Here is a 50,567-nt window from a genome sequence, read left to right as displayed (position 1 = left end):
GCTCGATAATTTGGAAACGAAGAATGATATCAAAAATTTGAGAAAAACGGCTCTGGACAATTTAGTCAGCTACAATTTGAGCCTAAACAAAGACGATCGGGTTAAGGGTTTGCCCTGTAGCCTAACCTTAAAATAGTCAAAAAGTCAGAACGACATTTTTGTTGTTTCGCAGAGTTCGTTATCGGTGTTTGTTGTGAATTATCGGGATTATGACGGCAGAATAACACTTGCACTGCGTGGGCTTTCAAAATCTATCTATCCTGTTTGAGACGGGCGTAGATAACGCACTATTCGACAATCTATGCATTATTGTGGTGGTGGAAATAGAAATAGAGATAGAGGGAGAGGGAGAGGGAGAGGGAGAGGGAGAGGGAGAGGGAGAGGGAGAGGGAGAGGGAGAGGGAGAGGGAGAGGGAGAGGGAGAGGGAGAGGGAGAGGGAGAGGGAGAGGGAGAGGGAGAGGGAGAGGGAGAGGGAGAGGGAGAGGGAGAGGGAGAGGGAGAGGGAGAGGGAGAGGGAGAGGGAGAGGGAGAGGGAGAGGGAGAGGGAGAGGGAGAGGGAGAGGGAGAGGGAGAGGGAGAGGGAGAGGGAGAGGGAGAGGGAGAGGGAGAGGGAGAGGGAGAGGGAGAGGGAGAGGGAGAGGGAGAGGGAGAGGGAGAGGGAGAGGGAGAGGGAGAGGGAGAGGGAGAGGGAGAGGGAGAGGGAGAGGGAGAGGGAGAGGGAGAGGGAGAGGGAGAGGGAGAGGGAGAGGGAGAGGGAGAGGGAGAGGGAGAGGGAGAGGGAGAGGGAGAGGGAGAGGGAGAGGGAGAGGGAGAGGGAGAGGGAGAGGGAGAGGGAGAGGGAGAGGGAGAGGGAGAGGGAGAGGGAGAGGGAGAGGGAGAGGGAGAGGGAGAGGGAGAGGGAGAGGGAGAGGGAGAGGGAGAGGGAGAGGGAGAGGGAGAGGGAGAGGGAGAGGGAGAGGGAGAGGGGAGAGGGAGAGGGAGAGGGAGAGGGAGAGGGAGAGGGAGAGGGAGAGGGAGAGGGAGAGGGAGAGGGAGAGGGAGAGGGAGAGGGAGAGGGAGAGGGAGAGGGAGAGGGAGAGGGAGAGGGAGAGGGAGAGGGAGAGGGAGAGGGAGAGGGAGAGGGAGAGGGAGAGGGAGAGGGAGAGGGAGAGAGGGAGAGGGAGAGGGAGAGGGAGAGGGAGAGGGAGAGGGAGAGGGAGAGGGAGAGGGAGAGGGAGAGGGAGAGGGAGAGGGAGAGGGAGAGGGAGAGGGAGAGGGAGAGGGAGAGGGAGAGGGAGAGGGAGAGGGAGAGGGAGAGGGAGAGGGAGAGGGAGAGGGAGAGCGAGAAACACAAAATAAAAACTTATACAGAGAAACATAAAAAAGAAAAAGTGCCACGAAATGGTCTCACCTCAGCAAGTAGCTGGCGGCTGCTAGCAGATAGCTGATGCTGAACCCTGGCAGTACCTAGTGGAGCTCGGGTTTAATACAACATAAACACACGCTGTTTTGGTCACCCGATTCGTCATGATGAGCACATGGTAGAGCATTACCCAAGATAGCTGATGGTGACCCCTGGTAGTACCTATTGGAACTCAGGTTTGGTGCAACATAGACAAACGCTGTTATGGTCATCTCTCGTCGCGTCAAACTGCTGTCAAGAAAATTTCATATCTTGCAGCAAATGGGCCGCTGCCGATCACCACTTCTCGATTTGACTACGGATTTGCCGTGTAATAATTTTCTTGTACTTTGAACAACTTATTATTATTATTTGTATGTCTTTCCCATCACGGAACAATGGTGTTCCGGACCTTTGGGAGGCATGCGCGGAGCCGAAGCCAACACGTAGAGGCCCTTTTGACACTTTAATGAAATGTAAGGGGTACACCGAGCGGATGCTGCCCTTGTCCGTGTCATGGGACGCACGCAGAGGCAGCACCCGCCAGGGTGTAAGGGCTATTGAGAGTTGATGGAATCTAAAATGAACTAGGTTATTGGGTGAAAGCGATGGACTAAGTACTGAGCTATGGGGTAAAAAAACCGGACGCCTGCCTAATAAAACGGTATGCAATTTTATTTCCGGCAGACGGTGACTCGCCCTCACAAGATGGGCCCCCACAAAAAGCGACATCTAGGATGGCTCAAGGGCAACACCGGTGTGAGCGGCTCAGGGGTGTCGAGAGGTGTGCGCCGCTTTCTACCCAGTGGCTGTTAACAGCCACTGTGCCAACTCGCGTCTTATGCATATTTCACTTCCACCCCTGGAGCTTATAGCTCTAACGACTCCACTCTGGCCGGCCGGCTAAGGCAAGCCAGAGGCAGAGAATCCTTCTTATTATTATTATTATATAATTATAGGCGAGCAGCTATTTAGCTGAGGAGCCTATGTCACACAGTGTCCAGTACTATATAGTTCAAAGTTAATATATCCTGCTTATTAATCGAAAAATGAAATATGTACCTATACTTATGCGCCACGGCGACAATTATTCAAACTTGGATACGCGTGTGGAAATTTTGCAATTTGTTTGTTCACATGCGTTATGTCCAGGATACTTGTGTTAGTCTAAGAATAAAATAATTATCATTCAACGTTGTAGTTTTATTTTGTAACTTTTTCCTTATCCAGACTTTCTCGTCGCTCAGCTACAATATTTTTTCGAATTCCGTAGATTCATTTCCAATGTGCTCGATAGTCGTGTGAGGCACGAAATCTGTGAATTTTTTTTACAATTTCTAACTTCCTAACTCATAATTTTCCTAACGACGTCCCGGCATTTTTTGGCCCGGCTCACCTGCTGTGGTCCACTTGGCAACTTAATCCGTAAAACGCCACCAACGCTTCTTTTAAATAAGCCACATTCCAAAAAAATTGAAAGATACCTATCTATGTATATATCATTAGATAGACTTAAACTGAGATTTACCTTTATTTCGTTTCGATGCAGGTTACGCTGGCAGATAACTCATGTTCCAGCAAAATATCAAATAGAGATTTTGTGTTTGACCCGACAATATATGAAAAAGTTGGGGGTAGACATCAAAAATTCAAACCACCACACGTACATTAGTTATTCTCAATAGTCCAAGAAACTTTCATTCGTGTAGGTAGATATATTTAGTTAAACGATTGGAATAACCTAGCCTGTGCCAGTACCCAATTGTTTCCCATTCCTCGCGTAATACAATGTTATTGCTGCAATTTGGAATTCCTGCATGCGTCGTACATCGTACGACATTCAACTGGTGTACCTACTTAGATATAGATTAATTTAAATTTAATATTAGTATTTGATTGAAGCGCAGGTGGCCTAGCGGTAAGAGCGTGCGACTTTCAATCCGGAGGTCGCGGGTTCATACCCCGGCTCGTACCAATGAGTTTTTCGGAACTTATGTACGAAATATCATGACACAATCGTGAAATATTACGATCTTCTCCTTTCTCGTGTTATCCCGGCATTTTGCCACGGCTTATCGGAGCCTGCGGTCCGCTTGACAACTAATCCCAACAATCGACGTACGCACTAGTTTTTACGAAAGCGACTGCCCTCTGACCTTCCAACCCAGAGGGTAAACTAGGCCTTATTGGGATTAGTCCCGTTTCCTCAGGATGTTTTCCTTCGGGTGTTGAAGGTTGGTGGTTTTCTTGGGATTAGTTGTCAAACGGATCGCAGGCTCCGATAAGCCGTGGCAAAATGCCGGGATAACACGAGAAAGGAGAAGATTAGTATTTGAAAAGTTTAGATAATAGTATAGCGGAAGAATTACCATAGTCCGAGGTGGACAACTTTTAAAGGGAGCCAATCGCAGCCAAAATCTTAAACAAGGCGCGTGGGTTACCTACTTACCAATATGAGAAGTCGGAGGTTCTTCGGCACATATCTTTATTATAATGATTTCCGAGAAGAATGGCGGTTGGCGCTCACACTATTATTAACGCCGCTCCAATATTATTGCGGCGCTATGCGACGTAAGCGTCAGCCGCCATAAGGTACCTTTTGCCGTGGAACGTCACAATAACAGTTGACACATTTCGGATTGAATTTATACTTAAAACTTATATTATATTCAATAAATTACACAGAAAAGCAAATATCATTAGGTGTTAGCCATATTGGAGGCCTGTGACGGAAGGGAGTGCCCCAGAATTACCGTAGTATGGAACTCCTATACTACTCGTAACTACCATCACACGTGTGACAGTTGGGCGCTCCACGGGTTAAAGCCATAGACTTGAAGAAGCTGCCAATGCCATAAAATGCCAAATGGTGGCCATTTTAAAACAATACTTACCGATCCAACAGCACTTTCGCGTATAATGGTTAGCCGTTAAAAATGCATTACGAGCTCCTTGTGAGTATTTAATTGTATTCTTTGATAAATGAGTACCTAGTTTCATTCCCCACTTGATGTATTTGCAAGGTTATTGGTATAATAATAAATCAAGCTCCGTTCCACGAATACGAGGTATAGTACGCCGACGAAGTAGCACGCATAAAATCGATGAAGTTTAAAACTTACGTAATCGAGAAATGAGAGTTAAAATACAGTAAAAACAGCAGGCGAGGAACCAAAAGTATAAAGTTTTTTTTTTTGGGTACGTATCTGTAGATATGTACTAAATTTTAAATTGAAACTACACTCTAGACAGAATTGTTACCGCACTTGTACTTATTTCTCTCCCCGCTACTCACTATAAGCACCATATAATACGTGGTATGGGTAGCTATATCCAATGATTCGTACGTTTCGAACATCTCGGATTTCATTAATGTCCCTCGGCACTCTCGGTAAAATATGGCCCTTTACTGAAAGGATAGCAACTAGGAATTTTCACCAAATCGTCCCTTGCCTAATTTAATCGCTACCTGCGTATTTCAGTCGATTGAAAAGAAGGGTTTAAAGGGTCTTAAGGTATCTACTGGTGGCTATACTACATGTGCTACAAGTAAATATTGAGTATTAAGGGTAATCCATTTGATAGGCCTCGCCCAAAATGAGAAGCACCCAGTCCTTTTAATACCTACATATAAATAATAGAAACTCACCAAGTATCTATGTACCAGATTGTTTTATTATTTACTTTTTATGATATTATTTAGTTTTGTTGTAACATTGAAATTTTGATTATTACGAGGACAACAAAGTGGAAAAACAAATGAATAAAAACGATTCGTTAAACGGTTTCACATTAGCGTTTTTTTTTCTGAGCGTATACCTACCTACCGTAGGTAACCTACGTTTTGGCATTACGCGACACGCGCGCTACATTTGGCCTATTCGCGCCTCCACGCGCTTCCAAACACTCGCTTAATACGCGGGAATAAAGCGCTGTGAACCTGCCCTTAAGTTACTTACTTACTTTAATAGTTTTGTAATTCAGTTTCTCGAGAGTAAGATCGTATAAAACCTCAACAGAAACGTTTACCCCTAATATCAAGTTTAACCACCCAGAAAGCCCAAGTTCTCTAATAACTCGCAAGTTCCACTCAAAGTGTCATAGCGAGGTATCTGCGTCGAGTGTTTTTAGAAATGCCTAGAGTTGCGCAAAGGGCTGATATCCGTTTACACCAGAGACAAGCAAAAAATAGGACTACTCCACGATTAATTCTGGCTTGGAATAAGTAAGTATGTCACTTGTGTGGGTATGTCATTTTATGGGGAGGGCAAGGCGGGGGTCAGTAAATATGTATAATAGGTATATATGATCATAATGGGATTAATGGGGCTGGACTGGCTGGAGGGGGTGACATATTTTTCGTACACTGCACGAAATTAATGATTAAGAAAAATAATCAATTAATTACGAAAAACAAATTGTCACTTTGAAAAAACTTGTACAGGTACCTATAGTTCTTTCAATAAAAGAAAAATATTGTAACTTAGTTACTAACAATAACAGTGTGACATACGAGAATTTTTAAATTTTTTTGGGCCTTAAAAGTCATCACTGTCATAATTATGTAACCATGCGCTACCCCATACCATACTTTTTTGCAGTTAATTCAAAAGCAAGTAGCAGATAATTAAAATTAACCAGTCCTTACCATTCCCTAGTCTTCGGTCCCCACGTTAAGTGGCAAAGTTGTAAGTTGTGACTCGGCGCCGACACTCGGCGTATGCCATTGACGAACTTCGACATTAGGCGAACAAACTTGGAGTTCATTAGCCATTATTTGAAACCCTTTGTTGCTTTATTGCTGTAAAATTTCGGAGCTCGTAATACTCGGAGTTAACTTTAAGCGGTTAATGTAAATGCGGCAAGTTAGCGGGAATGAATTGGAAATATACTTCATTACCTAGAGTACCTATTTATTAAGCTAGAGTCCCAACAACAGTGACGTAGATATCTAAGGACTGGCCTTACGGGCAATAATAATGAGGCATGACAGGGGCCAGTTCAGAGGTGTGACACCGCTACAACGCGAATGGTTGATGAGTTTGCATCACGCGCGCGATTGGTCGCAACTAATAGTTGCGTTAGACCTGGGTTAGACTGAACGATTGGCTCGAATTCGTGAGTGACACCGCTGAACTGGTACGATTTTTAGTCATACTCATTTTTTTTTTTTTTTTCATTAATGTAATTAATGAAATACATTCCCTACATCACGTCAATGAAATAACGCGCCAAAAGTATCTGCCGCCCCGAATACTTCTGTCGTTCTTGAATACTATTCAAGAACGACTCACGCTAGACCGGGCTGGGGCCGGGCCGGAGCTTCCGGCGCTTCGTTTTCTATGGAAAGCACCACGTGATCACCGCTCAGTCGTCATAAAAAATTACGTGCCGGACGGCTTGGCCCGGTCTAGCGTAAGTCATCCTTTAAGTAGGTACCTATTAGATTCTATTACCTATAGATTCATCTTTACAATCCCGTTCAAAATTATCTGTCAGTCTAATTGTTCTTGCAATGCAGTGCTTAAAAGAAAGTCCTATTGAAATTTTAAAAATCCATTTTAATCTGTTATATCTGACCATCTAAGTCTAGGACGATTCCGAATAACGTCATATCGAAACAAATTATATTTGATTTTCTTTTATAAACGACTCCAAGTTAAATGTTTGTCTTATAAAGCGATATGATTTATTTTGCAATTCGATCCCCTGTTTCCCGTCTCGTAATACTTCGATAGAAAAGTAAACTTGGAATTTTAATTTAGGTATTATAACGCCAAAGTTTATGGCGTGTTATATAAAACGACATAGAGCCTTCGAGGCGCGAATCTCGGGGGACTGGGGAAGTGGGTCAATCGATAGTCATACGCGATTATAATCACCATATCGACACCTTTTTAGCAAGTTTACTAAACTTAATAATCTTAATATTATAATTTCCTACGAGTATAACCCCTTTCATTACTTTGTAGATACAGCACCCGATAAAATATCTCATCGTCTGGTAGAGTAGGTATGAATAATATATTTCGTAGTATTACTTGTTTGGTGTAATTACAAGTTACCTATCGCTTTCATAATTATTTATTTCAATTAAGGGCAAATGACAAAATAAAAAAGATATTGATTCGAGTCGATTTCTACGTTAAAGCCAGAGAGGTACGGAATCAAATAAAGAAATAGTTATTTACGATACAACTGCGAAAAAGAGGAAATTCAAAAGAATTACCTATTCGCACGTGTATCGTACAACGTTTTACAGTAGGTACATATATGGCCCTTTAAACTTTTGACATACGCACGAAAAGTGCTATTTTACGCTCTAGTGCGGGAAAATGGGACCATATGTACTGTAAAACACATTTTTTGCAAAGAATATTATTATTTGTAGATATGTAGTTACATTATTTTACTTCAATTCTTCATAAATTTGAAAAATTTTAACACAAAAAATAGTACATTACATGCCATTAAAAATATACTAGTACTTAATAAGTACCCTTTAATAAAATAGGGTAACAGCAGGCGGTCTCAGAAGTCAGAAGTTAATGAATTTGCTCGTGTTGATGAAGTTTATATATAATGTCACTCCCTCACTTTGTGCTACTCAAGTGTCTCAAGTCGGTGCAAATGTAGTGGGGCCACACAGCTGATCAGCTGTTACACATAAAATAGACATTTAATTATAATAACAATTTGCCGCATTCCATTGATGCATTCACGCTCCAATGAACAATATCAATGTAACTCGATACATTATGAGAATAAAATAGATATACAGTGAAACCTGGTTAATTGGCACCTGGATAAATGGAAAACCTCAATAATTGCAACCAAAAGTCCGGTCCCAGTCCCTTGAGACCAAAAGGCCTCTATAATTGAAAGTTTGGAACCTCTATAATTGCAATTTAGATTTTAGTGCTTTTCGTAATTTTGCCTCTGTAATTGACCACATCGCAACTAAGACCTTTATAATTGACACTGTGCTAAAAAGATCCGTTATTTTTGCTTTTCTTTTTACCTCTATTATTGAAACGAGTCTTACTTATTACCTCTGTAATTGAAATAATGTAGTTGTAGACAGCAGAAACAATATTTTAATAGCAATGATCATTTTATTTATATCTTCATCCAGAATTCAATTTATTTATTGGGTATCTATCACAGCCTGTAGTAGGTGAAATCGTTTTGATTTAATCAAAAACAATGTATGCTTTTTACATTCTAATTAAACTTTCTTCTACAATTCAAGGGAATTTTTAAACCCAAATAATTAATAAGAAAATAAAGTGGTAATTAATGTAGTGTAAAAGTACTAGTGGCTCTGTGAGCTGTAGACCTCGCGAGCAGAGCTTAAAACTGAATAAATGTATGGTTCCGTTGTTTAGAAGAACTTAGAGAATCTAATTTGACCATAAAAACTTAACTATCAATTGCTTACAAAATTCGGGAATTTGTTTAGATATGCGACCTGTAGAGTAGAACATATGGACATACGAAACAATTTTTGGCTAACAGGCCAATTCAAACTTACACTGATATCAGAAAGACATCTAACTGATGTCATTTAGTTATCGTGCATTTCACTCGTTCTTGTCCGTATATGTATTGGCGCAAGCGAGACGCACGATGACTACTAAATAACATGATAAAAATATCATCCCGATGTCAGTGTACGTTCGATGCCCCTTAAGTATCCACGTCGCCATACTAATTGTATAGAAAAGTGGATAGAGTTAGACCAACAAAAGTCTGCAGAGATTTTGACAGCACACGCAGTGCCAATGTTATTTGTGCCAGTGTCAAAATCTCTGCAGACTTTTCTCGGTCGAGTGTGGCCCATAATTTCCGAAAAACATTTTTTCTTCGAGGCAATTACTCCGTTCTCATATTTTGCGTCGCCCATAATTTCCCGAAATCATTCATTCTCGGTAGCAATTTTATTACTCCGTTCCCATATTTTCCCAATGGTTTTCTTCCACAATCGCCTATTTTTAATATTTTTAAATTAATCTTTTCCGTATAGTTTTCGTTCTTTTAAATATCAAGGATAATTATTTTCTTGTTACTGTATGTTAATAGTGTAGTAATTATATTTGTTTCTTGTAGGTATTTCACATACATCAAATATCAAAAAACACTAAAATTAAAACATAATCTAAAAAACTACAAGTAAAAAACCAAACGCTGTCAGCCAATAACTCTAACCTACCTATATCTGGGAGCAGATTCGTTTTTAGGGTCATAAAAAAAAAATAACCCTAACCTACCTATCTCTGGGAGCACTTTCGTTTTTAGGGTCATCAAAAAAAATAACCCTAACCTACCTATCTCTGGGAGCAGTTTCGTTTTTAGGGTCATCAAAAAGAATAGCCCTAACCTACCTATTTGAAAAAAACCTGGTTATTTTTTTTTTTTAATAAAATAAAATAAAAATATTAAAAAAAAGAGAAAATATGGAGATAGAGAATATTTAGTTAGTGAAAAAAAAGCCTACTGGTTATTTTAACTACTGGGATCAAAAAGAAAAGGGAATAAATTGAGAAAGGGAAAATTTAGTTTATGAAAAAATGTCCACGAAAAATTAAATAAAGCGAAGAAATTCCACTGGGGAAAAATGAGAACGGAGTAATTGCCTCGAAGAAAAAATGATTTGCGGAAATTATGGGCCATTTTAGCGAGGCGATCCAAATTAAAAGGCTCTAGGATAATGTTAGTTAGACTTTGAGCCCGGGAAAGCGCAACGTACGAGCAACCTACAGCTAGTTCCCTGAGCCCAAGGTCGACCACTACCCTAGGCAATGTTAACCCCTGCGATTTATGGATGGTGACCGCCCATTCTAAGGGGCTGTCCATAAATTACGTCATCTATTTATGACGATTTTTGACCCCCCCCCCCCTAAAATCATCCAAAAATCATGCTTCATGTGACCCTGTTTCCTCCTACGTCATGCTACCATCATCCGACGTCCAGACCCCCGCCCCCTAATTTGAAATGACGTAATTTATGAATAGCCCCTAAAGTAAGTGGAAATTGAGTCCTGGAACAGCCATGCCCTTGAACTTAAACCGCTAAAAAAATGTTCAAACAAAAACTCAAACGAATACGCTTACCTCGCGCTTCGCGCTCGCTTGATCAATCAGCAATACGATGTTTAAGTGCAATAAATAAATAAAAAAAGGTGCATTTACTGGGGATCGAACCGGGTACCTATCCCATATCCTTGCTTGTAAGCGTCTTTCCAACTGCGCTATGATAGCATTTAGATGAGCTGACGAAATTCGGTTACTTATTCTCGAGTAAGAATTTAAATATCTAATCTAAAGAGAATAAAGTGTATAGGGGACGTGCATGAACTATAGGGGGCAGCACAGGAGCCGTCAGATCTTTGGCGCGAAGCGTAGATGTGTAGTTTATGATTCCGATGTAGCCCACGAGATGACAGAACCTACTATGCATAAGGAAACGTACCTACAAGAACGGTAGATGGTAGAACTTGTTTTGGCAATGTAGGTACATGTTTCCGATTCAGGCCACAAGATGGCAGACCCTCCAACGCGCACGGTCCCTATATGTAGTAGAGGGTTATTGTCATACTAAATTTTGTAGTCACAGTAAATTTACTGCCATCTTTCGATACAGGATTAAAATGAAAATGAAAAAAATATATCAAAAAAATGTATATATGTTAGAACGCCATATGATTTTGACCCATGTTCTTTTACTGATATGAGTAAAAATTGTTAAATATAAAATGGTGTCGCCATCTAGACGAGCATAGGCCAAAGGTATGGCGCCGTATATTTAAGAATCAAATTTTCTTTAAAGCGCAAAAAGCCATCATCTCGTGCAAAAAATAAACGAATACGCTTAGCCCGCGCTTGATTTAAATACGATTTTTTTCATTTTTTTCAAAATAAAAAATTAAAATAAAAAACAACAATTGATACGAAATTTAAGTATAAAAAAATACAAAAAGTTATGTAGCAGCATACAATTACTGGGGATGGAACCAGGGACCTCCCTATGCAAACAAAAAAGCGAACGTTTGCAAAATGCGCCATGATAGTTCTTACTAAAGCTGACGAAATTTAGCTACTCATTCTCAAGTAAAAACTAAATATCAAAATACCGCCGAAACCAGCGATACAAATTTTCTGAATTTTTGGCCATTTAATCTATAAACATATATCAAAAAGAAAAAACTCTTATGATATCGATACGACTATTTGTTTAGGCGACAGGTATCACGACTCCGCCATTTTAAAAAAATTCCAAAAACTGAATTGACAAAAAAATTTTATTTAGTCATAGAATCTGGTCAAAAAATTTCATGAGAATCGGTTAAGAATTGCGACCTGTAGAGGAGAACATCCGGAAATACAAAACTAAATATCTAAATACCGCCTAAACCAGCGATAATTTTTTTCTGCATTTTTTGCTATTAACTCTGTAAACATGTCTCAAAAAGAAAAAACTCTTATGATATCGATACGACTATTTGTTTAGGCGCCAGGTATCACGACTCCGCCATTTTTAAAAATTTCCAAAAACCGGATTGACAAAAAAATTTTATTTAGTCATAAAATTCGGTCACAAAATTTCACGAGAATCGGTTAAGAATTGCGACCTGTAGAGGAGAACATCCGGACATACGAAAGCAAAATGCCCGAGTCAAAACGTAGACCTTCGCTTCGCTTCGGTCAACAAGTATAGACAGAAGCAATATATAGACCAGAAACCCAAAATTTAAGCGTGTAAATCTACTTTCAGTGGTTATTTGCACCTCCATAAAAGAAATTTGTCAAAACGCAACCTCTATTAATGAAAACCTCTATAATTGACACAACGATTTTTTGAACCTCGTTAATTGACACGACCTGCTTAAATGGAAAACCTGGTTAATTGACAAAAAATGGCCGGTCCCTTGAGATTGCAATTATCCAGGTTCCACTGTAGTTATTTACAATGCAAGTGCGGAAAAGAGGAAATTCGACACGAGTTGCGAATTACCTATTCGCACGAGTATCGTGCAACGTTTTACAGTACATATGGCCCTTTAAACTTTTGACATACGCACGAAGAGTGCTATTTTACGCACTAGTGCGGGAAAATAGGACCATTATGTACTGTAAAATCTTTTAACAATTATTTACGCATCAGTGATTCAGAACAAAGACGCAACATATGATGAACTAGTATATAAGGCATGCATTTTTCCAATAAAGCATTCATTCTTTACTCCACTCTTGTGTTGTTATTATACCTACCCCTGAACGCCCCACACTTCAACAAATTAGCTTAGCCGGACTCTACTAGCATAGAACGTTTGGTGCAATGGGTTCTCAGTTCGCAGTTTCAAGATGAGCTCAGATTATCATGCTCTCCAGTCGGCATTAAAATGAAATATGCGCGGCGGAATCGCAAAAAGGTCGCAGGACTCACCGGGCTTCTTGTTCCTCATTATAAATGGGCGTAAATATTGTTTCTGCGGAACCTTTTGTCGAGGCTCATTAAGAAACCATTATGAGCAGGAGTTTAATCTTCGCCAGGGCTTGGATCAGGGAAAAAAGATGTTTGCCCGACGTCTTATGGAAATTTTACTGCCGTAGTGAGCGGGGTTCATAATAAAATATAAGTAAATAGAGGTTGTTCATTAAGATGAAAGCATTAAATCTGTTTAAGGACTCTTTTTATGCCGATTTTGGATTAATGCCGGTTGAAAAATATATTTTCAGTGTAGGGTCGGGTAGCTTAAACCAATATTTAAGTAACTTGAAAGTAGGCTCACATTTATAGGTACCTACTGATTTTTTAGGCCTATACGCGCCAATAAGTTATAGGGCTTTGAGGACTCCTAGAGTGCCATTCGAATTTAAAAAATCTGCTACTGAAATGTTATTACTCGCAACGCATCTCGCTTACATCAATCTATTATGAAAATCACAATAGTGAAGATATCAAAATGAGGTCAATTTGATACCAATTTGTAAGTTCGCATGACTTCGTGGTCTAACATATAATATGTAGGTATGTAGAGAAGCGGTCTACTGATACAGACCGGCCCTTAAACCAATAGGTAATTAAAGTTTGGCTACCCACTTACTCCGCTATCGAATACGTGCTACGTATGTTGAAGTAGGTGCCAAAGTTAATGTATGTCAGGTATATTACCTACTTACTTAATTATTTTATAAAATTCGAGTATCTAAACACTGCTGCTAGAGTACTATCTAGATACTGCTTCGTGGTAAAGTGGTAAGCGGCCACCGCAGACTAATGGTTCCAAAACATAAATATGTTTGTGCTTTCCGTAGTTACACAATAGGTATTTTTGTAGTTGATTGTATATTATTAATCTGATTTTCATACGGAATTAGGTAGTATTACCTACCCAAGTACCCATACACACCCATCTCTTATGAAATAATCTGTAGTGAAGGTTAATAACCGCCCTAAGCCAAAGCATCTATTTCTAAACCCCCAACGAGACCTCAAAGGCCTACGCATACACTGTCAAGGACCTCCTGTAGCCTTCGCGGTAGAATACACCATAATCACGCACAGGACCGTTTGATTGCTCCCGTCCATTCAACCAGTAATTGCAATTTCTCTTTGCCTCCCCAACCACCTATCTCCCAAAAAACCTACAATACAATCTACCTTACACCGCCGTTTTAAGATTCATAATTCAATAGCAAACCAAAAAGATATGACATCCGGAAAGTTACATGTCGATTTCTCTCCGCTCTCTTAGCTCATTTACTTCGCTTAATTACTTTCGGGTGAATTGGATTTTCGGATTTCAAATTTGAAAAAGTTATCGTAATTCTGGGAATAATTTAACGTTTAAGTAACAGCGGTGTTTTTGAAGTGGTAAATGGAATTACTTGGGCTTGTTCTAAACTCTCGTATTTATTGTCGACGGTAGGTAATAAAATTGTGATTTCGGTATTGAAAATAAATTATTATTAAGGCACAAGCATTAACATGTAAGGAAATTTTCTTGAAAAAGGGTCTTATGTTGTAATTAAATACCAAAAAAGAAAACTATTCATCTCCATTTAATTTGGCCTAGGCCAATGTAGCTACCTACCTACAGATAGAAAACATTTTGGTAGTGACTGACTAATTGGTGCCTTATATTAATGAGAATTGATTGTAATAGAGAGGTAATAAAGTCTAAGAAAAAAACGTGTAGCTTGACATCCGAAACAGATGGCGCTGTACTTATTATGTTTTGCAGTCACTGAAATGTCAAACGTCAACTTTTGACAATCAGAGTTACCACAAAATGCATGGAGCTGTACAGCGCCATCTCGTTTACCTGTCAAATACGAAGCACGAAATTGTCTTAGATTTTACGCATCTTACTCAATCAATGTATCTTTGTTTATAATCAGCTGATGATAAATGATAATTATAATAAAACAATTTATCGTTTTCCATTAACATATATTTTGTACATAACTATGACTACACCTAACATAGAAGCATATTATACAAAATAATAAAAAGTTACGACACAATACATTCACGTAGCGACATACATTAAACAGTCGAAGTTGGACGCGATTTCATACGAGATTTAAAAAAACACAGGACTGTCTTCATGGTCTATTAAAAAAAATTGTGTGTCGTTAAAAGGAAAACGGACCTTAGTGGAATGTAATTAAGACGCTGTTTTTATTGGAGTCTGGTCTGACCTATTTAGCGTAACCACCGTACAGTGCATTTATAATAGCTCTTTAACCTGCTATGGCTCACGGTTCTATCTATAGTACATACTTATTTAGTTTGTTGAAATTTAACTCGTTTTCAATTGGAATAGAGTTGCATTTGTTTTGTTTCATCCAATTTCCAAACAAAACAAAATCAGCTCTTATTTCCTACATTAAAAGGTCAAATTTCATTAGCAAATATTTGATTTTTCATTTGTATGGCCAGGCCCGAGGAGGAAAATACTAACCCGTTTAGGTAACTCCTTGTGAGGAGTGCCATTATGAACGTCATATTTTCGTAGAAAATTAACATTAATTATGTCATTGGCACACTTTGTCATTGAAGATCCCATGCAGAATTACCTTGGTTCGACTTTATCAAAGCTCGTTCGATTTGACATTTTTGCCACGGCTCATGGGAGCTTGGCAACTAATCCCAGGAATTGGTGTAGGCACTAGTTTTAAATGAATAACGCCATAAATAAATAAGAAACAACAACTCGAGAAGAAATAAAATTGTCAACGGAAAATATTTGTCCTTACCGAGATTTTACACATGGCTCGTCAATTATTGTATGAGAGCAGTGTAGGTAACATATTGTGTTCTCAAATGCATATACGTGATTATATATGACGTCCCACGGGTAAAGGTACCTTATGGCGGTTGGCGCTTACGCTATTATTAACGCCGCTCCAATATTATTGCGGCGCTATGCGACGTAAGCGCCAGCCGCCATAAGGTACCTTTTGCCGTGGAACGTCACATATATGGTGATATTATGTCAATCACATGCCATTAAGGTCCTTACTTTATTATATAAAAAAAAACGAATTAAAATCTGGTTAAGTTATGTTACAAGTAAGCGCATAAAAACGACTAATTGCGAGTAAGACGAATTATGAAAAGCTAAAATGCATCTAAAATATCTAAATTAATAAAATGCAAGTAAAATCACTTATCCAAAAATAAATAATTTCTCTATGAGAAATAATTGGTGTCACAATGTTTCTTAGAAACTAAGTTGAAATTCTACAATAATAGAACACTTTACTAACACGAACTGGTTTCATAAGATTGAACTATTTTATTATAGGGCAAAGATTCATTGATCGTATAAGATGTGTTAAACTCTAAGTAAAAACCTTACCCCCGAGATTGACATTTGAAGAACGGGGCGCTGTATATGCTATATGTTTTGTGGTAACTCAATTACCATACGAAAACCTATTGGTAACCAGAGTTACCGCATAATGTACGGAACCGTACAGAGCCATCTATCTATTTGAAAACTATTTATTCGAAGCGCAAAGCTTAGTCTACACATCTAATACAATAAACGAATCTTTGATATGGGGTAAACTACCACGTTACTGACACTCCTTGATAAAAATCAATGAATGGTCAATATAGCTGTTTACCCTGAAATAGGTATCTCGCAATAGGCTAGTTTCTTAAAGACAGATGGAATTATTTAACAATTGTATTATGTTTAAATCGTAGTTACCAACTCCATAGAAAATTTGAACCACCAGGAAAAATTGTTTAACCGGCCTTCACCACTGGAGGACTTCGTCACTTTTTGTTTAATATATGACATATATTTTCGGTTCATAGTTTATTATTATTACCATCAAGAAATACATTGAAACTTGTATAGTGGTAATTAGTGTTTGGTAAATTAGGAAGATTTTTTTTGCATATCCAATAGATCTTCTTTAAAATCCACCGTCAATAAGGCGCTGTCATACGTGGGTTATCAAAAAATCAACTTTTAGACTAACGATAATGCCGAGACTCTTTCTCTACACCCTTACATATGTCCGATTTATTAATAAAGATAGAAAATACTTATTTCGGCATAAGCCTAAATTATAGCCTCGTGAACCAGACGTTGAAATTAATTTCAACACATTTAAATATCTAAAATTAACACATAGGGTAAATACTTATGAAGTTTCAAAGCTCTTGAAAGAGCTCCAATAATTATGCATCATTTTGGTTTAAAAAACGACGCTTGAAAAATTGCACACACATTGCAGGTATAGGTTTTCTTAATTTAGGTTTTTGGCGTACCTGTATATCAGAATATTTGTCCTAATGGGCATTCTGCAGCACAACAATACATATACATGAGTCTTTTATTGAAACATACGTTTGTTATGAGTTAGGGTGGTATTTCACCTGTCCAATTTCGTTGTCTAATCTCAGTGCGTCTCACTCTCTCATTAAAGCAAAATGTGAGACGCAATACACATTGGACAAAGATAGCAATAGAATTGGATAGGTGGAGAAAAACCTTCGCACACTTTGACCTTTTGCAACGAGTATCTAAAAGGAGCAGTCTTACAAAAAAACTTGCCATGTTCGAGACCTCTAAGCAAAACGTTGATAGAGAACAGTTGGTCCTATTTTAAACTATGCTTAAGGGCTCATTCAGACGATGCGAGAACTCGCATGCGAGTCTCATTACATTGCGGGTTTTGATCGGTCGGTTGACTTAGACGTAACCAACAGTCCGCAATGTAACTAAAATCGCATGTGAGTTCGCGCACCGTCTAAATCAGCCTTTAGAATAATAAAACATAATTCAGTATTAGTTAAACAACTTTTGACATAGTTATTTGAAAACTATCTAAGATTGTAAATCGAGGATACAATCCTACTTACACAATAACTAATGTATATCCTTAGTATGTCAACCTTTTATATACAAAATATAACAAATTGGAATTTAAAACAATCATAATCGTCACTTTATAAACTTAAGTCTTATTTTCGCGAGAATTATATAAATAGAACCTATCTTGAAGGCATTTAAGCGAGTTTTTTTTATCATATACACAGCAAAAAATCCATGAATCACATAGACACGCATACTTCTAAAACGTTTATCACAATTAAATGTGTTATTCTTTAGTAAAAGGGACATTCGTAGTGGAATCACTTACGTCAAATATACCACGTAAATGGAGCCGCTATAAGACCCATTTCACTGTAGAATAACATAAATAAACTCTAAGTGAGGTTAACCAGCAAATAATAAGGACAAGCGAAAAGGAACATACTCAACAATCATACGTGCGGGGAAGGCGATCGGCGAGTGAGAAGAAAACGAAAAGCTTGTGTAGACAGGCCAGTGTGGCGCGACACAGACCCATAAAATTATTAACCTACACTTTGAAACTTGTCTATTTTATTTCAAACTTAATTATCATTAGATAGCTTGTGGTAAAATGATAAAGTGTCTAAATGAATACAAATTAGTGAATACTTTGTACCTGCTCGTATTAATCCAATTTGCACATTGTTGCCTGCCACATATAACTCAATTTTAGAAAATTATTTATATAATTTAATATCATATGATGTTGTTAATGATGATATCGTTACTTTTTTGACGCAAATGTTGAAAAGGCAGGTCTACACCTGTAGTCCCAGAGGCCTAAATTTGCCACACAAAAAACAACCATTTTAAATTTAACGGACGCGATATCGTCGTATATTAAGTAAGTAGCAGACAACTTTAGTGTCAATATAGTTTACGGGCCTGAACGCAGCCAAACCGCACACACAACACATCACACTACATAACTAAACACGTGCTCGGGACAAAACAGGACTAAAACGAAGCTACCATATACACAAACCAAACGTAAAGTAGTGCATCACGTCAAAATATGAAGAAAAACATAACTACCACCAGAGAGGAGTAACTCAATGAAGACTGTAAACCTCCATGCAAAGCATCGTTCCTCCGAACCAATGGATTCCCATATTATAAGCGTAAACTGTTATCACATGATGTTTATCACAGAAAATTCAATCAATCCATTTAAAAATCTTCGTATGCAAGAATATCTATTAGGCGATATATATTTGGCGCAACTGCTAAGCTAAATTACAGGGAAAAATCGCCATACATAAACCTTATTGTGAGGGACGCTGCTTTGAATGGTATGCTCTTCATCGATTTACCGCCCCCTGCTACCGAATATTTTTTTTATGATTTTATATTTTTTCGTGTAGTCTACAAATGACTGTATTTTACAGATTACAAAAGACGGATGCCGCAACAGTCCCACGGGAGCAGAGCCGGCCCCGTTTGAGTGCTGCGGCTTCCTTTAAATTATCCAAATAACGAGTATCAGCTGACATGAATCACGCACTTTCAGCAAAGAAAAATATGTCAAAACACTACTAACATTTTTCGACTTGCGACTAGTGAAATCAACTCTACTTGACCATTTATCAATTAGTCGTTTTACGTTGCGAAACCTCGATTCGTCCACGAATGCACTATGTTTTAGTATTATTACTCCTATCTATCGGTGTTACAATACACTACCATCGGTGGCACTATCTCACACCATATACGGAATATATGGATGGAAGTCCCAAAAACTAAAGACATTTAGTTTCCAAGTGTAGCGTAACACTCGAAATGCCTAAGAAATTTACCTTAATTTAGCCAATTCTAGAAATTAAATGTTCAATTTTGAGTATTTGATGCCAGTTCTCCCGATGCGTACTAATTGTTTTGTGATATGTTTCGTTTAATGTTTCAGTTGTGACGGACGGCGGTCAGTTCGCTTTGCCTTCGATCTTATTAGTAATTACATTTCATGACATTATTCCTTATAATTTCGTGTTTACGTTTTCGATTACAATTATGAAAACATGTTACATTTTACACAACCAACAAGTTTCATTATTAATGAATAGCTACAGAATGAAGTCAGTTTGCCATTGCAGATAAAATTATCTTATTCATTTATTCTTGCTTGGCGATACAATAAAGCAAACAAATGAAATCACTAGTTTTTTTTTTCACATTTAAAAATGGACACTTTATATTTTTTAAGACATTAAAGTGATAGTTTAGTTATCACAGTGTAAAGTTTTCGAAACTGACCGCGTCAAACATGACTTCTTAGCGCCCGACACAGTATCACCCACAGCTGACACCTTGACAGGTGTCAACCGTGCATTATATGGGGGAACTACCCTATCGTCGGCTTTCCTCCAAAAATAGGAGCCGACGGCTGGTTTCACTGCCATTCATCGGGTAGTTCGCCCTGACAGTGCCGGACGTGTGAGTGAAATGGTATCTAGAGTTGACATACTGCTATCTCTGTCCGACCTCAATGCTCTTCGGACCCCGAATCTTCACTGATCGTGTCGCCCGCTCTTTCTTGGGAAATGTTTTGACCTGGAATACAAATATTAGTTAGTTTTATGCTTTTAGAAAACTGTCATATCAACGCTGTTTATAACATAGAAACATGGACCCACAGACAAAACATCCTCCAGACTTAGCATAGTCGAACTACCCCCTCTGCCACGCATACGGTAATTTTACTCCATGTTCGAGTCGAAAGTGTCTTTGTGTGACGTCCGTGAACTCGTTCGTCGTTTGAACGGACCAATCAAGGCACGGGACTTCGCGCGCACCCCCGCATTTTTGGCATCATCGGATGCATGAAATAATTGCTCTAAACTCGGTCTAGAGGATTCATAGTCTATGCATGGACCTTAAACCCAAAATGAGTGTCCTGTCTAAATCATTTTGTTGAGGCCAATCTCACGTTGAGGCACGTTGGAATTGCCAGCTATTTCTGCAGGGTGATTTTCTTCGGCGAGGCGTGTAGCGTAGCATCGAGCGTCCAATTGAGTGGCGTGCACTGAGCCAGTGGGTAGAGGTCCCACACTGCATGGTCTCACACGTCGGGGGGGCGAGTCAAAGCGTTTCTGACCCTCCCTCCTCAGATGCGGGTGCCCTGGCGGAAGCCAGCCAGGGATACCGGGGGGACGTCCTGGTAGAATGTTCGCGATCCCAGGACGCCTCCCCAACGGCATATTGTGGGAAACGCCGGTGTGGGTTTAGTGGGTAGGCTCCTCCCCTCTTTTCACAATTGAAAAGAGCTGGGAGGTGAGAGTCCCACATACCCCATAATGGGCCACCCTTGGGGCCAGGGGGACGATGCGTAACGGCATTCCCACATCGACACAAAAAAGGCCACTTGTATGTATACATTTGTATTTGTTTAAAATTAACGCCCCACGTTGTGTTTTATGCCCCAATACTGTCGTACGTACCCTTTTTCGCTGTTGAAATTATGCACTTCTTGCAGCTTATGAAGAAAAAGGAGACACGTTAGAGTTGGGCGTGGAGGGCAGCAGGTCCATGGTCTTGCACACCCAGCCCGCGATGTCCACGCCGGCCGCCTCCGCCAGCCGCACCCACTCGTGGTTCTGCGACAACACAAACAACACTTACTTAATACATAGTAGATGGTCAAGCAAATCTTGTCAGTAGAAAAAGGCGCGAAATTCAAATTTTCTATGAGACGATATCCCTTCGCGCCTACATTTTTCAAATTTTACTCCTTTTCCTACTGACAAGATTTGCTTGACTAACTATATGTCATCTTACCCAGAGGCGTATTTTAAAGATTTGGCGCCCCGGGCCAGAGATTCGCCGCCCCATTAAGTGATGATGATGTATCTTATATAAGGAAAAAAAACATGTTTTGCCGCCCCTTGCAGCCTCGGGCCATGCCCCCCTTGGCACTAGGGTAAATACGCCTCTTATCCATACTACCTATATGGACAAAATGGTTTTGGTCATACCTATATATTTTCCTGAATATATTTTTTAATATTGTTCCTATTAAATTAAAAGGCAGTGTTAATGTAATGACAAAAGATTTTATTCATCAAAAATGTAAAATTATAAAAAAACAGAATGAGCAACAACAAAAAGATGGCGCTAGTGCAGAGTGGAAGTAGACAGGTTAGGTAGGGCTGCACCGTCATTGAGACCGAAGAAATGTTGGATGGGTTTGAATTTGTCCCGTGTCCCACGGATACACATGCTGGTGGCACGGATTATCGAAATTATAATTTTGGATCTTAGCCAGCCCATTACTACACTAAGGGATCTGTCCCAACGGTCAGCGATGGCTTCACCGAGATGTTTGATGAAGGTAGACATTTGCGGAGCGAAGACTTCATCGACGGATGTGACGAGGGGAGTGAAAGTTGCGTGACGCTTTTCACAGGCGTTTGAGTATTTTCTTTTTTTCTCTTCTTCGGCGGATTTTAGGACGGATGCTACGGGACGTGAGATATAAGAAGGAGCGTCGGTGTCTACGACTCGGATATCAAATAACGCCTCCCTCTGTGCATCCCAGACGCCGCGGCAGCAGAGATCGCCGCGAAGTCCACCGTCGCCTTCGGTGATGATGGGTTCTTTGACCACGTTCCCCCAAGCGTGCTCACATAGCTCACAAAACAGATCTCTAATTTCGTTGTGGCGACGTGTTATTAAACCACCCGTTTTGCAGCAAAGGGCGTGGTCGACGTTGAAGAATGAATCATTGCCGCAGCCATCACATGATTTGGGCATGGAGACAGGTGTTCTGTGGTATCGCAGTGCCAGTGCGTCTCTAAATTCTAGTGGCGATAAGTCAAAATGGTCTTTCCTTGTTGGTATGACTGAGAGCCAAATGGAAGATTTTGTTTTAGTTTTCAAGTTTCAAGTTTCGTGAAAATTGAACGCTCGATTGCACGTTTTTTTGTAGGAGAAAGTTTTCTAGAATAGATTCCATTAGGTCATCGTCTTTTCTAGCTTCTGTGAGGGTTGTGTTGTGTGATGTTGAGTGAGGTCCAGAGATTTATTTTCAATTAAGGCGGATGATAGGGTTATACAACTTTTTTTGGAGCTGTCATAATTTAAGTTTGTTATTTTAGAAAGTGCAGGAATAGCTAGACCGCCTTTGTGAACTGGTAATGAGAATAAATCGGCTTCTAGCGGTGATACGTCGCCTCCTAGTAGGTTTGGTAGAAAGCTGGTGCGTAGTTTGTTTGTAAGAGGTTCAAAGGATTGATTAGCGTTTTCTAAAACTCTTAATAGGAATGACCATTTGAATTGGGGTGCTTTTTAAAAATCAGTAACTATTACCAGCTGGGTCATTCCACAGTTTCGGGTGTTACACTTGAACTCTTAAAATAAGGTTTTATTCGATATTGTAACAGGAACTAGGAGGTTATAACTATTGATTCATCTACTACTTTGATAATATTTTCTTTTCCTGTACACACATAATTAAAGTATAAGAGCAATAACGAGAGAATCACTAAAAAGTAGCTGTTTCGGGCGTTACAGGAATTGGCCTATACCTTCTGACCATCAGTACCAAAATGCATAATTTAGCGAATTTTGTCAAGTAACCTCCAGTTTTATTTATGTCAAGTAATAATAGTTAGTATAGTCTACTGAAACACTGAAGTAACACTTAGTATCACTTTACAATTAATTTTAATAAAATAAATTACCTGTTTCGGGTGTTACTCATGGTCCGTTTCGGGTGTTACGAGTACGAAATTAAGACAGATTTATACGAAATTATGGCTCATTTTATTGAAATTATTGTCTTTTTAATAAATTCGATTAAAAACATAAGTAATAAATGCTGAATTATTATAAAATACATTAATCTTAACAATAAAAACTGTTTCTCAAAGATATCATAATTATTTTTCTTTCGATGCGAATATTACCGAAAATATTCACTTAATCAAAAAATGGTTGATGGTGACACCTATTCATTTTGAAAGATCTATCCAACGACACCCCACATCACAGGATTAAAGTCGCAAAAAAATTAAAAATATTTTGTACAGGAGCAAACCTAAAAAAAAATTATTTTTGTAGTTTTTGTGTTACTACTTTGTCGCCATGATTGATTTATGTATCCATGCCAAATTGCAGCTTTCTAGCACTAACCATCACGGAGAAAAGCCGGGGAATGACAGGCGGACGATCAACACGTTTCGGGTGTTACACAACTTCAAACTTTAAAACATACGACTAAAGCAGACGCTAAAACAACTATTACACATTTGCATAGGTTCACATCATAGCCTTTCTTTGGCAAAACATGTTTGGCTATATTTAATTACGGGAAAAGTTACACATACTTTTATCTCTTTTTCGTTTCGGGTGTTACTTTGAGACCACAGTCTAGAATACTCTTCTAAAAACCGATTAATCCATGCTTTTTAATATTTTTAAAGACAACTTATAAAATTACGATATTTTACCTGAAATAACTGCGGGAAATTTGTAACAGTTTACAGTTACTTTCTTTTTAATTAGTCTTGCCAATATCGCTGTATAAAATTAGTTTTACGCCTATCATTTAAACGTTGCTATCAAGTACATGAAAAACATGTAAAAATTGATTTTTTTCCGGTTTTTTTTTCTGACATGAAGGTTTGGTATGTTTTCTATGGAAATAGGTTAGTGTTGACTTCTTAAACTATTTTTCATTTTTGAACCCTTGGTAGCGTTTATTATGGAATGACCCAGCTATTACTTATGAAAGCAGAAGAATATAAATGATCGTATTAGATTCATAATTGTTACATATTCGCCTAACTTATTTTTAAAATGTGTTTTTCAATTAAAAGACACATCAATATTGTTTACCTTATTCCTAATGCTAAAAAAACGAACTATAGTGCCTACGCCAATTATATAGATTAGTTGCCCAGCGGACCCCAGGCTCTCATGAGCCGAGGCAAAATGCCGGGACAACGCGAGGAAGATGATACTTTCTACTATAAAATATAAGGGAGTAAGTACCATAAGATGTATGCAAGTTTCCTCACGATGTTTTCCTTCACCGAAAAGCTAAGAAGATAAAAGAAACTCAAAGGTGTACGTGAAGTCCTCAATCAGCATTGGGCTAGCGTGGGAACTATAGCCCAAGCCCTCTCACGCATGAGAGGAGGCCTGTGCCCAGCAGTGGGACGTATATAGGCTGAATTATTTATTTTATTTAAGTACCATAAGGGTCTTCAAGTCGGCCCGCTCATCCGGGTTCTTCTTGAGGCAGCGGTCGACGAAGTCCTTGAAGTGGTCGGAGAACAGACCAGAGGGCAGCTTAGGCGGCGGCTCGTTCACTATGTAGTCCAGGAGCTCGAATATCGCCATCGGCCGCGGCGAGTTCGGCGCGGGGATGGCAGACACGGACTGAGGGAAAATAAAATTTAAAATAAAAGTAGGATATTTTTGAAATTTATTAAATTAATAAAACACGCTGTACATAAACACTATCACTGAACAATACTCTCGCCACGACGTAACGTCACGTTGTTTAAAATTTTATTATTTTGATGAGTAGCCGCTTCCACACGTATACGCTCGCTGTGTAGACCCGGCTAGTCCAGTGTCTAAGATCTCCGACATATTATTCAGTCATATTTCGAACTTTCTTATTGGACATTTCATATACACGTTTGATCTAAAAAAAAGGTATCGTCTTGGGTCGTCGCATTCGTTTTTCGTCACATTCTTAAATTAGTCCTATTCTGCTTTCGTCACTCATTCTACATTGAAAGCCACCGACGATTGTGACGAATGTAGAATGAGTGACGAAAGCAGAATAGGACTAATTTAAGAACTTGACGAAAAACGAATGGGACGACCCAAGACGATACCAAAAAAAAAACTGATTCCATGAGAAAATAATTATTGAAAAGAATTGTGATAGCTTATCCAAAAACTCCGGACGCCACGTCAACTCGAGCTGGTGAATTTGATAGACCGAATTTGAGGGACCAGATGTCCGACTGGACAGAGTTAATAGTTCATGAAGTGGTTAATTTCGGGGAATTCCGAGCCTAAACTGAGATCGATATTAATCTCTTTTATTCACTGAGTTCCATGTTATAGGAAATGTCCATACTTTTAGAATGATGTCCAGACTTTTGTCAAAACGAACATCTACACTTTCGTTTCTTGAGCTAGAAAACGGTCTGTCGCTAGTAGCGTCGCAGTGGTCAGAGAGGTGCCTTCTAAGGTCTAGGCGTCTAGGTGTTCTAAAGTCAGGTACTAACCTGTCCAGGGGAGTGGTCCTCGTTCTGCGCGCCGAAGATGTGCGCCAATGTCTTGGCGTCAGGCGGGGGGATGGGGTACATCCCGATTGCCATCTCTACTAGAGACAGGCCGAGCGACCAGATGTCCGACTGAACGGAATAATGCGTGCCTTGTAGACGCTCCGGCTGAAATGAAACAATTGATAAATAAAAGCAATATTAAAGTTTACCAAGTTAGATGTCACAATACAGTACCCCACTAAGATTCTCTAAATAGCAGGTTTTGATAGTATAGCGGTCAGGACACTGTTCCTGCTTTTCTAAAAAAAATATATAGAAAGATCAAATTCCAATGAAATTCCTTGCTCCAGTTGAGAGATCTATAACAACGCTAACGAAGTTCTCGTGTCGCCGACCAAACAAAATTATAGCTATGGGTGAAAACCGCATGAAAATCCGTTCAGTAGTTTTCGAGTTTATCGCGAACATACATACACACAAACAGACGGACGCAGCGGGGGACTTTGTTTTATAAGGTGATTGAAATTCCATTTAAACAGAGTGTAAATCGTAATTAATATTTGGGCGGCACAAGGTTAAACTGCCCAACACACTCACCGACATATAACTCCTAGTGCCAACAAACGAGTTGGCCATGGAGTCAATAAGCTGGCCGGAGACACCAAAGTCACAGATCTTGATCTCGCCATTGCTATTCACTAGTATGTTGGAAGGCTTCACGTCGCGGTGCATGATGGCGTGCTTGTCGCGCAGGTAGCTCAGCCCTTTCAGTACCGCTGAGGTTATAGTTCCTGTATAAAGACAAAGAAAAAATTGTTTTATGTTTATTAGGCATTCCACCAAAAGTGTCAGGCATGTGAGGCCGATGTTTGGCATGATAACTTGTGATAACTTAGCATTAAGTTCTACCAAGTTCTACAGATTTAAAAAGGTTATGAAAGTAGCTGCGTCACTTCACCAACAAAAATTTTCATTCTGGTGTTGTTTACCAAGAAGGAACACAGGTGCTCTATGACTGAAATTACTAAACCGTTATCCGCATTATTTAATTGCATCCTATACCTTTTATATTCCCTTAGATTAGAACTAAATTTTTGCTGATATAACTCACCTAAAATTGACTCCGGAATCCTGCCAGCTTTCTTCAAAATCAAATCCAAGGAGCCACCATCCATATATTCCATACAAATGGAGATTTCACCATCACTATAGAAGGCCCCGTAGAATCCAACGATGTGGGTAAAGTTGCATTCATGTAGAACTTTCAGCTCTCTGATGATCTGTTTTTTGATGGCTGGCTTCACTTCGAGGTGGATGAGCTTGCGCGCCATGATTAGGCCTGTCGACTTGTGACGGACTTTCATTACGACGCCACCGTTGCCCTGACCTGAAAGTGTACAACACGTGTAGGGTCACAGAAAATATACTACTGAAAGTAACTACTGCTAGTACTACTAGTACTGTAAGTAGGTACTAACTGAATTCTCATTGTCTGAGGGTCTCCCCACATCTATCGACGCGGAATCGGCAACAGACATTGCTCGGCTCGGCCTTACGACGCAACGACATCTTTTTCGCTCTTATTGCGTAGACATAAACCTTTTTTCTAACGACTTTTGCCGATTCCGTTGATTTTTGACAGTAAAAGTTCAAGTGTCTGATGTTATGTGTGACATACCACTCTTCACCAGTAAGGTGAGTCATAACCTCATAACTTATAATAAGTCATAAAATATTCTTACAATTAAAACCTGGAGTGTCCTTACGTTAGTTAGATAGATAAGGAAAATATTTAGCACATTAATAGAATAGAATAGAATACTTTATTGCATATCACATTACAGACATGGATGGAATGGAACATAAATAAAGGTATACATGTGACACCCTGCGAGGGCACGGCAATATAAGAGGGCTACAAGTTCATTTGATTACAATTATTATACACATTTCATTAAATTAATATTATACATACATACATTCACACATGATCATTTGATAGCGATATTACATTATTTCCTTACATAAACAAAGCACGGTAATATTTTCATTTACTGACTTGGTCAAAACATTCTTTAATATTATAAAAACATCCACTAATTAATAGTACATTTCGATGCTAGTGCGGAAGGTATGTCATTACTTCACGAGTACCGAGATATCTTGGCACGAGCCGCAGGCGAGTGGCAAGACTCGGGACGAGTGAAGAATGACATTTCCGCACGTGTATCGAACGACATTTTTTAATACAGTTGCGAAAAAATAAGTAAAATATTGTTAATCGTACACTAAACCAAAGTGGTAACAGTGACAGCTTGCTTAGACGTCGTCTTTAAGTATATTATATCTATGGGCGTTTGGCAGCTATTCCGTTCCATTCAGACAACTTATTAAGAACGGAATTTTCAATATTCAATATTAAAAAATAAACGTGTTATAATGATGAAGAGGTAAGTATTAAAATATGAAATATGTATATTTTTCACATTCTTACATTAACAGTAGGTTTTTCTGCTGATTACGACGTTTAAAGGAAACTAATATTAACACTCATCAATAAGTAGTCGTGAATTGGAACAAGTATAAATTTAAAAAAATTGGAAAAGTAAAAAGCACTAGTTCGAGATAACCAACTTTCCGCACGCTAAACAGCTACGTAAAGTAGCACTTTTTGAGCAACTGTATTAAAAAAACAGTTTCAGCTGTTTTTTAAATTAACTTTCATTTTCCAGATCTTTGATAGAGTTTGGAAGGTGATTATAGATTTTTATAGTCATATAATGGGGGCTACATGTGACAAGTTTTAATTTCGAAAAAGGCACTTTTAGTTGATTAACATTACGATTATTTCTTTTAATTTGAGTTGTATCTTTGAGTGAATATAAGTTTAAGTGTTTCCTAACAAATTTACATGATTCAAATATGTACATAGATGCAACGGTCAGTATTTCATGTTTGATAAAATAGGGTTTACACGACTCCATATGTATATGGATGCAACTCCATATAATGTGCCTCTGCAAATGATAATTCGACCGAAATTAAACTGTATGAAATATGAATTTCGTAAACATTGGGCTGCTAACTGTAGTTCTGCGATAAGTTAGTTGGGAAAATAACCTGGAGCAATTGTGATTTTAGTGAGTAGCAGCCACATAATTATTTTATAGGGTTCTGTCTCTACTGCTCGTTTGTCTGTTCATCAGCAATGTAAGCTGATCTAATAGTCATTTGGATCACCTTAATTTAGTCTAGCATCTTACCAAGTTCGCCGAGTTTCTCAAAGTCATCGTCGCTCAGCTCTCCGATCTTCTCTTTCTGGCAAAGGAACACTTCTATCCGTCGTCGCTGGGTGTCGTCCATCTCGATCTGTTCCAGCCTCTCTGTGAGGACCTCGATGCTGCTCTTCGATTTTCCAGCGAGGCCCGTCATTCGACTGAAATATGTATGAAAATAAATTCGGTTTTCGGCATGATGGGGATTGCACCAATGCAAAAATTACTAAACCTTGCATCAGTATTTATGAATCATCACAATGAAGTGCGTTGAAAAGTCCACTTCTGTCACCACCTTGTGGTGATAATGTGTGTGGAATCTATGCATGTAGGTAACTATCCTATTTCCATCAAGTACAAGTGATTTAATGGAGAAAAGCAAGTGGTTATAGATCACTACTGTGTCAAAGGAGTCAAAATGGGAAGCTCTGATTTAAGTGCTGCCCTTAAGCTCCATGATAGAATACATGGAAATGCAGTGGCATAGCCAGGTGTGGGCGAATGAGGCTCTCGTCCACAGCCTCGCAAAGCCAACCTTTTTATTAGGTGCGTTGGGAATACACATTGAAAAAGGGCCTCACAAATGTGGTTGTGTGCATGCTACGCCACTGTGGAATTGATTGAATAAGCTCAGGTAAGCGCAAATAGCGGACAAATTACACAAAAGTTCCATGGGACCCAAAAAATCCCCCAAATCTAATCCAACAAACTGCCCCGCAGTTTGGCGAATCTTTGTATTGTGGTACGCATATTTTATATTTACATGTTATTTTCAAGAAAAAAAAATCGTTAAAATATTAAGGTAAGAAAACAGTCAGGGTAGATAAGTTTTAGATCTTACATAAAAAAATCATTCGTTGTTCATTTACATTTTACTGTAATTGGTATATACATAAAAATGTATTAACTATAAGATGACATCATTCAACATGAAAGACACCCTAATACTTTCATACACCCTACTGGGACAGACAGTTGACTGATTAGTTGTTAATGTAACTATTTTACTTAAACTTCTAAAGTAATTAAAATAATATAATAATTCTAATATAATTACGATTGCTCAGTCAAAATATACAAAAAAATAGTTTTATTTTATAAATAAGTTAGTTTATTTTTCTTTTTAATGTTTGTGTCTACCTGAAACTAAAAATAAATCATTTTTATTGGAATAAGAGACCATACTATGGCTAAAAATGCAAAATGACCTTTGTTTACTATACGCATGATAACAGGTGTATTTACTGATAACAGATCAATAAAAGGTGAAATTTGGAATCAAAACATTTCGACGCAGTTGCACCTAGAATGAATCAGGATGTTTCTACTTACTCAGTGGCCGTCGCGGACTTCAACTGCGGAGTCATGTTCGATGGAGTCGCAGCCGGGGCCGTGTCGATAGACCCCGGTGGGAGGGTCAGGTTCAATTTGTTCTTGGACATTTTGCTCATCGTGATTGCACTTTTCACGGCATTGAAATAGTTCAACGGCCAGGGGCTGGCCCCCCTGAAACTAAAACAAAAACCTTGCGGAAGTACGCATAGAACCACTTTGATTACAAAATGAAAAAAATACCACGACTGTGCAATGCAATGCAAGATTGATTCGTCGCCCGGCCTCTACCACAGACTAAACCATAATGATTATGCCACAGACAACGGACATTCATCATCTGTCGCATCAACTTACGCCATAGAAGGTAGGATCGTATAGAATTGGTATTCGCGTACCTCGGTGAGGGACAAAACATACGCAAATGCGACACTGTGATTGGTCGAATTTATTAGTTGCCCACCATTATCCATACAAAAAAAATGGTGGGGAACAAAAAATATGTGAGACTGTGATAAGGACAAACAATAATAGCGATTTCTCTGCTACTCCTACTGAAAGATACGTAAGACTATCCCGTTCTGTCAGTTATCCCCACCACTCATGCCCAATCCAGTTTAATACTAGATTCATGACTTACGCACATGCTGACTTGAGCAAGAGTGTGGGATAAGATAAGTAATTGAAGAGCAACAGTGTGCTTGTGTAGGTGTGTTTTTAATGACTGAGTAGTTTTCCATATATGTAGTAACATTAAAAAATATATTGATATTATAATATTGTTGCTATAAAGCATTCTTTGAGATTTCGAACGTATCAACAACGTCAAAAATGACAAGACAATGGTGACAGCTGACTGACATGACATTTGCGTGTGTTAAGGGTTTGACAGGCGCAAAAACTCAAAGACGCATGATCAATTTTCTCTGTCCTTATCCTTTATAGAGATTTACTTGGCCATATAGCAAATATCGATTATAAAATAGGCCACGGGTCTGATATCTCTTAAAATGAGGTGTTCAGTTGATATTTGATTTGGGATAAGATGTTGGGGAAGGCCGTGTTATGTTTGACCTTATATTTGTATAGTAAGTAATAGTTGTTTAGTGATGGGAAGTGTTGATTGGTTTCGTTGTTAAGTGATTGTTGGTTGTGCAGGTGTCGTGGCGCAGAATGACTGCACGGACCTACGAGGGAGGTTGATAAGCCACGGGTTGCACTACGTGCCAGGGCCGGACACCTGTACGCTATGCGTGTGTGACAACGGCGGACCCAAGGCCTGCAAGGCCGTGCTGTGCTCGCCCCCGCAGGTATTTATTTACCTGACCATGTCATATCATAACTAAAGGTTTCAGTTCAGATCACAGGTCAATTTGTGTTACCACTGATTGTTCAATGTCTTCTATCTTATAGATTGATTGTAATTGTTATTTCTGTTAACAACATTTTTTATTATATATTTAAGTTAGTAAAGAATATAACATTTTTTTGTATATCCTCTTACATATTACATGCATGACGGAAAATATAAAAGATATTTGTTTAAATCAAAAAAGCTTCAAAAGGTTAAAGTTAAATATATCCAGTGCTTTGTGTTAGATGACCTTTAGTAATGAGTGTAATGACCTTTGTTTAAATAACTAGACCAGACATTACTCAGAGAAATAAAACTCATGGTAATAGAACTCTGTTGTATTATAGTTTCTGGGAATGACTACTTATGGGATTCATTTATTATGTGCTACAAATAAACCTGGATTCAGGGAGCTTGCAGGTCTCAAAACATTATCATTTGGGTCAACCAAGTTTTTCTTTATATTAAATCCCCTTAATAGTTGATTAAAACAATAATTTTATAGAATTTACAGTCATATAAAACATATTTTGGTTGAACATTATCAAACTACACAACGGGACTTAATCGCATATTCAAGTTTTAAGATTTACCTTCGACGTTTCGAGGACGGCAAACCAAAACCAAAACCTAGTGCGCAAAACGTTCAAACTGATAAACAAGACCAAGTGCGGGTAGTTCGAAAAGCTCGCGAGGCTAGAAGATGTTGATGTCAACTTGAGCCAGTCTTCTCCGAGACCACGGGGACAACGCCGTCCTCGAAAAGTCGGAGGTAAATCTTAAAACTTAAATACGTGATTAAGTCCCGTTGTGTAGTTTGATAATGTTTAATAATCGTGAAAGTTTAAATCAGTATATTTTGGTTGATACGAAACCCAAAACATTGTGGGTTCATGAATTATTTCCCTCAAAGTATATTACTACTGTCTTGTGGTTGAGACATGATGATGAGATAGGACAGAATAACAACAAGACATACCTACTTGATCCACTTTTTTGACATGATTTTTTTGACTTTGATCAATTGGATGAGCAGAACTTGTCAATCAATCAATCAAAAATATACTTTATTCATGTAGGCCTAGCAACAAGCTCTTATGAATCGTAATTAATCTTAATCTAATTATCAGAGCAATTTATTGATGTTAATATTATTCCATAATAAAATTGGATTATTATACATATCAAATTTAACACTAAGAATTTCACAAAAGGATCGTCAAACATTAAAAAGATTGTATAAAAAAATACTAGTCTAGAATTTCTAGAATAAAATCTAAATGTCAAAAAAAAAGCATAAGTAACAAAAGAAGTAGATAGTATTACATCGGAATATCCATTTCCTCATCAATAATCAAATGTACCTAATAAATAAATAATCATTTCGAATAACAATTAATCCCACGTTGTAATATCATTCATGTAGTCTTGTGTGGTATAATAAGCTTTAGAAATAAGTTTACGCTTTACATAAAATTTATTAATAGATAATTCAGTAATATGGTTTGGAAGTTTATTATAAAATCTTACACAATTACCCATGAATGATTTTTTAATTTTATGGAGCCGAGTGAAGGGCACTGCGAGCTTATGTTTATTTCTAGTATTAATATTATGAATTTCACAATTTTTCCTAAAATTTACAATATTTTTATGTACATACAGAATATTCTCATAAATGTATTGACAGTGCACTGTCATTATGTCAATTTCCTTAAATTTATCTCTAAGTGAGTCTCTATGGTTCATTTTGTATATTGCTCGAATAGCCCTCTTCTGCAGAACAAAAATGGTATTTATCTCTGAAGCACCGCCCCACAGTAAAATACCATATGCCATAATGCTATGGAAGTAACTAAAATATACTAATCGAGCTGTTTTCACGTCAGTTAACTGACGGATTTTGCTCACTGCAAAAGCTGCAGAGCTCAGTCTATTCGAAAGAGTAGCAATATGGGGACCCCACTGGAGTTTAGAATCTAAAGTTATACCAAGAAAAACTGTACTATCAACTAATTCCAATTCCTCATCCTTCACAATGACACTTGTTTGCACATGCCTTACGTTACTACTAGTGACAAACTTAATACATTTAGTCTTTTTCTCATTTAACAATAAATTATTAACATTGAACCAATTTACTACTTTTGAAATGGCATTGTTTACATCATTGTAAGCTTGTTGCTGTCGTTTGACTTTGAAAATAAGTGAGGTGTCGTCTGCAAACAATACTATATCATGGTGGGTCTTAACAAGGAATGGCAAGTCATTTATGTAGATAAGGAATAGGAAAGGTCCCAATATTGACCCCTGTGGTACACCCATAGAGACCAATGACCCAGGTGATCGCTGTCCATTCACATCGACCCTTTGTATTCTACCATTTAAGTAGGACTTAAGTAAATTCAGTGCCGATCCTCTAACTCCGTAATAATGAAGTTTGTTTTAATTAACCTATAATTTCATGGACAAATTGTAGTGCAATCTGCAAAATAAAATGTTTATCAAACAAAGTAGAAAAAGAAAGCTAGAGATAGAATAAGAATACGAAATAGAATAAGGTGTAGGGAGAGATAGAGTAAAACAAAATATACTGTACTTGTACATTTTTAGGATGTTTTATTTCCATCACAGCATTTATATTACTAATTCAATTCAATTCAATATTTATATTTCAAATAAAAAACCCATATTATCTTTATTTATTTCTGCTCTTAGGCTAGGTTGTTTATAATATGAATATAAAAGTAAAATATAAAAACACTTAAAAACAATAAAAAATACATATACGTTATTGTTAGTATAAGGCTCAACAAATCTTATAAATCTATGTTAGTAATAAAAATAAAAAATTAAATAAACAAAAATATTGCGTGGTGCGGCGAGCGGCGGCGCGTGCAAGCGCACCCAGCGCGCGAACAAAGGCAAGTCCCAGCGCTGCGCCAGTATGTTTAGAATACTGTTTGGGCTGTGGCGAAGACGGTTGACTATTGACGCACACTATTACTAAAGTTTACTCTCACTACTAAAAGCCGAATTATTCTAGGATTGTCGATCATTTCGCGTCGGCAACACCTGCTGCGAGTTCATCTGTTTGGACGACGTGGTGAAGCCCGCAGACGGGTCGGAGAGCAACCTGCGCATGGCGGCCGGCGGTGCGGTGGCCGTCGCGCTCCTCACGGTCGCGCTGGTGGTGTACCGCGTGAGGAGGCAGAAGAGGCGGAGGCCGCCGCATGCTGATGACCAGAGGAGTCTTACTAGCATCGGGTAAGTTTTAGCAGTGTTTAGCGGTGTGTGACATTGATGCACCATTTACACAGCAAAACTGTATGACAAAAGCGCAACTTATTAGATTCGTCACCGCGTATACGCTGCGTGAAGTTTCGGTACGGTTTATGTAATAGCCTATAAAAATAGATAATGTTTTTGCAAATACATACTTAGTCATAGCTATGTCAACAACAGTTATAGTCTGTCGATTTGTAGCAGGCCCCAACGGCTAATCCTTTGTCTATTGTTAAGTAAACCCGCTCGTGCTACCACCTGCATAAAAAATCGTTCGTTCACTTTAACCGGTTATTGAATTACGACTCCTATGGAAATTGCAATAAGATTCAAAATCAACTAATGGAATAATATTTTGCTAGGCTGTGTGTAGTCCCTTCGACTCGCCGGCACTCAGTACTACGGTAAGGTACTGTGTGCCGGCGAGTCCAACGCTACAGAACCAGTCTAAAATGTGTCATCGAGATGCGTAACAAAGGCGCGTTATTGAAGAACGCACCTACACTGGTTTTTTGAGCGTTGGACTAGCCCGCGCTCAGGTGCCAATTAGAATATTAAAGACCCTTTTATGCAGGTAAGTAGCACGTGCGGTTTTACTTAACAATAGACAAAGGATTAGCCGTCGGGGCCTGCTACAAATCGACAGACTATCCCTGCATTATAAATATGTAACGGGTAAAACATATACTTCCGCCCATTATTATCACTCAATCGACTATAGTCCTTGCATTTAAGGAAAACGGTCTTTAACCGCATAATAATAGGATTTAGAACAGAACCTTAGTAAATACAAGTAGTTCTACTGACGCATCATGCGACTATTTTATCCTGCAATATAATTAATTCGACATTCTTGATTGGGGACAAATTGATTCAAGGAATTACGATTTCGCAAACGCTTTAAAATATCTTAAGTGAACAAAAAGAAGTCTGCCTACATGTACAGCGAGCTGCGAAAGTGCATACCTTTACATACTTTATGAATGGAATTCATTCATAAAGTGGGTATGTATTTTTGCAGCTTGCCGTACAGTTCAGTCAACTCTGCAAAGATAAGATCCCCACCCAAACTTCGACGCCGGGGCGCAAGTAGGTATCTCTGCAGCTGAATATATGAAGCGGGTAAGTAACACTGAGTGTCTAGAATAAAAAACACTGTAGGAACTAGGTAATCAATTGTTATTTCGTCATTACTTTGAAAAAATCTCGTATCTCGCACTGCTACTCAAAGTTAAAACGTAGTAACTCTGTATGCATCCCATACATAGTTACCACATTTTTCTTTTGATTGACAGAACAAGATACAGCTATGAGTTTTCATGCACGATTCGAGTAGTCACGATTTACTGCTTTCCTAAATTCTTACAACTTGTGATATGCGCGTTTCTTTACGATGAAATAAACCTGAGCTGACCTATTCCCTCAAGGCACGTTATACCTATAGCGATTAATAATCGCCGATTATGGATTCTCAGTGATTTTACATCGACATTACGCTTTTGTTATTTTAGATACATCAGTGGTAGCATGGGCTACATGGGCGGCACTTGCGAGACAGCGTTAGCGGGCTGGAAACCGCCTGGCAACTACATGCCCCGTGGCGAGGCCCCGCCACCGTATGACGAGGCCATCGCGCAGTGCTCCGATGGCATGAGGTAAGTACATGAGGCATGAGGTTCTGAGGCACTTGCGAGACAGCGTTAGCGGGCTGGAAACCGCCTGGCAACTACATGCCCCGTGGCGAGGCCCCGCCACCGTATGACGAGGCCATCGCGCAGTGCTTCGATGGCATGAGGTAAGTACATGAGGCATGAGGTTCTGAGGCACTTGCGAGACAGCGTTAGCGGGCTGGAAACCGCCCGGTAACTACATGCCCCGTGGCGAGGCCCCGCCACCGTATGACGAGGCCATCGCGCAATGCTCCGATGGCATGAGGTAAGTACATGAGGCATGAGGTTCTGAGGCACTTGCGAGACAGCGTTAGCGGGCTGGAAACCGCCTGGTAACTACATGCCCCGTGGCGAGGCCCCGCCACCGTATGACGAGGCCATCGCGCAGTGCTCCGATGGCATGAGGTAAGTACATGAGGCATGAGGTACCGTGACACTTGCAAGACAGTGTCAGTGGGCTGGAAACCGCCCGGCAACTACATGCCCCGCGGCGAGGCCCCGCCACCGTATGACGAGGCCATCGCGCAGTGCTCCGATGGCATGAGGTTAGTACATGAGGCATGAGGTACTGTGGCACTTGTAAGACAGTGTCAGTGGGCTGGAAACCGCCCGGCAAGGCAACTACTTACCCCGCGGCGTAGGGGTTGATACAGATGGAGTACATTCCAGCTATAACTTTGTTGCTCTGTGCCAGAACTTTCCCATTCGTGTATATATCTGGACTGAGAATGCGTGAACTATTTAACAGGTGTCTCATAATACTAAACTATTAGCGCTTAAATTGTCACCTATACAGAAAAGAGCCAAAACAACGCTCCGAACGAAGTCGTTTGATACGAACACGGGTATTATCGAAGTCGCATTCGTAGTCGTCGTTTTTCACAATTTTGTTGTGATTAATGCTACCAGCGTGCGAGAGGCCTTTTGTGGCCGAAGCATTAGTTTTATTTATACATTTTGGCTGGCTGGCTGGCTGGCAGTCTATTCTGTTATAAAAAGCATTTTTTTATTCGTAGAATGAACACCGAAACGCCGTTCCATCGGACCTACCCAACCAACCTCGAGACCATGGTCCGGGCCGACGACGCCATGCAATGTTCCGGGCACGGCTACATCAACATACCGCGGCCTGTGCAACAGGTACGTAAAATAGTCAGTCAAACCAAATTTGTCAGTAAATGAGAACAAAAAACTATACTCACCTTTTCTTTTGGGTGCTACTGCTAGTACTAGTGTAAGACAAAGATAGTATGATTCTGTCTGTCTATGTTTGAAATGAGACAGTCTTTTGACAAACTATATTAAAACTAACACAGATTCTTACATCGCAAACTTATCTCTCTCACTGAACAAGCGAATACCTATCTACGAAGCTAATCAAGTTGTTGAGAGAATTTAAGACTGTTTAAGCATCTGAATACTCACTCATATCATTGAAGGATTTATAAGGATATGTTTGTAGCCCTTAGTTAAGGCCTGAATTGACGCTCGAGTTGGGCGTGCAGCGGGGCGGGGCGTGCGGCGTGCATGTTAAACAAATGCAAACGTATAGGAGCAGCCTTAGTGCACGCTGCTCAAATCACTTGTGAGCCCGACGCCACGCTGCACGCCCCGCCGAACGCTCCGCTCCGAGCGTCCACTCAGGCCTTACACTTAGGGCCAGTTGCATTAACCACATTTGACAGACTGATCAACGTCAGCCGGCGCCCCCCGGCGGTTTACTATGAAACTTTCCATACATAAAAATTTAGCGAACTCTTTAACGATACGAACAGTTTGGTGCAACTGACCCTTAGCCTCTAGACGAGAGCTGAGTTGACAGACGATTATATAAATAATGTCCACTGTGACAAAATCATATTTATTTGTCTCAAAAAGCGTACTTACTATCTTATTACTTCATAGTGAATAGGGAGTATTACATCAATGTTCTGCCGCCTAAGTGCAGCACTAATTTGTTTAGTAAACCATAGAGTAACTTATACATACTAGGCCTTAAACAGTTTTTTGACATGTTTTCACTATGTCATAGATGCATCAAGGCGGTTTGTTTACAGGTGGCCTACCGCGAAACGCGAAAATCGAAATTTCGTTATCTGCGTCTCTATCGATCGAATAGGCAAGAGTGATAGAGAGGCAGAAACCGAACTTTCGATTCTCGTGTTTCATGGTAGGACATGTGATTCAGCAAGTGACGCCCTCTACAGGCAGAGTTTTGCGTAATATTCCCTATTGAATGTTTGACAGATGCCAAACCCGCAGAATTGCTTCGCAGCGCCGCTGCTACAACCGCATCCCGAACCACGCGAGCCTGTTATGCACCACCCGCTCGCACCTAACAGTCAGTATATATCTTTCTATATGGATCTTCTTCTTCGTGTTAACTATAGTGCTTCGTGTGTTCTATATAAGACTCCAAAGCCTATGTATCACTGCGACCATCCCTGATCTATTGTGTTCGCCACCTACTACAACTCTCGATCCAAACCTGCAACTTCAAACAGCTGCAGGATCTTTTTGATCTCGAGAGACTTTAACTCCTCCGGGCGCAATCAGGCCTATTCGGATTTCGAGATAATCACAAGATCTTGAGACGATTTAGAGATCAACTAGATCTACATTAGATATCGACTAGATGTGACTTGGATATCTAAGTCATAACTTGTCGAAATCGTTCAAGAGGACCTCCAGAATCGCGGAAACGTCAAATTTGACATATCTATCTTACAAATATCTTTAAATTATCCGTATCGTAACTTGTTGAAGTCTAATAGAAATCTAATTCATTTTCCGAATCGAGCCGAATATGTGTCCGCCCAGGATTGTCACGAGTAGGTACGCATTAGGCAAGGGCACTCTGTGAGGACGTGCAAAGGCGTCTCCTAGCTCTGCTGCCTCCATACAGAGTCTGCACCGCTTCATATCACGTTTCCCCATACTGTGCATGTGCTTATTTAGGCCGCAATGCCCAGTAAGCACCCTTACCAAGTTGCGCAGTTGGTTCCTAGACAGCGCTAAGGCGTTCGAAGACGCCTTTTTGCTGAAGGCCTTGATAAGCGCTTTGGAATGGTTCAAACCTGTTGTTTTTCTCCAGAGTTGAATGGTTTTGTAGTGACAGTCGGTCTTTAGGGTGAGCCTCGTTAGGCTTTTGGGAATACCGCAAATCGGCTCAGGACTGTAGTTCGTCCCCTTAGCCCCTGCTCGCGCGAGTTCGTCGGCCTTAAGAAGAAGATATGGAGAGAATGGTGTTTTAAAATTCACCTCGTATTGTCAACAGTGGTGGGGTTCCCTAGTGCGATCCGGCTGACGGGCTCGCTGGGCGCCATCAGCCACCGCGGCCTCAGCGTGCTGCCGCGCGAGCCCGAGCCGGAGCGCCCGCACAACGTGCCCGGCTTCTACACGAGCCCTGCCAATTCCTCGCTGTCAGTTTCTTGTACAGTCGACGTCAAAGATATGTTTACACTTTTGCACCTTTCTCCTTTGTAATAAAGCGAAAAATGTAAACATATCTTTGACGTCGACTTTTTAGATTATTTAGATTGATTGAACAATTGGACTTAGCTAAAACAAGACTATGAGCTTTTGACTGACCGCTTAACGGCTCGGCCACGACATCGAGCGACTTGCGACGGCGGGAGTGATAACCCTATGTTGGAGCGTGACACAGCGATCGGACCTTTCGCTCCAACCTATGGTTATCGCTCCCGCCGTCGCAAGTCGCTCGATGTCGTGGCCGAGCCGTAAAACTCATGAAAAGTTGCCTCATCATGAAAGTTTAATAAGCATGATCTGGAGAACAGATTATTTAGTATATGTGTAAGCTTTAATTTACTCACTACTTCGTCCTCAGACACCGTACAATCCCGCGCATCTCCACCGCGATCGACACAACCATACTCGACATGTCCATAGCCGGCTTCAATCGCTGCGATCGCTCGCTCCACAACGAGATACGGCGCTCGTTCCACAAGCCCAGCGAGCGAGCCATGGCTGACACGGGGCGGAGTATGCCAAGGAATCTCAACCTCGCTTCCAGTGGGGGGTCAAGGTAAAAGATATATGGTGAAATAGGACACACCCTTACGTCCAGGCCGGTGACAACCGCTGTGGTCGCTCGCTCCACAGCGAGATACGGCGCTCGTTCCATAAGCCCAGCGAGCGAGCCATGGCTGACACAAGGCGGAGTATGCCAAGGAATCTCAACCTCGCTTCTAGCGGGTAGTCAAGGTAATAGATGTATGGTGAAATAGGACACAACCATGACACGTCCATAGCCGGTTTCAACCGCTGCGATCGCTCGCTCCACAGCGAAATACGGCGCTCGTTCCACAAGCCCAGCGAGCGAGCCATGGCTGACACAGGGCGGAGTATGCCGAGGAATCTAAATTTATCCAGCGGGGGCTCAAGGTAATAGTAACCGCTGTGATCGTTCGCTACACAAGACTGAGACAGCGACATTGATAATGCACTACGCTCTTAGATCTTATATTAGTTCCACAAGCCCAGCTAGCGAGTCACCATGACAGACACAGGGCGGAGTATGCCAAAGATCCTCAACCTTGCTTCTAGCGGGGGCTCCAATAAGTTAAAAACCCCTTAACAATAAGTTGCCCATCCAGCTTTAACCTGCTCAGTGCTTAGAAATTAGAAACCATCGCTGATATATCTCTAATCCTTCACAAAAAACGGAACTGTGTAAAAAGCTTAACGTTTATGTAAATAGTGTATTAATTTTCCCTTTGCAAAGTTTTCGTGGTCTCATCCTACTTTTACCACATTCTTATTTATCATTATTTATTTATTTATTTTAAACTTTATTGCGAAATAAAAAATAAGTACAAATGGCCAGTAGTACAGTTAACCATAGGGCAAAACAGAAACTCTCGAATATGGCTGCAGTATTTACCTACTTCATTATATTTTAGTGCCTTTAATATTGTTCCATTTGGTCGCAGAGCTCACAGCGAAGAGCACAACGTGGGTGGGATCGAGCCGAAGCCCCTAAAGGCTGCCGGCAAACCTGCCGCGAACGTCGCTGGACCTCAAACCACACTGCCGCTCACGGTTGATAAGGTAACTCATCCAAAATACTAGGTTTATTTAAGACTGTACATAACAGACTAACTAAACAAACACCTACATAATACGGGTAAAACAGACAGCCCCATGTGCAGAGCGTGCATGGAAGAAGAAACAGCAAAACATATCCTTCTACACTGTAAACAGGTAGAAGTATACAGGAACCAATGCCTAGGGACTCCGTGCACACTGAAAGAGGCAGTTAGCAACCTGAAGACACTGCTAGGATTCATGGAGGGGCTGGGGTGGCTAGAGTAGTGCTACCTCGTTTTCACGCAAAATAGGCACATTGGTTGTCGACTTGCGGAAAATGCCCAGTATAACTAATTGACTGTAATTTGCCCGCGACATACTATACTTTAAGATGAGAACAGTAAAATGGTGATATATGCCATATGCGTACGTGTCGTTTTGAATTGAACCTTTGCAACCATCAATCCGATTACTATCCTAATGGCGTGATGATGGCACAAGTCGCTTAAGTTAGTTGCAGATGACTAGGTTTATCCTCTTAGGGCAACTTGCACCATTCACTAACCCGGTGTTAACTGGTTCAACTTGAAGATACCATGGTTACCAGTACAATTTGACACTGGGTTAACGTTTTAACCTGTTAATCCCGGGTTAGTGGGATGGTGCAAGTGGCCCTTAAAGCCCAAATTCCTACTTATAGGAACTGCTACATAACTAATTTATTCAGTGAACCATTTTCAAATTGAAGAACTTCAAGTTTGTTCAGTTACATTTTAACCATATTTCCTACACTCTGGATAATGCTTCATTTTATATGCTGGGCTTTGGAAGATATTATGATTGTGTTCTATATTTAAGTATGTACATAGTCTAATAAAACATGGTCTCCTCTTCCCAGAGTGACAAGCCTACGTCACAATAAAATTGCCACTTTATATAGCGCTATCGCATATTATCATATAGCGCTGTCTTGTGTCAGTCACGTGACCACGAAAAGACGGGAAGACAGTACCAGGCGGAGTATATCATTATACCATGAGTATGTACATTGTCTGATTTGCAGCCGTCGTGCGTATGCAGTTACTCGAGCGGCGCGCCGGACGGCGAACCGGACGGACCTGACGACTATCGCAGCGAGTGCGAGAATTGCAAGTCCGCTACCAGCTCCAGGTAAAGAAAAATTTGGACCCTTCATAAGACACGGTAAATTTGTCCTGTATCATTTGACGACGTGTCCTGCGTCTACACGGTGTAACATGAGGAAACAATTGTAACAGCGTATTTCTGATCATATTTAGAGACAAAAATGTCCTATAAACTTTTTTGAAATTCGCCTAGTTTCAGAGATAATATTATTTAAAAAAAAATAGTTTTTATTGTTACATAGTGTAAAAGGCCTTTTTGATGGTGATGTTGCTGCTATGGGACGTAGTCTAAATATCCTTATTGGTAGATGTCAAAAAGTGACAAATAACACTTTGCTAAAAGTAGGTATTACGAAAAAAAAAATTTAAAATCAATTTTAAGTGACAAGTTTACCAACAACACTTAGTTTTTACGTACAAATACATTCCAAAAATTGAAAAAACAAAACAAACAAAAAATATTTTTTGACCTCAGAAATGCGTGGTTAAAATTATTCGGTTTCCTCATGATACACCGTGTATATTATCAGCTCAAAGTCCTGCTTTACGTCTCTGGTCCCTTGTGTAGGAGATTTGCCATCTACAGGTGAAATCAGATGGTCCATTTTGTGTTCATTTTCGTCTTTCCTATTTTGTGTCAAAGTGACACGTCTGAACACTAAGTGAACTAAAAACGAAGAATAAATTCGTTGGTGAAATGATTCAACATTGTTCGATATCTGTCGAGAGATGTCTGTGCCGAGATTCGATATTTTGACTGACGTCAAATCGCGCGCGGTTAGGCCTTGCGGTCTTAGCTTGACTTCTACACTTCACGCCAATTTTCCGCAGACCACTGAGCCGCCCCCTACAATTCATAATACCAGGGATGTTGCGGATGCAGATTTTTTTACATCCGCGGATGCGGATATTTAAAAGCTCACATCCGCGGATGCGGATGCGGATATCAAGATTAGGCACTTATTACGTCAAATAATATACCTATTTTAGTAATTTTTATTAAAAAAAAAAACAAATCGTTTAGTATTTGAGCAAGAATATAAGGTGCGTTATATTAACAGTGACTTGGCTGTGAGTTAATAAACAGTGACTTGGCTGACTTCTCTGGATCTAAACGATTTCGTTATAGGTAATGATGAAATTACCTAGCACTTACGCCGCTGCTAAGACGTTCCTGTACCGACCTGTTCCACGTCCGCATCCGCATCGATTTTATGCGGATGCGGATGTTGAAATTGATGCGGAAGTTCCGTGGTTGCGGATGCGGATGCGAATATTCGCAACATCCCTGATCATACACGCTCCCCATTGACCGTGATAGGTTTTATGAAGTGTCTCTCGTATAATTTAGAACAAGCCTCGTGTGTGTGGTACAGATGGGTGCTAGACCCGTCGTGGCGCGACGCGGAGGACGAGGGCACGCAGACGCTGCAGCGCCGCGCGCCGCCGCCCGCGCCGCCGCCGCCCGCCACCGCCACGCTGCCGCAGCCCGTCACCAAACAGCGGTAACTAATACTACCAGACATAGAAGTTTTTGTGGCCAAATAAAGTGATTGACAAAATGAAATATCGACATGTCTGTTATCGATGTTACCTTAAAGTCATACTCAGATATCGATTACATTTTATAAGAAGATAGCTACCGCGAAATACACAACACGTTCGATATCTTCTTCTATTTTTCTATATTGGTAGTTTTCTATTCATTTGGCACTGTAATACGTTTACGTTTTAATTTTTAAGTACTAAATAAAATATACGTAATGAAGAAATAATGTAGCGCTTTGTAATTGATTTGCATTATTGAGATTTCTCGGTAACTTACTTACAGCAAGTAGAAGTTGTATATTTTAAAATTAATCTATGTCTTATCGATAACACATTTATCGATGTTTCATTTTCTCAAACACTCGTTTATGCCACAAAAACTATGTCTGAATACTACATGACTAAAGAGGCCGAGAAACGAAGGGTTGCAGGCCAAGTAGATATAGACGGATAGGGATACGCGGCCGGCAACCCCGTTTCTCGACGAGATTTGTACAGTGCCTTTCTCTAACTTGCAAAAAATACTGTCTAAAAATGTAATTTAGCGCGGAGCAAGTACCAGGACCTCATGAGTTACGAGAAGGTGTCGTTGACCAGCCCGCCGGGCCCCGACACGAGTATGAAGGTATCGCGAGCCGCGGCTGCTGTTAAAAACAAAAGAAGGTTGCTTTACACGCCTAGGTGTGTAAGGCTGTACCTATGAAATTCTTTTACATCTCATCTTCACTCATCGCACCGGATACGTAGTATTTCCAGACCTAATTTGAAGTAAGTCATGTCAACATTGCATTGCAAGTTAGAGAAGAATAATTATGTCTCGGCCGCAAAACGCACGCTCTGAGACCATATTCCATAACTTCTTTTAAATGGATAATTGAATATGTATAAAGTTTGGTCACATATCCCGGACCATTTGAACCCTAATGCCAGATTCGAAGATAGCGAAAATACTTAAAAAGAATCTGTGCGTGAAATATCGGTACTGAGCGCTCGTGTGTCGTGCGCAGCAAATCTATTTCAACTCGCGGCTTGAATTAATTTTAAGATTTGCCTCCATAAGACCATGCCCCTCTCTAATTACCATATGTGCATAGCCAACATGCCAATAGTTTACGCTCCGTAGCGAACGAAACGCAACTGTTACTGTCGCCGTAATATGGAAGAGTGATAAAGAGAAACAACGAGTTTCGTAATCGTATCTCAAACTTCGAGCAACACCGGCTTCCGACATGTCGGAAAGGAGGAGCCCAAGCAATATCTTGTCGTACAAATCATTCTGCTATTTTCTGTGGGGGGAAACGTGCACACAGTCGTACTTCTCACTCACTATATATATACAAAATCCAATCTGTAATGACGACACACATACATAGAAAATGACACACGTCAAAGACAAATATTGCACACCTCCATCTCTTTTTGTGTACGAACGAGTCACTACACGCAACGCCATAGGTACCTACAGTCATACCTATGCTTCGGCAGAGGGGAAATAGTACGAATGCCCTTCCCGGTGTTGCTGTATACAAAATCCAATCTGTAATGACGACACAAATACATAGAAAATGACACACGTCAAAGACAAATATTGCACACCTCCATCTCTTTTTGTGTACGAACGAGTCACTACACGCAACGCCATAGGTACCTACAGTCATACCTATGCTTCGGCAGAGGGGAAATAGTACGAATGCCCTTCCCGGTGTTGCTGTATACAAAATCCAATCTGTAATGACGACACAAATACATAGAAAATGACACACGTCAAAGACAAATCTTGCACACCTCGATCTCTTTTTGTGTACGAACGAGTCACTAAACGCAACGCTATAGGTATTATACCTACAGTCGTACCTATGCTTCGGCAGAGGGGAAATAGTACGAATGCCGTCTCCCTTCCCGGTGTTGCTCGAAGAGCGCAAACTATTGTCACCTTGGCTAGGCACACTGAATACGCAGTTTATTTTATTTGTCGTAGGCCGACGGGAGGCCCGCAATCCAACTGGGAGAACTGGTTCAACACTATCCCCGACTCCGACACTGAATCCGAAGAAGAGTGAACATTCTCCTCCCAACAACAGCAACACTCTTGACTGACCATCAGGCATCAGTGGACCTTATCTCTTTGCAATAAGGTTTACAAATTGTCAGATGTGTGTAAACGATGGTATACAATAAGTATTACTGGTTAACTCTTGGAACGCCCTGCTAGTTCGTGTGTCTTTTCTGGAATAATGAACCTACGTAGTACTAGAGGAGCGGCGCGATCCCGAGATAGATTACCCGTCTTGTTCTAACTATATTAATTAAAGAGGGACCGTCGCTCCTGTGCTGTCAACTTACAGAGTTACAATTTAAAACTTCCTTGCAACGAATGCTGGGCGTTTCGTGTCAAGCTAGAACCCATTCCGTGAAATATGGACATACTAAATTATTCACTTTAAAGCAGCATCGGACTAGCTTAGGGTAAGTAACTGAAAACTAATAAAACAAGCGAAATTCCCTTTTTAATAAAATGAGTTAAAAAGAGACTTTCGCTTGTGTTACGAACTACGGTTTTGTGAGGAAATAATTCAAGGATAGGTCACATTTTGAAAAGATTTCTATAAATACCACCCATTTTCATTGCTCTTGAGTGTATTTGCGCTAAATACCGTCGCAGTGAGATATTTTTAAAACCTAAGGCTATTCGGAACTATGAGAATCAACAACCTTTTAATCCGAGTCTTATACTGTCAGAATAAATGAAAATATGGATTTGTTTTCACTATTTTGATAGTATTTAAGACATTTTCAAATAGTCTTAGGGGTTAGCAGTAGCCACGCGACGGCATATCCAGAGAGTGTATAGTTAAGTATTAAATACTACTTTAAAACTGCCGATCAGAATATTATAAAAATGTTAGATGTTTAGATAATATACTATTTAATAGTATATTATAATTATGTAGATACCGTATAGAACTAATTTATTATGTTAATTAAAAGCTAAATGATCTTTATTTTTCTACATTCCGGATTCATTCTTAATCATCACAAAGTACTAGTGTCATAATAATGATTTACAGCTTGGCAAAAAAGAGTAGAAATTAAAAAGTGGCAACACTGTAGTGTTGTCCCGTTTTCTTATACGTATTGGTTTGAAAGGGACGACACTACAGTGTTGCCAGTTTTTAATTTCTATTCTTTTTTGCCAAGCTGTATACGCTGTTATTTTTATTTTTATTATTTATACATGTCATTAAATGGCAGCTATGAATAAAATTATAATTTTTATATCATAGATATATTTTATATTTTAACCTTTAAGTTGTTAATGTTATCTAATATATTGTACCAAAGATTCTTTTTTACTTGGATTTCCATTATATTATGTTTATCAGAATAATGTTAATGTAATCTTAGGTTATAAATAATATAAGAAATTACTATTTGTTAATGTAAATTTAATATTACTAGTGGCTATAAACTGGTTTTACTCCCACTGTTCAAAATACTTTTATCAAAATATTAACTAATTGGTGTTATTTATCCTGTTTAGGATATACAGCCATGGTCATAAATATGCGATTTAATGGTGGTAATAATGTGTAGGGTGTAGGTACATTATTATGGCCATGACTGTACCAATGATCTATATAGATTGATAATAAAATTTAATAAACATTCGAATTTTAAGATTGAATGGTGCCAAAATGGAAACGAAATGCAAGGAATATGGTATGGGGCAACCCCTATGAACTCTTACGAAAATATATTGTTATTATAAAATTGATCAGTATTATTTTAATTACGCGATATTCTCAGTTATTTAAGTTATACCTATTCTTATTCGAATAAGCATATGACTTACTCAAATCATATTCGTTGATTGTATACTCACAACATTATGCAAAGAACTAATATATTGATGATATTCAGTATCGATTAAATCAAACATACAGCAAAATATATTTTGATTAAGTATTTATGAAAATGAAAAGAGTTCAGTGCGATTAAAAAATGATATATGATTGAAAAGTTAAGTTCATTCAGAGAGGTCACTTTTACTAGACTAGTTCTATCGAGTATCTGGGGCTCAAGATATCAAATATCAAATAAGATATTTTATCTACACACATATCATAAACTAAACCCTCTATGATGCATTCAAAAACGACAAATTACGACCAGCATAAAGATAAACTGTTTTGTTACAACAAATTTCTTATCTATGAAAATGTTATTATTGTTCAATAATGACATTCAAATTTCGAACATCTCTGAAAAACAAAGAATTTGATTTGACCTCATTTCTAAGTATCAGTAAAGATGACGTTTTATTGAGTGTGTGATCAAATGCTGCATGCAGTTGCGGTTCCTGAACACATCATATAGAGCTTATAATATGTGTGTACTTAAAGCAGTGTAGCTATGTAACTCTACATTATTAGGCATTAAAACATTCGTGTGCTGTTTTTATGAAACTCCCTTTCAGCTTGTTTCATAAACCCACACTCGTATTTTAATGCCTATCATTATTTAACAGTCACATAAACTACTATTAGTAGTCAGTAACTTATTACACCAATAGCATTTGAAGATTGTAGCGGGTAGATAGGACTCTATGTAAAGCGGAAATTGTTAGATATATCTACATACAGGGTGTCCCAGAAATCGACGTCAAGCCGTAAACGGATGATAGGCCAAGTCATAACAGTTATCATAAAAATACAAAAAAAAATCCAACTCATGTTCTTTAAAAATTATGGTCACTTTAAAAATTCACTAAAAAATCCACACCTGTAATTATTCAAGATTACATAATAATAAAAAAATTAGAATAAATTATGGAATTTGTAGTAACAAGAGTTAAAGAACCATTACAGGGTGTGGATTTTTAAGTGAATTTTTAAAGTGACCATAATTTTTAAAGAACATGAGTTGGATTTTTTTTTTATTTTTATGATAACTGTTATGACTTGGTCTATCATCCGTTTACGGCTTGACGTCGATTTCTGGGACACCCTGTATATCTATTTTTATCGGAATAATAGAGAAGAAATAGATATATCATGAAAATATAATACAGTTACTTTATCTTAACTACTTACAGGTATGTATCATAATATTTTTTGCTATTATTGTTGTTCTATGTTGAGTTAGATAGTTTTTTTATGGACTTGTTATTCGAATTCTGCATTATAAATGCATCAGAATGTGCTAAGTTTAATAAACGATTGATTCAATTTAAAAAAGTTAGAGGTTAACCAAACTTAAAATCCAATTTCGATTTAGATCCAATTTTAGCGTCAATCTTCAATAAAGATCCCGATCCGAAAGATCTTCCATACGATTTAATGCAGGATTACAAATCCTACTGGAGACGTGTGTATTTTAAGAATGGTTGATGTGTATTCACTCCACGGATCGGAAAACCCCTTCGTTTGATTATCTTTTCGGTAACCCTATTAAATGGATACCCAGATGATATAAGGTTTACTCGGGTAATTCCGAATGTCGAAAACTGTCGGATAATTCCGAAAAGAGACTTTTATTATGATGGAATTAAGGGTGATTTTCATCTAAATTTCGGAATTATCCGACATTCGGTAATACCCGAATACACCTTAGTTACCCTATCAATATGTTAGCCCTGCATTTCCCAAAATATGAATCGTGACCCACCAATGGGTCACAGAGATTAAAATAACTTAATTGCATTCTAAAATTATTGTAAGGGAAACCGTGTTAAAGATTTTTGATATGATAAGCACATGCTTATCCAAAATTAACTCTGCTACACTTTCGGTTAAGTTAAAATTATGGTTACCGTACTGATACGGTCCGTAAAAACAATTCTATGAAATACCCGATCCAATACCCCTTTATTGGTAACCGGATCTGGTCCCTGATT

At 39.4% G+C, this 50,567-nt stretch overlaps 2 protein-coding genes and 1 long non-coding RNA gene across 3 annotated transcripts; 2 read left to right on the top strand and 1 right to left on the bottom strand.

Annotated features, from left to right (window-relative positions):
* The first annotated feature begins 14,621 nt into the window (after positions 1 to 14,621).
* Positions 14,622 to 16,506, top strand: LOC134798748 (uncharacterized). Its single transcript, XR_010145267.1, has 2 exons — positions 14,622 to 15,215; positions 15,610 to 16,506. It is a non-coding gene; the product is annotated as an uncharacterized LOC134798748 (long non-coding RNA).
* LOC134798706 (dual specificity mitogen-activated protein kinase kinase dSOR1) lies at positions 15,936 to 30,880 on the bottom strand. Its single transcript, XM_063771091.1, has 8 exons — positions 30,618 to 30,880; positions 29,274 to 29,446; positions 27,122 to 27,397; positions 26,608 to 26,801; positions 26,011 to 26,175; positions 24,959 to 25,144; positions 21,202 to 21,357; positions 15,936 to 20,314 (listed from the first exon to the last, which is right to left on the bottom strand). The coding sequence occupies exons 1-7, from the start codon at positions 30,734 to 30,736 to the stop codon at positions 21,238 to 21,240; spliced, it is 1,233 nt and encodes a 410-aa protein (XP_063627161.1). The 5' UTR covers positions 30,737 to 30,880; the 3' UTR covers positions 15,936 to 20,314; positions 21,202 to 21,237.
* A 619-nt stretch (positions 30,881 to 31,499) lies between these two features.
* LOC134798733 (uncharacterized) lies at positions 31,500 to 47,124 on the top strand. Its single transcript, XM_063771120.1, has 12 exons — positions 31,500 to 31,705; positions 31,776 to 31,927; positions 35,018 to 35,238; positions 36,768 to 36,911; positions 37,943 to 38,066; positions 39,174 to 39,267; positions 40,204 to 40,348; positions 40,777 to 40,974; positions 41,882 to 41,999; positions 43,042 to 43,148; positions 44,500 to 44,628; positions 46,650 to 47,124. Exons 1-12 carry the CDS (start codon positions 31,663 to 31,665, stop codon positions 46,729 to 46,731), a joined length of 1,557 nt encoding a protein of 518 aa, XP_063627190.1. The 5' UTR covers positions 31,500 to 31,662; the 3' UTR covers positions 46,732 to 47,124.
* The last annotated feature ends 3,443 nt before the right edge of the window (positions 47,125 to 50,567 follow it).

This window comes from Cydia splendana, chromosome 17, assembly GCF_910591565.1.
Source record: "Cydia splendana chromosome 17, ilCydSple1.2, whole genome shotgun sequence".
In the NCBI taxonomy this organism is placed as follows: domain Eukaryota; kingdom Metazoa; phylum Arthropoda; class Insecta; order Lepidoptera; family Tortricidae; genus Cydia; species Cydia splendana.
The sequence above is the reverse complement of the archived record's forward strand: the minus strand, read 5'-3'. Positions and strand labels throughout refer to the sequence as shown.

Bases quoted from the DNA above. Each gene is read 5' to 3' on its own strand.
- LOC134798706 (XM_063771091.1), bottom strand. From the start codon at position 30,736: ATGAGCAAAATGTCCAAGAACAAATTGAACCTGACCCTCCCACCGGGG. The intron at 26,802-27,121 runs GTGAGTTATATC...GTCTTTATACAG, and splicing joins GATTCCGGAGTCAATTTTAG to GAACTATAACCTCAGCGGTA. The intron at 26,176-26,607 runs GTGAGTGTGTTG...GTTTCATTTCAG, and splicing joins GCACTAGGAGTTATATGTCG to CCGGAGCGTCTACAAGGCAC.
- LOC134798733 (XM_063771120.1), top strand. From the start codon at position 31,663: ATGTTGGGGAAGGCCGTGTTATGTTTGACCTTATATTTGTATA. The intron at 40,349-40,776 runs GTCAGTTTCTTG...CTTCGTCCTCAG, and splicing joins AGCCCTGCCAATTCCTCGCT to ACACCGTACAATCCCGCGCA. The intron at 42,000-43,041 runs GTAACTCATCCA...TCTGATTTGCAG, and splicing joins TGCCGCTCACGGTTGATAAG to CCGTCGTGCGTATGCAGTTA.